The 72,089-nt window shown below is 44.3% G+C and overlaps 1 pseudogene; it reads right to left on the reverse strand.

Annotated features, from left to right (window-relative positions):
• Window positions 1-4,035: 4,035 nt before the first annotated feature.
• Window positions 4,036-41,279, reverse strand: LOC138370901 (etoposide-induced protein 2.4 homolog; annotated as a pseudogene).
• Between the last annotated feature and the right edge of the window lie 30,810 nt (window positions 41,280-72,089).

Raw genomic sequence — 72,089 nt, forward strand, 5'->3', positions numbered from 1 at the left:
ACGCTGGTGTTATAACTACACTATTATGTACAGGGTTGTCTTCCTCCGAAGGCACTGGATGGTCCACGGTGCTCGCTCTGGGTAGCCTTGGCTCCTTCTTCCGTGGCCCACGATGAATCCTCTATGATTCTATTGGCGAATCTACCCTGGCCACAGGCCAGCCAAATCACAGTCCCACTGGGTGCTCCGTCGTGGAGGCCTTTAACCACAATCCAGCCTGTAGCTGGCAGGTACCGATCAGCTCCGCTGTGTAGGCCACTCCACGACCGATACTAGGGTTGCGAGCCCTAGGCAGGAGCCTCGTGTGATCCCGCTGATCACTCTCTTCACTATGCACCACAGTGGCTAGTCTCTTCCACCAGCCAGCCCCGGATAAGGCGATTCCCGACACTGCCACGTCACAGGCAGGCTAATACTCTCAACAGAGTTCGTCTGGGGGGGTGACTCACAGCTTCTTCAGCAAACTCGTGAAGAGACCCTGGTTGCCTTGGGTAGACTCATTCATCGTCCAACACAGCAGTCCCAGGTCGACTCTGCAATCAGATACATCATTAATACTGGGACGCTCTAGGACACCTCACTTACTGGCTTAGACACAAACCTCCACCTCTCTGCTCCATAGATGGCGTTCACTGTCTAAGCGCCACCTCACCAGAGGTCAGCAGCGGCTACGTTATGAGCTGATTAAGGCGGGAATCCAGCACCTGTGGCCGGTATAGCCCGTCCTCACTAGATGGCTTTGTCCATTTGGAGGGGCTTTCGGGAGCGGACTCAGTGGCGTTGTCGTCACTGCTCCGTGCTCCGACGCTGGACTCGGGTCCGTATCATTCTCAGCCACCAGTATTGCCCAATATGCAGACTTAGCATCAAAATTGGAAAAGTATTTTGCTGCCCCGAATTGCCCCGAATCTTATATCCTTAATTCAGGGTAAATCATAAACAACACCCTTAGTAATTTTGTTCACTTTCCGGTAGGCCACACAAAAATGGTAACTACCCTCCAGTTTACGAACGAACACGTCAGGAGACAACCATAGTGACATACTAGGCTCTATCATGTCCTGTTCTAACAATTTCTGGCACTTACGCTGGATAACATTCTTTGTCTGTTCCGTGAGCCTCCATTGCAGGGTGTAAACAGGCGCGTAGTCACCTGTTGGGATGGTGTGCTCAATTCTATCTAGGAGATCAATCTGGTCATCCTCGGTTGCAAACAATTTCGGGAATTTCCATAAAATCCCTCTCAACAGTTTTGTCTGTGGAACATGTTGCAAATCTAGCGCTGATAATAATTTCTCTAAATCCTGTGTAATATTATAACCTTTCTTATTTATGTTCTTCAATGGTCTCTTGTTCTCGGTAACATTTAATGCACTAAATTGTACTATGATAGTTGGCATTTCAGATGACTCGTGGTGAAAAATTTGTGTATTGTTCACCAGAGTTCCCCAAGATACTCTATTACCTGCTCTGAAACAATAGGTTTTGCGAGAGATGTTGATTGGAATAAGTGCACCTTAATCAAGCACCACAATTAGATGGTGAGGAATTATTACTTGACATCTTCCAGCCACCTGTAGGGTATCTCCTGGTAGGATGTGACATCCCACGGACACTTTAATGAATTTTACAAAATGTGGTGGGCAACTTTTGCTTGGTCAGTGCATATATCCCACATGACCTCTTATCAGTGTCTGGAAGAGACATGAAAAGTAATTTAGGGTAATGTACGCTATACTTCTGCTTCCTTTTAATTAAAGCCACTAATGGAGGATGGTCGACCATCTCAACATAAAAAATCTTTCCCAGCCACAATCTGCAGTTCCTCGCACCCTTTGTGCAGACTAGGAGTAATCAAATCTATTCAAGAAATCCATACCGATTAAAATGTCTCTAGAAAACTTACTAATGTCAAAGTTATCCTGTCCCAAGATGTCTATCTTTTGCCCATTAACTGCAGTCAAATTATTTCCACAACTCCTAAGGCGTTGTGTAAAATGTCTCATTTCCAGCATGTCTCAACTTGTTGAAGGCTGAATTTTTCATGAAATTTGCTTTACTGTCAGTGTTCACAAATGCCGTCAATCTCGCACCTTCCCCCCTTCGCTTCTAAAGTAGGTCTACTGTTATGGGAGGTCTCATGGCTGCTCTGCTCCAATAGCTAAGGTCAAGGAGTTCCTAAAATAGTGGAAGTTAGGTTAGGCCCAGATCCCAGGGAAGACAATTCCCGGAAAATAATACTTGTCCTATGAGTTCGCCGTCAAGAGGGCCAGAATCTCGGCCTTGGTGTAGGTTCCTCGGAACCGAACCCTGATTCGGTGGAGCATGGTGATGTTTAACTGGCACCAGGAGTGAAGAAAGAGCCCAGTTTATTCAGCTGACATCCCCTTCATCGGGTCGGTGCCGATGGAAGAAAGCTTTCTATCTGTATAGTGCTCTGATCGCCAATTCACATCACTGACGAAGGCCTTCCGTCTCTTCCCGGTATAAAACGCCAGGATGGGAGTGGGGCTGACATTCTAAGAGTGAAGAGCTTAGAAATTATATATAACTGATCCCCTCCCCCCCCCTTATGTCGTTACCTCACTGTACTGTGGTCAGGTGAAGATAGACGAATCACGAGCCTGCCTTCCTCACTAAGTAGGTAGTTAAAATTTGTAACTACAATATATAAATATGGGTCTAGTTTGAACAGATCAATGCTAATAAAAATATTGTGACATTGGTTAATTTGGGTTGACTTGATCAAATTGCGTTCATCAAAACTCCTTCACTTAGCAATATGTTTTGGCTCTCTCCCATTAATATTATGATTATATAAACTGGCATGTATCTTATCTTGAGGCTTATCTCGAGATGATTTCGGGGCTTAGCGTCCTCGACAAGGTCTCATTTTTTGTTTCACATCTCCAGGAAGCAGCTCGTAGCAGCTGTCTAACTACCAGGTACCTATTTACTGCTAGGTGAACAGATGCATCAGGGTGAAAGAACTCGGTCCATTTGTTTCCGCTTCCACCGGGGGATCGAACCCGGAACCTCAGGACTGCGAATCCGAAGCACTGTCCATTCAGCTGTCTGGCTTCCTTACATCCACTTACTCATTTATCAGCTTACAAATTCTTCACATACTGTCAGTCTCGCTCCATTTTATTATTTTAAGTACATTCACATTTCTTGATCTATATTTCTCATAGACTTCACAAGCCACTCATAAAACCTAAAAATTACTATACACTCGCATATTTTCCTCATAGATACTATTGCTAACTATAGTCCCTTGCACAAAATGGCAAGAGAGGCAGCCAAATAACACTCATAGCTGATGGAACAAGTTCCAGTTGAGTGAGTAAGGGGGCGTAAGAAACCACCCCTCGTTGATGACCTATTTGACCAAGTTATGTAGATATAAAAAATCCATGGGGATTACAACCCGTTCTCGCAAATTTAATAAGTCAATATTGACTTATTAGTTGCGTGCATAGGTGACATACTAAACATAATAGTTTCCCTTGAAAAGCTTCATAGAAAACACCGACCTTACCTAACCTACTTAGTATGTTAAGATAAGCATCTTATTGCTTCGTAATTACAATTATTACCTAACCTATACCTATAATAGGTTAAGTAACAATTGTAATTACGAAGCTATAAGATGCTTATTTTAACATACTAAGTAGGTTAGGTAAGGTCGGTGTTTTCTATGAAGCTTTTCAAGGGAAACTATTATGTTTAGTATCTCACCTATGCACGCAACTAATAAGTCAATATTGACTTATTAAATTTGCGAGAACGGGTTGGGGGATTAATACATGTAGCTTCTCTTCTGGGGAAGAGAGATGGTATCTCTAAATCATCATCAGTCAACATGTGGTCAAAATAATTCTTAGTATACAACAGAACAACTGCCGGACAAGCAATATTAATATGAAATATTGTTGCATCTTTGGTGAAGCAACTTTTGCTTTGGTCACAGACAATAAAACAGCTTCAAATGTCTGAAGCAATTCCCACCGAGGAAAAAAATCTTTCAAACGTCTACTGGGAAGAAAGGAAGTAGAGCGATAAGGAGGATGGCTGAGGAGACTTGCTGGGGGTCGGTGGAGGATATCTTGTGACAAGAGTCTGCATGATGCGGTTGGACACACCAACCACCAAAGAAAACAAATGCATTTGGCAACCATTGGAGTAGAGCACTGGATCAGCCTCGTTGGCACTGATGATGAAAACAGGAAGTGACAAAGCAAAGAGACATCCAATAATTTACATTGAAGATTGATACATTGTGATAAGTGCCAGGGGAAGGCCAAAGCCAATGAACTGCGGCCAGTTCTCCTCGATGAAACATAATCTCTTGTATATTCCCCAACCCATGTTGAACCATCTGTACTCAAAGGCATAGTGCATTAACCATACACAGGTGAATACCGTTCAGGATCAAATCTACACCCATCAGAGGCACCAGCTTCATCAAGCTAGCCTGTATGAGAAAAAGAAACTGGACAAAGATGGAGATGAGAATCGGCTACAAGTTTACTGATGCAGCTGATCAGGTGGGGATGTCCTTGGCGCTGGTGATATACACTGTCAGCTATGTATTGAAACCATATGGTGTTAATGATCCTGGAGAGCACGAAGAGTGGCAAGACCCACAATGTGTTGAAGATGGTAGAGAGGATGGGCAGCACCAACGATCACACTGGCCCCGCTTCCTCATCCAGGAAGAGCCCCAGCACCTGCTTCAGTCCCGGCAACAGCATGTAGTGGAAGAATGCTACACTGAGGTCGAAAACTGCACCGTTGAGGATGCAACACTGCAATGTAAATACATTGCATTGTAAGCATGTAAATGCAATGCATTGGACTGTTCGGCCCATTCTAATCGCACAATGTTGATAAGTGTGAACTCAGAGATTTACTAGATTGTCAAAGCTTCACACACCCAATCGTTACAAGGGATCGAAAACACACACACACACACACACACACACACACACACACACACACACACACACACACACACACACACACACACACACACACACACACACACACACACACACACACACACACACACACACACACACACACACACACACACACACATAGTGTATAGTAGGTCACTGGAAACGGGAGACCTACCAGAAGTATGGAAGACTGCTAATGTAGTACCAATATTTAAAAAGGGTGACAGACAAGAGGCACTGAACTACAGGCCAGTGTCCTTAACTTGTATACCATGCAAGGTGATGGAGAAGATTGTGAGAAAAAACCTAGTAACACATCTGGAGAGAAGAGACTTCGTGACAACCCATCAACATGGGTTCAGGGAGGGTAAATCTTGCCTTACAGGCTTGATAGAATTCTATGATCAGGTCACAAAGATTAAGCAAGAAAGAGAAGGATGGGCGGACTGCATTTTTTTGGACTGTCGGAAAGCCTTTGACACAGTACCCCATAAAAGGTTGATGCATAAGCTGGAGAAACAGGCAGGAGTAACTGGTAGGGCGCTCCAGTGGATAAGGGAGTACCTAAGCAATAGGAAGCAGAGAGTTATAGTGAGGGGTGAGACCTCAGAATGGCGTGAAGTCACCAGTGGAGTCCCACAGGGCTCTGTGCTTGGACCTATCCTGTTTCTGATATACGTAAATGATCTCCCAGAGGGTATAGACTCATTCCTCTCAATGTTTGCTGACGACGCCAAAATTATGAGAAGGATTAAGACAGAGGAGGACAGCTTGAGGCTTCAAGAAGACCTGGACAAGCTGCAGGAATGGTCGAACAAATGGATGTTAGAGTTTAACCCAAGCAAATGTAATGTAATGAAGATAGGGGGTAGGAAGCAGGAGACCAGATACAAGGTATCACTTGGGAGATGAAATACTTCAAGAGTCAGAGAGAGAGAAAGACCTGGGGGTTGATATCACGCCAGACCTGTCCCCTGAAGCTCATATCAAGAGGATAACATCAGCAGCATATGCCAGGTTGGCTAACATAAGAACGCCCTTTAGAAACTTGTGTAAGGAATCTTTCAGAACATTACATACCACATATGTCAGACCAATCCTGGAGTATGCGGCTCCAGCATGGAGTCCATATCTAGTCAAGCATAAGACTAAACTGGAAAAAATTCAAAGGTTTGCCACCAGACTAGTACCCGAGCTGAGAGGTATGAGCTACGAGGAGAGACTACGGGAATTAAACCTCACTTCGCTGGAAGACAGAAGAGTTAGGGTGGACATGATCACCGCATTCAAGATTCTGAAGGGAATTGATAGGGTAGATAAAGACAGTCTATTTAACACAAGGGGAACACGCATAAGGGGACACAGGTGGAAACTGAGTGCCCAAATGAGCCACAGAGATATTAGAAAGAACTTTTTTAGTGTCAGAGTGGTTGACAAATGGAATGCATTAGGAAGCAATATGGTGGAGGCTGACTCCATACACAGTTTCAAGTGTAGATATGATAGAGCCCAATAACCTCAGGAACCTGTACACCTGTTGATTGACGGTTGAGAGGCGGGACCAAAGAGCCAGAGCTCAACCCCCGCAAGCACAACTAGATGAGTACAACTAGGTGAGTACATTTTATCCTGCTTCCCAAAAGATCAGATCAGATTTATGCAGATCTCCCCCCCCCCAAAAAAAAAAAAAAGAACTAGGAAACAAAAGGCTGGCATATTAAAGGGAGAATTAGGAGGAGATGAGTTTTCCTAAGGGAAATATCTTGGGACACAGACCTCAGAGACAAGTCTGTACAAGATATGATGGACTATGTTACCCAAAAGTGTCAGGAGGCAGTAAACAGGTTCATCCCGGCCCAAAAGGAAAAATCCAAGAAGCAAAAGAAGAATCCATGGTATAATAGGGCATGTATGGAAGCTAAGGAACTGAACAAAAGGGTGTGAAGGAACTTTCGGAATAACAGAACACCAGAAAGCAGAGAGAGATACCAGAGAACCAGAAATGAGTACGTCAGGGTGAGAAGAGAAGCAGAGAAAAATTATGAAAATGATATAGCAAACAAAGCCACGACCGAACCAAAGCTACTCCACAGTCACATCAGAAGGAAAACAACAGTGAAAGAACAGGTATTGAAACTTAGAACAGGCGAGGACAGGTATACAGAGAATGACAGAGAGGTGTGTGAAGAACTCAACAAGAGGTTCCAGGAGGTCTTCACAATAGAACAAGGTGAGGTCACTGTGCTAGGAGAAAGGGAGGTAAACCAAGGGCCTTGGAAGAGTTCGAAATTACGAGAGATGAAGTCAAGAGACACCTGCTGGATCTGGATGTTAGAAAGGCTCTTGGTCCAGATGGTATCTCGCCATGGGTACTGAAAAAGTGTGCAGAGGCACTTTGCTTGCCACTCTCCATAGTGTATAGTAGGTCACTGGAGACGGGAGACCTACCAGAAATATGGAAGACGGCGAATGTGGTCCTAATATACAAAAAAGGGGCGACAGGGAAGAGGCACTGAGCTACAGGCCAGTGTCCTTGACTTGTATACCATGCAAGGTGATGGAGAAGATCGTGAGAAAAAACCTGGTAACACATCTGGAGAGAAGGGACTTCGTGACAAATTGCCAACATGAGTTCAGGGAAGGTAAATCTTGCCTGACAGCTTAATAGAATTCTACGATCAAGTGACAAAGATTAAGCAAGAGAAGGCTGGGCGGATTGCATTTTCTTTGATTGTCGGAAAGCCTTTGACACAGTACCGCATAAGAGGCTGGTACATTAGCTGGAGAGACAGCCAGGAGTAGCTGGTAAAGTGCTCCAGTGGATAAGGGAGTACCTAAGCAATAGGAAGCAGAGAGTTACGGTGAAGGGTGAGACCTTAGATTGGCGTGAAATCACCAGTGGAGTCCCACAGGGCTCTGTACTCGGTCCTATCCTGTTTCTGATTTATGTAAATGATCTCCCGGAGGGTATCGATTCATTTCTCTCAGTGTTTGGTGACGATGCCAAAATTATGAGGAGGATTAAGACAGGAAGAAGACTGCTTGATGATTCAAGAAGACCTAGACAAGCTGAAGGAATGGTCGAACAAATGGTTGTTAGTTAATCCCAGACAAATGTAATGTATTGATGATAGGTGTAGGGAACAGGGGGCCAGATACAAGGTATCATCTGGGAGATGAAATTCTTCGAGTCAGAGAAAAAAACTTGGGGGTTGATATCACGCCAGACTTGTTCCCTGCAGCCCATATCAAGAGGATAACATCAGCGGCATATGCCAGGCTGGCCAACATAACAACGGCATTTAGAAACTTGTGTAAGGAATCATTCAAAACTTTGCATACCACACACGTCAGACCAATCCTGGAGTATGCAGCCTCATCATGGAGTCCATATCTAATGAAGGATAAGACTAAACTGGAAAAGGTTCAAAGGTTTGCCACCAGACAAACCCGAGCTGAGGGGTATGAGCTACGAGGAGAGACTGCGGGAATTAAACCTCACGTCGCTAGAAGACAGAAGAGTTAGGGGAGACATGATCAACACATTCAAGATTCTCAAGGGAATTGATTGGGTAGACAAAGACAGGCTATTTAACACAAGGGGCACACGCACTAGGGGACACAGGTGGAAACTGAGTGCCCAAGTGAGCCACAGAGATATTTGACACTAAACAAGTTTTCTGATTGTTTGACAAATGGAATGCATTAGGAAGTGATGTGGTGGAGGCTGACTCCATACAGTTTCAAGTGTAGATATGATAGAGCCCAATAGGCTCAGGAACCTGTACACCTATTGATTGACGGTTGACAGGCTGGACCAAAGAGCCAGAACTCAACCCCCACAAGCACAAATAGGCGAGCGCGCGCGCACACACACACACACACACACACACACACACACACACACACACACACACACACACACACACACACACACACACACACACACACACACACACACACACACACACACACTCTCCTCTCTCTCTCTCTCTGTCTCTTTCTCTCTTTATCTCTCTCTTTATCTCTCTATCTCTCTCTTTATCTCTTTCTCTCTCTCTTTATGTACTTGCATAGATTTATATATACATTTTAATGGTTATGCACTAGTTAATTTGCTCCAAATATACTTGAAAGGGCTTTTCTATTGCATGTGTGTTGGAGCTGCAGGTGTGTGCAAGGGTGCTTCAGGTGTGTATGAGGGAGCTACAGGTAATGTCCACCGTCCCCTCCACATGGTCACTGCTGTTGAAACCACTTGTCGCAACACGTGGGGAAGCTCAGGTTACAATACATGAACACATTGCAGGTATGATATGTGTACAGGTGTGTGAGGGAACTACAGGTATGTGCGAGGACGCTACAGGTGTGAGAGGTAGCTCGGGTTACAATGCAGGAACACATTGCAGGTATGATAAGTATACAAGTGATGTAGGTTTTAAATCATTGAGGACAACATTGGTTGTATTAACATCAATTCAGATGTTTCGTATCATAGGGCATTAGACATCACCAAAAGAACTCGAGGAGATTTTACTAGTCTTATATTAATGATGAAGATGCTGTTGATAATGTTCAAAGACTGACAACAAATGAAGTATGTACTGAAAATGTTTCAAATATTAAAGTAAATATTTTCACAAGCATAGTGAAGGTCAAGCGGACATAATATTCAATTATTAATATTCTTTGAAGTGACTTATGGTGTTATAAGATACGTTTTTAAAGCCGTGTGTATATTATTCCAGTATGTTTGAATCTCGTAATCATGGAATTATTTTGATAGAGCATGAACAAATCGGCAACAAGAATTAAAACATAAGAACATAGGAATGAAGGAACCTGCAGAAGGTCTATTGACCCATACGAAGCAGCTCCTATTATTATCCTCCCAAACTCCAGAGATCCTATGCTGTTATATTACCCAGTAATTTGTTCTACAAGTCAACAACGCTGTTACCAAACTAGTATTTACTCAGGTCTTTCTTAAATCTAAACTTGTTCAATATATATATTTTTTCACGTTCTTTTCAGTGAAATATATAATACCTTATTAATATCTCCCTTATTATGCCTATTCATCCACTACAATCAATGCCTCACACGGAAGGTGTTATGGCCTCACTCGACCAGTGACCGGGTTCTTTATCTCAGTCGCTACTAATGGGCTTGATGTCTCTTCTTCATTCACTCCACCTCAAGTGAATAGTAAGTTATAGAGAATTGGCAGTAGCAAGTAATCGTGAAAGGAAAGGGGGGGGGGGGGTAGACAATACTAATCAGCACTTTCCCAAATATAATATATACTATATAATCACTATATATTTACATATGAATATTGCGAATGTCACTTTTGCACAGGACACTAATACGACAAATTCTGCAGTCTTCTTCTGCTGGGAGTCCACTGTCTTAAGTTATACGTCACCCACGCTCAGTGGTCCTCACACTGGTGAGTTCACCCTACTCAACACAACATGGGCCAGTCCTACATCGTAACGTCACTGTGTCAGACACCCTACTTCGTCTCTACAAGTCGAAGTGCTTTTTCACCCGGGCAGAAGTGCACCCTGGCAGAAGTATCCAGCAACACACTAAGACAAACTTCTCAACAAACGGCCAGTCCTGCCGTCTCGTAATTGAACTTCGCCTATCCTGGGAACGTCAGGCCAACCAATAACAATTAAAAGACAAAGCACTGTCTCTACACACAGCCACTACTTGTCCTTGATGGTCTGGCCCTAGCTTCGGTAGGGGACAGACGTGTTGCTTCGGCGACAGTTGGTGGTGTTTGCCAGTTTCGACCGGTTGGGGGCGGGTGTATACTCACCTAGTTGTACTCGCCTAGGTGTGTTTGCGGGGGTTGAGCTCTGGCTCTTTGGTCCCGCCTCTCAACCGTTAATCAACAGGTGTACAGATTCCTGAGCCTATCGGGCTCTATCATATCTACATTTGAAACTGTGTATGGAGTCAGCCTCCACCACATCACCCCCTAATGCATTCTATTTGTCAACCACTGACACTAAAAAAGTTCTTTCTAATATCTCTGTGGCTGATTTGGGCACTCAGTTTCCACCTGTGTCCCCTTATGCGTGTTCCCCTTGTGTTAAATAGACTGTCTTTATCTACCCTATCAATTCCCTTCAGAATCTTGAATGCGGTGATCATGTCCACCCTAACTCTTCTGTCTTCCAGAGAAGTGAGGTTTAATTCCCGTAGTCTCTCCTCGTAGCTCATACCTCTCAGCTCGGGTACTAGTCTGGTGGCAAACCTTTGAACCTTTTCCAGTTTAGTCTTATCCTTGACTAGATATGGACTCCATGCTGGGGCTGCATACTCCAGGATTGGCGTGACATATGTGGTATACAAAGTTCTGAATGATTCTTTACACAAGTTTCTGAATGCCGTTCGTATGTTGGCCAGCCTGGCATATGCCGCTGATGTTATCCGCTTGATATGTGCTGCAGGAGACAGGTCTGGCGTGATATCAACCCCCAAGTTTTTTTCCTTCTCTGACTCCTGAAGAATTTCCTCTCCCAGATGATACCTTGTATCTGGCCTCCTGCTCCCTACATCTATCTTCATTACATTACATTTGGTTGGGTTAAACTCTAGTCACCATTTGTTCGACCATTCCTTCAGCTTGTCTAGGTCTTCTTGAAGCCTCAAACAGTCCTCTTCTGTTTTAATCCTTCTCATAATTTTAGCATCGTCCGCAAACATTGAGAGAAATGAATCGATACCCTCTGGGAGATCATTTACATATATCAGAAACAAGATAGGACCGAGTACAGAGCCCTGAGGGACTCCACTGGTGACTTCACGCCAATCGGAGGTCTCACCCCTCACCGTAACTCTCTGCTTCCTATTGCTTAGATACTCCCTTATCCACTGGAGCACCTTACCAGCTACACCTGCCTGTCTCTCCAGCTTATGTACCAGCCTCTTATGCGGTACTGTGTCAAAGGCTTTCCGACAATCCAAGAAAATGCAGTCCGCCCAGCCCTCTCTTTCTTGCTTAATCTTTGTCACCTGATCGTAGAATTCTATCAAGACTGTAAGGCAAGATTTACCCTCCCTGAACCCATGTTGGCGATTTGTCACGAAGTCCCTTCTCTCCAGATGTGTTACCAGGTTTTTTCTCACGATCTTCTCCATCACCTTGCATGGTATACAAGTCAAGGACACTGGTCTGTAGTTCAGTGCCTCTTGCCTGTCGCCCTTTTTGTATATTGGGACCACATTCGCCGTCTTCCATATTTCTGGTAGGTGTCCCGTCTCCAGTGACTTACTATACACTATGGAGAGTGACAAGCAAAGTGCCTCTGCACACTCTTTCAGTACCAATGGTGAGATCCCATCTGAACCAACAGCCTTTCTAACATCCAGATCCAGCAGGTGTCTCTTGACCACCTCTCTCGTAATTTCGAACTCTTCCAAGGCCGCCTGGTTTACCTCCCTTTCTCCTATCACAGTGACCTCACCTTGTTCTATTGTGAAGACCTCCTGGAACCTCTTGTTGAGTTCTTCACACACCTCTCTGTCATTCTCTGTATACCTGTCCTCGCCTGCTCGAAGTTTCAATACCTGTTCTTTCACTGTTGTTTTCCTTCTGATGTGACTGTGGAGTAGCTTTGGTTCGGTCTTGGCTTTGTTTGCTATATCATTTTCAAAACTTTTCTCTGCTTCTCTTCTCACCCTGACGTACTCATTCCTGGTTCTCTGGTATTTCTCTCTGCTTTCTGGTATTCTGTTATTCCGGAAGTTGCTCCACGCCCTTTTGTTCAGTTTCTTTGCTTCCATACATGCCCTATTATACCATGGATTCTTCTGTTGCTTCTCGGATTTTTCCCTTTGGGCCGGGATGAACCTGTTTACTGCCTCCTGACACTTTTGGGTAACATAGTCCATCATACCCTGTACAGACTTGTCTCTGAGGTCTGTGTCCCAAGGTATTTCACTTAGGAAACTTCTCATCTGTTCATAATTCCCCTTTCGGTATGCAAGCCTTTTGATTCCTAGTTCTTTTTTGGGGGAGATAAGTCCTAGCTCTACCAGGTACTCAAAGTTCAATACACTGTGGTCACCCATTCCCAAGGGCGCTTTCATCTTAACTTCCCTTATATCCCACTCATTTAGGGTAAATATCAAATCAAGCATTGCTGGTTCATCTTCTCCTCTCATTCTTGTTGGTTCTTTGATGTGCTGGCTTAGAAAGTTTCTTGTTGCCACGTCCAGCAGCTTAGCTCTCCATGTTTCTGGTCCTCCATGCGGGTCTCTGTTCTTCCAATCTATCTTTCCATGGTTGAAGTCTCCCATAATTAGTAGTCCAGATCCATTCCTGCTAGTAACAGAAGCTGCTCTTTCTATTATGTTAATGGTGGCCATGTTGTTTCTATCATATTCCTGTCTAGGTCTTCTGTCATTTGGTGGTGGATTATATATGACTGCGACTATAATTTTTTTCCCTCCATTTGTTACAGTACCTGCTATGTAGTCACTGAAACCTTCACAGCCCTGAATATCCATCTCCTCAAAATCCCAGCCTTTTCTTACCAGCAGAGCTACACCACCCCCACCTCTTCCTTCCCTCTCTTTCCTCATAACATAATAGTCCTGTGGGAACACTGCGTTTGTTATCGTTTTCGTGATCTTTGTTTCTGTGAGGGCTATTATGTCTGGGTTTTCCTCTAGTACCAGTTCTCCAGGCTCATTTGCTTTATTTGTAATTCCATCTATGTTAGTGTACATCGCTTTGAGGCTCACTTTCTTCTGTCCCTTCTCAAATCGCCTCCTTGGTGAGTGTTCTGCTGGTGGGGGGAGGCTGTTCCATGGGTGTGAGGACCTGTGAGGTGGATAACAGGGTCTCAGAGGATACTGGGATGAGAGGCGGGGGATCCAGTGAAGGGGGAGGGACAGGGAGGGTATGGGGTGAAAGGGGAGGGAGGACGGGAAAGAAAGGGGGGCAGGGAGGACTCTTGAGGGTATGGGGTGAAAGGGGAGGGAGGACGGGAAGGAAAGGGGAGGAGGGAGGACTCGGGAGGAGGGGAGGGGTAGAAGGGTGTGGATTGGGTGTGGGGGGAGGGAGATTTGGCTGAACATTTAAGTGGGGGCAGGGAGGGTTTGGGGTAGGGGGGTTTTCTATGCAGAGGAGGGAGGCAGGGTTGTTCTCCCTTCTGGTGTTACTGGGTAGCTGGTTGTGGGTTCCCCCCTCGCCTCTAGGGGTCTTGTGTTGGGAGCTGTGACTTCCTGGTTTTCCCCTCTCGCCCTGCGCCTCTTCCTTGCTTCTGCCGCGAGGCTCTCTCTTCCCTTGTCATGTCTCTCTGGAGGAATACATTTTTTTAATTTTCCCACGTTTTTCAGGGAGCTCTTCCTTGATAGGATCTTCTCCTTTGTGCTCTCATTTGCAAACACACAAACGTTTGTGTGTCTGCTCGCCTGTGCTGACGTGGCGTTACGATGGGGGTCCCTCTACCCCCCTGTCGTCCGGGCTCAGTCTGTGGGACTAGAGTTCTCTGTGCGGGCTGGTTACCCAGATTTTGCACTGGCTTCTGAAATGCTCTCTGTCCCTGTGTTTGAGATTTATGGGGTCGAGTTGGTAATGGCCCGTAGGGCGATTGTGGAGTTCACAGAGGAGGTGGCGTATCCCGATTTTCTCCGGCGTTACGAGGGGCGGACACTACCCCTGCTGGATGGTGCGGGCACTGTATCCCTCTCTGATAGAAGTGGTGCACTTACTTACATCAGTGTGCATGGGGCTCCCTTGGAGTTTCCAGAGGCTCTGCTACGGCGGTATTTCGGCCGGTTTGGCGCAGTTGTTAGTGTGAGGGTGAACGTGGTGTCTTCTAGTCCTCTTAAGGGTGTGAGGTCTAACATTCGCACCCTGGGCATGAGACTTCAGGCGGATATTCCGTCCTCTGTGCGCCTTATGGGGTACAACGTTCGGGTGTTTTACGCCCGCCAGCCGCGGACGTGCTATCGTTGTGGTCTTTTGGGCCATCAGGCTGCTGACTGTTCTGCGCCTGCTGTTGCACCCGTGAATCTCTTCAGTGAGGAGGATTTTCCGCCCCTTCCTGTGGGGGATGATTCGGTGGGTGTGGACGTCTCTTCGACTGAGGAGGTGCCCTTTGTATCAGCTGTTGCTCTGCCTGTTGCGCCCCCTGTTGTTGCCGCATCTCCTCCGGAGGTTGTGTCCTCGCCTAGTGCTCCGTCTGCTCCGGCTGGTGTCCCTGAGCCTCTTCCGCCTGCCGTTTTCTCGGACCCCTCGTCTTCCAGTTCTTCCTCTGCTGTGTCTGTCCCGGTCACTGCACCCTCGCCGTCTGTTCCGGCTGTGCTGGGAGCTGGGGTGGATCCAGCATTCCCTCCTGTGCCTGACCTGGTGCCCCGTGTGGTTGAGGATGCTGCCGTACTGCGGCGTGTGTCGGTTCGCCCGGCTAGTGCTGCGCGGGTCGCTGAGTCTGCCTCCGGATCTGATGATGTGTGGCCCGAGCCTAAGCGTTCCCGGCGTTCTTCTGCGTGGGCTGAAATTGGCGACTTCGACGATTGTGGTCCTTCCGTTGACGATGGGGTGGCTCCGGATGTGGTGCACACTAGAGTGGTGGCGGAGGTACACTTGCCTGAGGATGCCGGTGCCGGCGTTTCGGCCTCCCCTCCTGGTCTGGTGTCCGAGGGTCCTGCTTCAGGTGCGTTGCCTGTGTGGGGTGGCTCCGGTTCTTCGTGGGGGGGGGGGGTTCCCCCTGCTGTGGTTGGTGGTGAGCGGGGTGGCCTGGTGATGGTGTTGAGAAAGGATGCTCGCTCTGAGAGTTCTGTGGCCCCTTCCTTGTTACCCGTTTCCACGGCAGCGGTCTTGCCGCCTCTTCCGTCTCCAGCAGTCTCTTCTGTGTCTCCTGTGGTATCCATGGAGGTGCTACAGTCTCGTCGTCCGGCCCCTGCTCCTATGTGTGCGACGGCGTGGCAGTCTCGGCGGCCCTCGTCCGCTTCTCCAGTGTCGTCTGCTTCCTCGATGGGCATGGATGGCGCTCCCCGGCGTCGTTATGCGACTTGCGTCAGTGACCTCGGGCGTTGGCCGATGCCGCCCGATATAGATGTTCCTGAGTTTATGATACCCCTCGGGAGAGGGGGGATCAACAACCCCACCGACCTTGAAGATTTGGTCTGGGAGGCTTACAAGAAGAAGTATCCTTCCGCTGTTTTCCCGAAGAAGTACATTTCTCACGTTGTTCCTCGCAAATGATTTCTGTGTATTCTGTGTTTCCTGTTGTGTGCGGTGCGGATGGGGTGTGTGTGTGTGTGAGTGGGTGGGGCGGGTTTTGTTTCCCGGTTCCTGCATGCTCCGGTGTATGTTGTAGGTTTTCTTTGTATGGCTGGTGGGTGGGTGTGCGTTTCCTGTGTATTTGTGTGTTCGGTTGTGGATGTCGTATGCGCTTGTGTATGTCATATTGTGTGCCCTTCAGGCTGTTGGCGAGTGCTCTTTGTTCGGTTGTGCCATTTTGTTTTGCCTTCCGTTTGTTATGGCGTGCTTTACCTGTTGTACGTGTTTGTTCTTTATGTTTTGTTTGGAATGTATTGTGATTGTACTGTTCCTCGGTCTACCTACCTGGGCAGGCGGAAGCGCGTTTCCTGGTGGAATGCAGACTGCGCTCGGGCTGTCCGCTGTAAGCGTGCGGTCTGGAGGAAACACCGACGACGGCAGACGGCTGATTCTATTATTTTGTGTCGGAAAGCAAGTGCGGTGGCCAGTATGACCATTCGTTCACTAAAGTGCAAGAGTTGGAAAGCTTATGTTTCCACCATTACGTCCGATACAACTCTGGCGCAGAGCTTGAAGAAGAACTGCAAGATTGGGGGTAAGTTCGTTTCAGATATCTCGCCGGTTCTTCACCTCCGTGGTACTCTTCTGGCGGACCTAGTGCAGGTCGCGACCGAGCTGGGTTCCCACTTTTCTTCTGTTAGCTCTGGTTCTCATCTTCCTTTAATCCTTCCTTCCTTCGAAAACCTGCTCTTGAATCTCATCCCTTAGATTTCCGCACTTATCTCCGCCTTCCCTACTACGATCCCTTCGCTCTGAGCATTAGGCTCCTCTGGCCCTCTGAGCTTCTACGGCAGCGGGCTCGGATAACATTCATTGTGAGATGCTTCGCCATCTCCCTCCTCGCACGTCTCTGTATTTACCGAGTCTGTATAACCAGGTCTGGGAGTCGTCGTCAGTCCATGAGGTCTGGCTCAATGCCGTTGTACTTCCTATTCGGAAACCGGGGTCTCTCGGGACATCCCCTAAGGACTTCCGTCCTATTGCCCTCACGATCTGTGTTTGCAAACTCTTTGAACATTTGGTAAATGTTCGTCTGATGTGGTTCTTGGAACACCATCACCTCTTTTCTCCTTCTCAATTTGGGTTTCGCAAGTGCTACAGCACAACTGATGTCCTGGTGAACTTGGAGATGACACAACCTGGAGATACTATATTCTATCCCAACTTCTTTCTTTTGGCCTTTGTGTAATCTTCCTCTCTTCCTCCAAAGCTTCCTCTCTTGTCGTTCATTTAGTCAGGCTTGGTACCACACTCTCTCTGCCCTCTTTTTCGGCAATACGAAGATGTACCCCTAAGTAGTGTTCTGAGCACTACTCTTTTTCTGGTTGCTCTCAATGGTCTTCTTTCCTTCATTCCTTCTGGCATCTTCTCCGCTCTTTATGTCGACAATCTTACTCTTTGCTGTCGAGGTGATGATTCACCTCTTCTTCAACGGTGGCTTCAACTTGCGATTGATGCCGTGTTGTCTTGGGCCACCAATCATGGCTTCAGGTTCTCTGCAACTAAGACTTGTGCTATGAATTTTACTCATAAGCATTTCTTCCTTCGTCCTTCTTTGACGCTTTATGGTCTTCCCATTGTGTACAAAGATTCTGCGAAGGTTTTGGGGTTAATCTTTGACACTCGTTTGTCTTGATCGCCCCATATCCCTTACCTCCGTGTTGAAGGTCCTTACCCTACTTAAGGTTTTGTCCCATAATTCTTAAGAAGCGGATAGGCGTACGCTCTTCTCTTTGCATTCCTCTCTCATACGGTCTAAACTCGATTATGGTTGCCCTGCTTACTCTTCTGCTTCTCTTAATTCTCTTCGATCCTTTGCACCATACTGGGTTGTGGCTCAGGTCTAGTGCCTTTCATTCGACTCCTACCCTCAGCTTGTACGTTGACACTAGCTTCCTGTCTCTCCAGGACCGCCGAGATCGCTACTGTCTTCGCTACCTTGCGCGGTCTTTACAACACCCTCACTCTCGCCTGTGTCGTGCTTTGACTTTTCCGCCCTCCTGTAGTTACTGTTATCCCTCAACACCCCCCCTTTTTCTGTCCAGTTGTCTCGCCCGCAACATTCTCTTTCGATTAGTATTACTAATATTTCTCCTCATTTTGTTTATTCCTTGCCCCTGTGGAGGTTCCCCTTCCTCTATAGTTCAAATCCTTGACCCTCATCATTAGAGCTTTTACCCCTCCTACAGTTCTGAAACGCCTTTTCTTTGAAAACTTTTCTTGACATTACCGCTCAGTTTCTATCTTCACCGATGGGTCTTAAGTCTGCAGACAGTGTAGGCTACTGTTGTTTTTCCTGACCACACCTGTATGTGTCGCCTGCCTCCGGAGACTAGCATCTTCACGGCAGAACTTTATGCTATTCTCTCTGCTCTTCGTCTCCAGCTTTCTCGCTGTCAATCCTCCTTTGTGGTTGTAGATAACTCTCACAGTGGCCTCATGGATCTGGAATCGTTTAATGCAGTCCATCCGGTAGTCATAGAGATTCAACATTGGCTGTTTCTTATCTCCAGTAGTTTTAACAGTTGACTTTTTTCTGGCTTCCCAGCCATATTGGTGTCTCTAAATGAGCGTGCGGACACTGCCGCTAAGGAAGCTATCAGCACTTATCCCATCTCCCGTAAATGTATTCCTTATTCCGACTTTTACCCAGTTATTCATTCCGGCATCCTTGCCATAGCAGGGTTGTTGGTCTTCTGTTACTGGTAACAAACTATGTACTCTTAAAGTAGTGCGTCCACTGTGGACTTCCTCCTACCTCTGTAACCGACGATGGGAAACAGCTCTGGCAAGGCTGCGTATTGGCAATACGAGCTTAACTCATGGACACCTAATGGAGCGCTGCCCTGCTCCTTATTGTCCCTATTACTGTTGTGCATATCCTTGTTGAATGTCCTGACTTCCAAGACAAGCGTATGTCTTGCTTTCCGACCGTCTCCTGTGGTCATTTATCCCTCGATAGAATTCTTGGTGAATCGGATTCTTTTGATATTGTTCACGTGATGTGTATCTGTTCTCGTATTGGCATTCTCAGTGATATTTAGCACTCTGATTATTCCGCATATTTGATGGTTCTACAAAACTTTCCTGGCTTGGTTCCTTCTTTGATAATTACTTACTTGTGTTGGCCGAGAGCATTAGGTACATTGCGGCATATGTTATGAGAGGACGAATTAGGGCTTAAGACATGTGTAGCTTTTTTTTTTTTTTTTGGATGGGTTGGTGTTTGAGTCTGCATAGTCGAAGGAGGGACTTTTTACTTTGGCGTGTTTGTGTGCAGTGTATTCGTAAGTTATTAAGATTTAGGCGGAGTATTTTAGTGTTTTTGGTGACGGGAATATAAGTTGGGATTGATTGCGAGTAGAGTTTGTCCAGCATTGTGTTAGCACGTTTCTGGTAGAAGTATGTGATGGTGGATTTAATGTGGTTCGACTGTATTTACTAGTCGTACTTCCATGTAATGTATATTTCCCGTTGTGTTAGGCTTGAAAGGTCATCGATGTGATGACTCTGTTATTAGTTTTCATGTTAGTTACGTAGCATAGCGCGAGATATTTTTGGTTGTATATGGTCGGGAATTTCATTTATGTGGTGCACATTGTCTTGGTGCAAGAACGGAGCCTTGTGGGACCCAAGTGATGAGGGAAGTAGTGAGAGTGGAGGCTCAGAAAGCGAATCCTCATCTGTCGGTCGTCCAAGTAATTGCAGAGTTGTTTCTTAGTGTTCAAGGGCAGGTCAGAGTTGTTACACATCTTGTTAAAGTCCCTCGTGCCATACCCTGTCGAAGGTCTTTTCGATGTCTTTGGTCACTAGTGCTGTCTTGTGGCATTCTTTCTGGTTGATTAGTATGTAGTTCAGCACTATTATAGGAGCATCGTGCGTCGACCTGTGGGACAAGAAGCCGAACTGTCTTTCATTTAGTAGGTTACTGTCTTCAAGATGTTGTCAAAGTCTGAGGTTTACTGGATGATTGAAAACCTTCCCGAGCGTTTTAAGCAAGTTGATTGGTCGGTAGTTTTTGGGGTCATTATGTGGTTTTCCTGGTTTTGAGATGAGAATAGTAGTTGCTTTTTAAGAGTTGAGAAAATTATCTGGAACAAGGGAGGCATTATTGAGAGCAGTCAGGCCGTTGATAAGCGTCATAGGGAGGCGTCTAATGAGTTCATGCCCTATACCCGAGGCCTCCGGGGCTCTGTTTGGGGGGGGGGGGGATCTCGGTAGCATCATCTTGACCTCTCCCGGTGTCAGCGGGTCTGAAGTGCAGTTGGCTGTGTGGGTGAAAGATTGTCTGCCAGTGTTGCCGGAAAACTTGTATGACCTCTGCTGGCTCTTTGATGTTTGTCGTTGTAAGTGATTTGTTTGAAAGTGGTGTAGTTGTTTACCCTGATTTTTTTAATGAAGTTTCAAAATTCTTGAGGGTTTGTATTTGTGCTGTGTATTTGAACATTTTGTGTTTATTTTATAAATAATAAAAAAACTAGGCGTGTCCCGTCCTTGGCGTGATCATTGACCAGACTATTCAGTACATGATTACGCAGTAAAGTGAGGCCCAACAGTACTTGGCCATGTCTGTGCTGGTTTTGGATGAACCTGTTTTGGTAGTGTCACAGTAAAATCTCTAGGAAGACATTCGGCCTACTCCATTATCACCTCTTCTACTCTACTACTATTCTACATGTCTATTTAATAAAGAACTGCAGCCAAGAACTACTACTACTACTTTCAGACGTCTAGAAAATACCACCAGTCTACCCCCCCCCCCCCACTGCCCGTCACCCCACCTAGGTTGCTGGGAGGCTACGCCCTCCAAAACAAGCAGTTTAAGTGAGCCGGTTCATAGTTAAAGAAGCCATGAGCGCCACCTACCCGGCCAATATTCTGTATAAATAGGGCTACCAAGCTCTCCAAGATTCAGATTACTCCTGAGTGCTCTTGCTGAGTAGACCTGTTGACATACCCCAGTGTGGTAACAGAGCTGTTCAGTTTGACTCTCAGTATTCATGCACCATATTTTCTAGTATTAACGTAATGTAAATTTGTCTTTATCTTGTTTACTTTGTACTCTGTATAAAGCCAAATTTAAAAACATTTTTATTTTGTAATTTGTTTAAAGTAAGATTTCTATTAAAGTAAAGTATTTTTAAATTTTTGTTCTGTATTATTGTTCTGTAACTGTTCTCCTACAGTTAACCTCACAGTGAAGACAACTTGCAGTTTAACTTTTTTTACTTTTATTTTTAAATTTGTGACAGGCATTCCATCTGCCTAGAGAAGACTGCAATAACAACTATTTTTTTCCCGTCACGGTAGTGTGTAATAAGTCTCCTGGCCCGTATGGAAGTGGTAAACTATGGAAGTGGTAAACGAGTACCTTCTCATGTGGGTGATGAGCGGTGTTGTTGCAGCCGCTGCTTGTGACTGTATTGTATAAGGTGTAGTTGGGTGTCAATGTCCTCGGGCGTCTTGCCATCATATGTGAATGTTCGGTCTGTCTCTTGCATACTGTAAATACTGCCCAGTCAGCTCTGTTGTATGCAAAACGTGGAAGATCCTGTATGAAGATGGTCTTTTTTTGAGAGAGATATGGAGGGTGACAGGAATGTGGTCAAAACCTATGAGGGGGTAGGGAGTTGTGTGGTGTAGGTGGGTGCCTGATCTATTTGTGAATATGAAGTCAGGTCGCCCGAGGCCGTTGTTAGCATAGGACGTGTGGATGTCTGGTCCCAGGAACGTTAGGCGTTTTACAGGTATATATGGTGGAGATTATGTCCGTGCTGTTTGGAGTGTTGTGGTGAAAAGTAGGGTGTTGAGCGTTCAGGTCAGCCATCAGAATGACGGGCAAGTTGGTGTAGTTGAAGAGTCTAGTCAAGTTATATTGTGGTATGTTGGTGTTGGGACGATTGTAGGTGGTACTAATAATGATTTATTCTGGGTGTAAGTGATGTTTTATGGCTTGAAGTGTCAGAATTGCCAAATTGGGTCAATAATTTTGTGTGTGTTTGATGAGTATGACAATTCCATCGTGCGCCTCATCCAGTGATTGGTTTATAGTGTATCCGTAGTGACGGATTATGTGAGCATTTGTGTCGCACGAGCTGTTTAATGGTTGCACGTCGGGTTGGTCAGACTCAATGAAATCAGCCACTACGTATCGAATGTTGTTGTATGCCCTGCCATTAAATTGTTATTTTATGCATCTTTGTTAGTGTTGTGTAAGCTCGTACAGTACCCGTGTGGTCCAAGTGCATGTCAGCTGTCGTAACGATGTTGTAAGGAGTCGGTAGAGGAGGCTCTTGGGCGAGGCACGACATTGCTGTGTTTGATAGAGCCATGAGAAAGGGGGGGCCCAAGAATGGGCATGTGACGGATCTCGGCGCTATCTACGATCTAAATGCCGAACTATAGCAGTTGACCTTCCATTAATCATAGTTTCCCATCTTCTAGTTGACTGGGCTGGAAGGTGACGACCAATCAGGGACCGGCAATGGAAATCAGTGAAGCCGGGACATGGGAAGAGTACTTGGGTCGACCTGAAGGTGCTAGCCAAGTGGGCTTGTTGAGCGCTGTGGACTTTACTCCTGGAGGGACTAGCCAGTGAGGCTAGGTGAGCGCTGTGGACTCCTTGAGGTACCAGCCAGTGGGGCTAGGTAAGCGCTATGGTTGAACACTGTGGACTTCACTAGTGGAAGGTGCTAGCCTGTGGGGCTAGGTGAGCGCTTTGCACATTACCGGATGAGCGTACTATCAAGTGCGCAAAAGGGGGAGGGGGGGGGGGCATTTGAAGACTGCTCCATAACGGCAGCTAGCGTAAGGGCTAATGGTGCCCTGAAGACCTCGTCATAGGCACAGTGTTAGTCATCCGTGAAGCAGGCTAGCATGAGAGGTAGTAACGCCGCTCAGAATGACCTCACATATAGACTTCTACATATTATGGTGAAGGGCAAAATAATGGGTTATTTTAAGTGCATTTATTTTTATTTACCTTAAACATTACACTATATTACCATCAAGGTTAGAGTACTCTGAACTTGAGTAGGATCATAGTTTAAAAACAACCTTGTTACGAAGGGTTCATAACAGATCACCTCTCTCAGGAGTTTTTCCTGTGGTGTGTAGCAGCCCATCTTCTTCGTGGGTCCCTTAGGAAGGTTCACCTCGGGTTCGTGGATGAAATGGAGGGTCTTTCTTGGTGTGGTGGTGTGTTGGCTGTCTATTGTTGTGTGTTTAACAACAAATCCGTCGGTGGTTGTGGAGGAGAGGGTGATAAGGACCTCATTTGTGTGTGTGTGCCTACTGGATGGGTAGATCTTGGCGTGTCCAGTGACATTGGCATAACCTAGGGAGAGACGGACTTCCACGATGTCAACTGAGAGGCAAAGCTCAAGGCATCCTATACTGTGGGGTTGCCGCTCCCTCTGTGTTGTTGGACTGTCGCTGCTGCCAATGTACGTGCCTCGGCTTTACAACCTCCCTAAAGGCTAGACTGTAGACTCGCTCCTGCTTCACTGCTAGACTGCTGCTGCTGTCAATACTGATCACACGCCTTAGGACCAGACACAATTTTGTTATGCATACCAGGAGAGGCAACTGAAGCATTCAGCAGGCCACTTGGCGTAATAATTAATTCCTCTATAGAAATGGGAAAACTTCCTGACTGAAGGAAAATGGCTAATGTGGTACTAATATACAAGAAATGGGGAAGACAAACCATTACACAGACCCACATTACTAACAAGTATTGCCTGCAAGTTGCTAGACAGTGAGAGAGGCTGGCGTAACAGGAAAAGTTCTAAGGTGGGTCAGAGAGAGTCTTTCAAGAAGGAAGCAAAAGGGCAGACACATCAGAGTGGAGAGAGGTTACAAGTAGAGCACCACAAGGTTCCGTTTTAGGTCCCATGCTGTTTCTAATTTGTCAATCACCTGACAGGAAATTTGCTCCTTCATATCAGTATTTCAGATGACGCAATGCTGACGAGAAGAAAGGACAGTGATACCTTGAGGTATTTAATCAGATTTGGACATACTTCAGAAATGTTCTTAGAAAATGGCTGCCTAATTTTAACTCGGTCAAATGCAAAATTACGAAAAATGAAACGGGTGTATTAACACCAGCAGTATAGGAAAAAGGGAAAACAATTTCTTGCATCATGAGGCCCCCTCCCCATCCGGCCCGTTGGCGTCGTGAGGGGGCTTGGTGGACGGCTGCCGGAGTGTGATGCTCCGTTGGGCAGTCCTCTGTCCTTTTCTGGCCTTGCACTCCTGCTGCTGTCTTCTCCAATTGTGCCGGATCGCTTTTCCTTTTCCTTATGTTTCGTTTTTCTCCCCCCTCTTCTCCTATCTGCTTGTCGTTTCCTGCCGACCTTTTGCTTGTTTTGGATTCTTTCTTTGGACTTCTTCTATTTTGACGCCCGGGTGCTTGAGGAGGCATACTCTTGCACCCGTAGAACTGTAGTACCCAACGTCTCGAGCGAGGGGAACCTTTTATTGTCAATCCCCCTTTCGTCGCTGAACCCGATCTCGACGGACTGACGGTTCTTAAGGTGGCGTTTGTGGGGCGTATACTCACGACGCACCCCTAGGGGGCCCCGGCATGATCGGCGATAGCTTCCTGTTGGGTGTCCTGCCTCTAATTGTGGCTCCATGGTGGGTATGGGGGCACATTCGTGGATGAATTTGTCACTTTTCGTCTATATGTCGTTGAATGTTTCCGTTGTACCTTCTCAGGCTCGTGGGGTGGGCGACCAAGCCCCCGAGTCGGCCTGTATTGGAAGACCAGGCTCTGTAGCTCCCGCTGCGTTGGGCCCCGACCTTGCTCCTCCTTTGACCGTCCTGACTTCTTCCCCCAGCTCCCCTCCCTCCTCTGTGGTTGGGTTGAGCCTCCAGCCCCCGGTGGTGACCACTTCGTCCCCTGGTGTGGCTAAGTCTTTCGTTGTGACTACTGCGCCTTTTGACCCCTCTCTCTCTAGGGGTTCTCAACGCCGTTCGCGCCCCAACCGCACTCGCTCGATTCCTTCTCGTGCTGATGCGTATCAGGCCTTGTTTGGTCCTGCTTCATGGGCCAAATACTTTGATCTCCTCCCTCTTGATTCTGCGCCTCCTGACGATTTCTCCCTCCATCGGCATCTTGTAGATTCCGTGGATGCGTCTGTTACTTTCAACCCCACTCGTCTCGGTACACGTGTCGTTGCTGCTCCTTCTCAGGATGCGGCTTCCCGCTTGGCTGCCTTATCTTGCCTTGGCGAGATCCCTGTTCGGGTCTCCAAGAACGTTCAGATGAATGCCAGTGTTGGCACTATTCTCCTCCCACCCCATGTTGCAACCGGTGTTCGGAATCTGCAGGATTGCCACGATGATATTCGGCATATCCTTGATGCCCAAGGCCATTCTGTCCTCCAGGTTGACTCGTTTACTCGTCCCCCTCGTGGTCGTCGCCGTCAACCCCTTCGCGTTGTGAAGATCACCTTTGATGGTAGGACCCTTCCATCCTCTGTCATTCGTGCTGGTGCTAGGTGCTCTGTCCAGGAGTATATTCCTTCTCCTCGACTTTGTAACAAGTGCTGGAGGTTTGGGCATGGTGCCCTCCGCTGCTCTGGGACTGTCTCTCTCTGTCCTTTGTGTGGGAGTGAAGGTCACTCTAAGTCGGAGTGCACTTCTCCCCAGGCTCGTTGCCTCAACTGCGGTGAGGCCCATCCTACCTTCTCCCGTGCGTGTGTCCATTACAAGCTTGAGGCAGCCGTCCTCAACTTGAAGCAACTTGAAGCACAACTTGAAGCGTTTATCTTTTCCTGAGGCGAGGCGCCAGGTTCGCCGGCTCCCGCCTTTTGCTAATATCTCTTATGCTCGCGTGTTGCGCTCTTCCTCTCCTCGTCCTTCCCGCCTTCCTCAGACTCACAACCGTTTCCGGGCCTTGGACCCTGATGCGCCCACTGCCCCCTCCTTTGTTCCTTTGGGTTCTCTCCCGAAGGATCCTCCTCCTGGTCCTCTGTCCGGGGTTCCCCTTCCTTCTACCCGGTCTGTCGTGTCTCCTGTGTCTTCTTCCTCGTCCCCCTCCGATCCTCCTTCCCATCCTCTTCCTCCATCTATCGGCTCTCCCCACCGCCTGTCGGTGCGGGCTGATGTCCATCGCTCTCCTAACGGCCGTCGTGTGTGCTCTCGTTCGGCTTCTCCTGTTGAGACACTGGAATCCGTTGCCCGGTACGTAGTTGCTGGGACACCGGTCTCTTTAAGTCAGAAGCGAAAGCCTGGCTCCTCTCCTTCCTCTTCCCCGGCGGGTAAGAAGGCTTCGCTTTCTTCCTTAGCTCCTACTTCTGGCTCTGTTGCTCCTTCCCCTCCCGTTTCAGTGATTGCGCCCCCTGTTCCTGCTATGGAGGTTTCTTTGGCCCCTGCTTCCCTTTCGGTTGCTGCTCTTGCTGAGGTGCGCTCCCCTCTTTCTACTCCCCCTCTTCCTGCTGCTGTCCTTGACTGCTCTTCTCCGTTGTCTCCTCCTCTTCCTCCTCCTCCTCCTCCTCCTCCGGACCCCGCCCGCCCACCTCTGATCTGTTCTCCCGTTTCCTTCCCTCCGTCTTTGCTCAGTTTACCCATACCCCCTAACCCTGACTTTGCTGACCCTGATATTCTTTAACGTGCTCTGTTGCTCTTTCGCCTTTGTTTCTTCCTTGTTCTCTGTTTTTGTCCTTTCTCTTCTCGTCGTTGTCCATTCTTCAATGGAACGTTCGAGGTTATTACGCCAATTTCCTCGAACTCCAACTTCTGATTTCGCGGTTTTCGCCCCTTTGTGTCTGTCTCCAGGAGCCAATGCTTGGTGCTCGTCCTGGTCGTTTTCGTGGCTATTCCTTTCTCTTTCCCCCCCCCCCCCCCAGCCATTGCTGGGGCTTCTAATTCTTCTGCTCTCTTGATTCGTGCTGATGTTCCCTTTGTTCCTTTGCTTTTTCCTTCGCCTCTCCATTGTTCTGCTGCTCGTATCTTTGTGGGGAAATGGTACACAGTTTGTTCCATTTATCTCCCCCCCGAGTGTCCCGCTCTCTCTTCCTGATTTGAAACACCTCCTAGACTCCTTGCCGGAGCCTGTGCTCCTGCTGGGTGACTTCAATTGGCGTCATTCTCTTTGGGGTGACGTTCTGACGAATACCCGGGGTCGCCTCCTTGAGCCGTTTCTCCTCTCTTCTTCCCTGTCTCTTCTGAATTCTGGTGAGCCCACTCATTTGGACTCTCGGACTCGCACCCTTTCTTGTCTTGATCTTTCTCTCTGCTCTTCTTCTCTTTACTTAGATTTCACGTGGCAGGTTCTTGATGACCTCCATGGAAGTGATCATTTCCCCATCCTTGTTTCCTTTTTCTCTTTTCGCCCTTCCCTCTCTTTCCCTAGGTGGCAGTTTGCTAAGGCAGACTGGACCCTATTTACCCTCAGTGCTGCTCTCTCTGACCTCTCCCTTCTGCCTCTCTCTCGCGCTCTCCTCCTTTTTCATGACACTGTCTTCAACGCTGCCCTCCGCTCTATTCCTCGCTCTTCCTCTCGGGGTCCACGGAAGTGCGTTCCCTGGTGGAATGCGGACTGTGCTCGGGCTGTCCGCTGTAAGCGTGCAGCCTGGAATAGGCACCGCCGTAGGCAGACGACCGATTCTTTTCTTTTCTTTCGGAAAGCGAGTGCGGTGGCCCGTAGGGCCATCCGTACGGCTAAACGTGAATGTTGGGCATCTTATGTCTCAACAATTACGTCCGAAACCCCTCTGGCCCAGATCTGGAAGTGTATCCGCAAGATAGCGGGTAAGTTCGTTCCCGATGTTTCACCGGTCCTTCACCTCCATGATACTCTTGTGGCGGACCCGTTGCAGGTCGCTTCCGAACTGGGTTCCCACTTTTCTTCTGTTAGCTCTGGTCTTCATCTTCCCCAATCTTTCCTTCTTCGTAAACCTGTCCTTGAGTCTCGTCCTTTAGATTTCTGCACTCATCTTCAGCTTCCCTATAATGATCCCTTCTCTCTCTCTGAACTTCGTTCTGCCTTGGCCCTCTGCGGTTCTACGGCGGCGGGCTCCGATGGTATTCATTATGAGATGCTTCGCCATCTCCCTCCGAGTACGTCTCAGTATTTACTGAGTCTGTATAATCGGATCTGGGAGTCGTCGTCAGTCCCTGAGGACTGGCTCGATGCCGTTGTCCTCCCTGTTCGCAAACCGGGGTCTCTGGGTACTTCCCCTAAGGACTTTCGCCCTATTGCTCTCACAAGTTGTGTCTGCAAACTCTTTGAACGTATGGTTAACGTTCGTCTGATGTGGTTCCTGGAACACCATCACCTCCTCTCCCCTTCTCAATTTGGTTTCCGCAAGTGCCGCAGCACGACAGATGTCCTGGTGAACTTGGAGGTCTATATTCGTACTGCTTTTGCTGCGAAGACCTCCGTTGTTGCCGTCCTTTTTGACCTAGAAAAGGCTTACGACACCACTTGGCGTTATCATATCCTATCTCAACTTCATTCTTTTGGCCTTCGTGGTCATCTCCCTCTCTCGTCGTTCCTTTCGGGTGCGCCTTGGTACCACTCTCTCTCCCTCTTTTCAGCAATACGAAGGTGTGCCCCAGGGTAGTGTTCTGAGCACTACTCTTTTTCTGGTTGCCCTCAATGGTCTTCTTTCCTCTCTTCCTTCTGGTGTCTTCTCCGCTCTCTATGTCGATGATCTTACCCTTTGTTGTCAGGGTGATGATTCGCCTCTCCTTCAACGTCGGCTTCAACTTGCAATTGATGCCGTGTCGTCTTGGGCCACTGATCATGGCTTCAAGTTCTCTACTTCTAAGACTTGTGCCATGACTTTTACGCGGAAACGGGTTGTTCTTCGTCCCTCTTTGTCACTTTATGGTCATCCCCTTGAATACAAAGATTCCGCAAAGCTTTTGGGGTTATTCCTTGACACTCGTTTGTCTTGGTCTCCCCATATCTCTTACCTCCGTGTTGAGTGCTCTAAGGCCCTTACCCTCCTTTGGGTCTTGTCCCATACTTCTTGGGGGGCAGATAGGCGCACTCTCCTTGCTTTACATTCCTCTCTCGTCCTGTCTAAGCTCGATTATGGTTGCCCTGCTTACTCGTCTGCTTCTCCTTCTACTCTTCGCCGTCTTGATGCTTTGCACCATACTGGGTTGCGCCTCAGTTCTGGTGCCTTTCGTTCGACTCCCGTCCTTAGCTTGTATGTTGACACTGGCTTCCTGTCTCTCCAGGACCGCCGTGATCGCTACTGTCTTCGCTATCTTGCGCGGTCCTTGCAACATCCTTCCTCTCGCCTCTGTCGTGCTTTAACTTTTACCCCTCCTGTGGTTCCTGTTCCTCTTCACCACCTCCCTCTTTCTGTCCGGTTATCTCGCCTGCAGGATTCTCTTTCCGTTCGTATTTCTGATGTTTCTCCTCGTGTTGTTCCTTCTTTACCCCCGTGGAGGGTCCCTCTTCCGCGGTTTTGAACATCCTTGACCCGTATCACTAAAGCTTTTACCCCTCCTACGGTTCTAAAACGCCTTTTCCTCGAGCACTTTTCTTCTCACTCCCGCTCCGTTTCTGTCTTCACCGATGGGTCTAAGTCAGCGGACGGTGTTGGCTACTCTGTTGTTTTTCCTGATCGCACTTATATGTGTCGCTTGCCTCCGGAGACTAGCATCTTTACAGCGGAACTTTATGCTATTCTCTATGCTCTTCGTCTCCTGCTTTCTCGTTGTCAGTCTTCCTTTGTAGTTGTTGTTGACTCTCGTAGTGCCCTCATGGCTCTCGGGTCCTTTAATCCGGTTCATCCAGTGGTTGTCGAGATCCAGCATTGGCTGTTTCTCGTTCACAGTAAATTTAAGTCGGTTGAGTTTTGTTGGGTTCCCAGCCATATTGGTGTGTCTTTAAATGAGCGTGCGGATGCTGCCGCCAAGGAAGCTGTCCGCTCTTGTCCCATCTCTCGTAAAGGCATTCCGTATTCCGACTTTTACCCGGTTATCCATTCCTCAGTCCTTACCCGTTGGCAGGCTTCTTGGTTGTCTGTTACTGGTAACAAGCTACGTACTCTTAAATGTTGTGTTTCCTCGTGGCCGTCCTCCTTCCACCGTAACCGGCGGTGGGAAACAGCTCTGGCGAGGTTGCGTATTGGCCATACTCGCTTAACCCATGGTCACTTGATGAAGCGCCGCCCTGCCCCTTATTGTCCTAGTTGCATTGTCCCTCTTACGGTCGTGCATGTCCTTCTTGAATGTCCTGACTTCCAGGACGAGCGTGTGTCTTTCTTTCCGACCGCCCCTCGCGGTCACCTGTCCCTCGATAGAATTCTTGGTGACTCGGATACTTTTGATATCGTTCGCCTTATGCGTTTTTGTTCTCGTATTGGCATCCTTGGTGATATTTAGCGCCCTCTGATTATTTTGCGTATTTGATGGTGCTACATAGCCTTCCCGGTTTGGTGCCTTCTTTTGATAATTACTTACTTACTTATCCCACCAGTCCAATCAAATGTATATAAATAAAAATACCCAAGAGGGTGATGCTTCAGCTGGGGTTAGGGGAGACTGACAAGACGAAAGTTTTAGCGTGAGGAGGAAAGTACCGGGCAAAACCTAGCAAGCTGAATATACAGCGGACACAGTTTTGGGAGGCTGAGCACTTGCATCTACGTGGCCATCTGTCATGACCTCATGAACCCAACACCCCTGGTCAAAGCCTGGCCAATTTCAATTAAGATTCTAGGGGAATTAATAAAAAGGCTAGTTACAACAATGCCAGTTTACTGTAGAATTTAATTAGGTAACCGTAGAACTAATGTATATATAACTGATGCACTAAAACTGATACTTTCATCAGAAGGAAGAGGGCTTCAACACAAGGCTCAACTAGTCACATAAATCAGTTGTCACTCGACTAGCAAATCGGCCATCAATTTAGTGTCACTCGGTCAACTATCAAATCAGTTAACCTACACATCAGTTAACAACTCGGAAACAAATGAATATTGAATCGGCTATCATATCAGTAACGGCTAATACATTGGCATAGCTCACACCAGGCTGCAACCCGGCGCAGTGGTACACTATCCTACATAAGTTGGGAAGGGTGACACAGGTGGGAAAAGGAATCGATCACATTCTTTAACACTATAACAATACTCCAAAATCCATAAGTACCCACAATCACCTACCATCTGACCTAGTGATAACTCGGTTAGCATGATCCATTTACATAGCATTACTCTGGGAAACTCAACATTAAGAAATAAATGCACATTATAAGGTAATATACTATACAACCAGAGGACTAGACGTATGATAGGCATATACGTCAATGTGTGAACACACATGTCATTTTTTATATACAGTTGGTACACCTGCTGGAGAAGTTTACCAAGGGTCAGGGGGGAGGGGGATAATGGAGGAGTTCTTGGAGTTACGCGGTCACCGATTGTTATGACTTCTTCACCGTATATACATGCCTTCAGTATGTGTGTGTGAACCTCAATAAGTGACTGACCTTATGACCTCCACATACACGAACACTAATATTTACATGGTTTATGTGGGGTCGTAACATCTCTCCATCACAAGGAAATTTGTACAACGATACACGAGGTGTACACATTCTCCTGCCACGGACAGCAATTAAATATCCCTCCATTGTAAGAGATGATTACATTCTCTTGCCATGGACCGCAGAAGAAATTTATGAACATAGGTATGTGCTACAAGAAAACCATAACATACACATGTGCTGCACCCCATGTAGTGCATGCACCAACTACTGCCTCAATAGCAAAGTAAACAAAAGTACTAAGGTATACGTAATTTAACCATTACAATATATCAACTAATTAAAGCAGGAAATTTTAGGGTGAATTTTTCAAATGCAATGTTTGCTCAAGGAAAACACGATAAGGCGTCAGCTAGAACATACAATGACCACTGTAAAATTTTCTATCCAGAAATATCAAAGGGTTTATAGTCACCAATCTTTTCAATACATTTCTCGAGCAAAGGTAATGGAATCAACTACAGTTGTCTTATTTAACTGCCTATAATCCGTACAAAGGCGCCACTTCCCGACTGGTTTAGGGACTAGTAAGCAAGGGGAACACCAAGAACTCTGGCTAGGCTTTACCAGTCCATGCTCTAGAAGGAACTCCACTTCCTTCCTAATATCCTTTTTTTCTGGTGATAAACGATATGGATGCATACGAATCGAGATAGTGTCGGTTAGCCTTATATCGTGGCTTAATACATGGGTTTGGGTAGGCACGTCCCCGAACAAATTTTCGTACTGGCTTAAGTTCATTTCTCCGTTTCTCCTCATCCAAATGTCTCAACATCGCCTCAAAACTAGAATGATAAATGTAGGACTAGGTACGGCTAGAGATATGGTTCTCACGGGTGACTGTACTGCACCACACATCAGTGGCCTAGTGCCTCTAAATGCCTTCAAGCAATTTATGTGTACGACTAGAATCTTGGAAGGGTCCTGCATACTTTTGACCTCATAAGTTAAGTCTGAGCGTTTACACAAAACTTCAAATGGACCATCAAATTGATGCTCTAGGGCAGCCTCCTGTCTAGTTTTTAAAACACGAACAATATCACCTGGTTTAAAATGTCGTAACTGCACCCGAAATTTTTTATCATGGTGTTTCATCTAACGCTGCGAGATCTGCAGATGCTCACTTGCCACGGCTTGGTATTTCTTCAGCTTAGAATGAATGCCAATTAACATCCGACTTCCCTCAGGGAGAGAAACGTTTCCTATCATTCTCTCCTGCAGCAACTGTAGTGGGCCTCTCATTTGATGTCCAAACACTAACTGGACTGGAGAACATCCCAAAGAATGTAGTAAGCCATTACGAGCTGCGAATAAAATAAAGGGCAAGTCTTCATCCCAATTTCGGCCAGAGTCTTCGCCAACAGTCCGCAACATCTGCTTCATGGTCTGATGAAATCTTTTGAGAACACCGTGACCTTGGGGGTGATTGTCACGAACCCGGATCCAGCGTCCGAGCCTGGAGCAGTGACAACCACGCCATCTGTGGGTCAGCTCCCGAAACCCCCGCCAAACGGACGACACCTGGTAAGGACAGCATGTACTGGCCTCGAGGACCAGTTTCCAGTCTGGTTCAGCGCTCAACACCGCCGCTGCTGACCTCTGGTGAGGTGGTGCCCAGACACCACCGCCATCTATGGAGTGGATACGTCAGGTGTTTGTGCCCGAGCCCGTAAGTGAGGTGTTTTAGTGTGTTCCAGTCATTGATGACGTGTCTGCTTACAGAGTCGACCTGGGACTGCTGTGATGGAAGTGGAGTCAGTCTACCCGAGGCAGCCAGTCTCCATACCTTGAACCTTATTGCAGCTGTTGTGACGTCGTCCCCCCGGAAGAACACTGTGGTGTGTTAGCCTGCCAGTGGAGTGGCAGTAAAAGGATTTACCCGGGACCGACTGTTGGAGACGATCATCCCCTGGGGTACTGAAGACAGGAGAGTGACTTGTGTTGTCACACGAGGCTCCTGTCTAGGGCGTTCCCCTTTTATCGTTCGTGGAGTGGCTGTACCAGCCTTGTTGGCTCAGAACCTGCCAGCAGACCAGCTGGACGTGTGGTTGACGGCCTCCACGGCGGTGCCCCCAGTGGACCTGTGTTTTGGCTGACCTGTGGCCTGGGTAGGCTCGGCATTCTCAGAGGACACGTCGTGAGGCCACAAAGAAAGCACCGCGGACTCAGCACCTAGCTTCTTGATCCAGAGTCTTCAGCAGAAGACTATATTGTGCATAATCCCCTTGTATAGTGTCAATACCCCTCCCCCTGTGCACTTTTTGATTTTATATATTTAATTGGTGATGGTGATAAGTATAATATTAAGTTCTTGGCTTTCTTTCCCTACTCCCTTTAAGTTACTTGCGTCACGGATCTCGTCCCTTGATAGCCACTACTGGCTTGGGAACGGATACATATATCTTCCTCTAACAACATCAGAGTAAGGACCCCGTTGCGTCCCGAGAGGGCCGTAACAGTGATACGTACTGGATAATCTCTGTTCTCCGTGGAATTTCTCACAAAATTGTCGTAACTCTGCTGAACGAAAATTACTACCGTTGTCGGACTGTATCACACGAGGGAGTCTGAACAAGGTAAAAAATTTGACTAGATGATGGATGACTCTTAGCTCTGATATTACGTACAGGATAAGCTTCAACGAATCTTGTTGTAACATGCACAAGTTATTATGTAGACATGACCTGACTTGGTCCGACTTAAAGGTCCTACACAATCTAGCGCGATGTGAGAGAACGGTTCATGTGGAACGACAATTGGATGTAAGGGAGCTTTTGGAACAACTTGGTTGGGCTTTCCAACCACTAGATAGGTTTTACACTGTCTACAATATCTGGAAATGTCTTTCTTCAGACTTGGCCAGTAAATGAATTTGGTTACCTGGTACAACATGCTACTTATCCCTTGGTGTCCGCTTAAGGAATCGTCGTGAGTGGCTGTGAGGATTTGTTCTCTATTTTTTTTTTTTTTTTTGGAACTATGAGCTGGATAACCTCACAGTCGTCTGAAGAGGGAGATAACTTGGACTTCCATCGTCTGAGCAACATCTTACTATGGAAGAAATAACCAACATCCTCCGTCAGAGGCTCTTCCTCTGGAACAGCTTCGGGAAAAACATGCTCGTAAACTGGGATCACTTTTCTGGAGTTGAGCTAATGTGTGGGATTTAACAGTAGAAACACGGGCATCGGTAGTCACAGAAGGTACAATTTCATCACTTGGCACAACATCCTTAACTGCACTAACCTCATCCAAATGCACCATAAACGTATCTGCTAAGTCGATGTCCGGTTCTATCGTTGGATTTTTTCCAGCCATCCCTACGGTTGTAGATTTGGAAACATCAATCTGAGACGCGGCAGCTTGAGATCTGGTGACGGCGCAGGTGGGATACACCACTGGAGAAATCTGACTAGTCTCTAATAAAATTTTACCTGGATAACTTATCATAATGGGAAGATGACTATTCATTGTGCCCACAATGTCATAACCTAGAATTGTATCTACCCCAGGTATGGGCAAGGTATCTGACACCTACAGTACATAGACCAGGAGTATAAGTGGATGAAATATATACTTGCACATGTTGGACAACCTCTGCTATACCCTGTATAAGCATAACTTCGTCCTGGTCAATCTTCTTGAGCTTGGACAACATACAAGAAGTTATCAAGGTCAGCGATGCACCAGTATCCCTGAGGAGGACTAAAAGTACACACTCATTTTCAACTCCTACCATTTAAGCATGTATCATGAAATGGTCAAAACTAGCGAGCCATGTTGGCTTGCCCTTATCAAAAGTTTCTGAATGATGACCCTGCCTTCGTTTACTCGCAATCAAAGTATTTGGGTGTAATTCTGGGAGTAATCTAAAGCAGTTACGGACAACTTGTCCTTTTCTATGACAAAATGTACGTTGGTTTATACCAGTCGAACTTTTCGACTCTGCGGTGGCTCTATTTGGGTTAAGAGTTGCCTTAGATTTACCAGATGCCTGGTCTGCCCTGGCTGTAAGAGCTGACTTAGCATTATAATGACTACTCTCTGATTTCCCAGGAGTATTTTGTCTAGCAGTGAAACCTTTAGAGGTGTGACGGTGTCCACTCCTGTATTTTATCCTTCCCAGCTTAGAAGTCATATCTCCGTAGCCTAAGTATTTCCAAATGTTCAGGGAACATTTTCATGTGTGGGAAAGCATGGAGCGTGATATAGCTGGCTGAAAAGTGTCCAGCTAAGTTTGAAAATGCAAGGGGGTTATGCCTTTTGAGGCACAGGATGGTGTCGAGCCATTCTGTTTCCTGCCAAGACGTCCTGACGCTTCCCGGCACCTGATTGGCCAGGTGAGGTCACGTGCCGGAAGTGACCAATGAAGAGAGCCCTCGGGCGGTGTGAGGGCTCTGGGGGCGGCTGGCATCTGGGCGGGAAGAGTATGTATGTCACGAGCTGTCATAGAAGGGAGAGGCGCTCGAGCGATCTCCGAACCTAGAGAGCCCTTACCAGTAGATTTAAGCTCCGCTTCGATTCTGCAGACAGTCTGAGAAGCCATCCAACTTCCGTGGAGTGCCCAGAGGCAAGGACGGAGTGGATGAGAGCGCCAAGAGCTCTGTCAAGAGTGCAGCAGAGGGAATGTTGGTCTGGTGACGTCTGGGACGCCCACTAGAGGACCACGTCTTACACATCAAGCGAGAAGCTAGGGCCGGGCCCAAATCTACTGGCAGTTAAGGCGAGGGGAAGGTGTGCTGGACTGTGAGGTGTCGAAAGTGCCAGTGAGAGTGGAGGACGACAACGGAGGTACCTGTCTCCAGTACCCCAGAGAAGAGGAGGAGGAAGGCAGTACCTGTTGGGAGTCAGCACGGTGAAGACGCGCTACCACGAAGGCGACAGAGGAACCTGTGTGTGGTGGGAGCTAATCGTCGGCAGAGCAGACGCCAGAACCAGGCTCCTCAATATCCCTCAACAGAGGACGAGTCAGCTTTGTGGTTGGAGTGAAATAAGGTAGATAATTGTCCCTCCCTTACCCCTTTTAGAGCTAGGCGAGTTAGAGTATTTTATGTTGTGAATATTTCCACTCATCATTTTATTGTCTAAGTGACAGGACGTTAGGCTAGGAGCCAAAAACTCATTTAGGCATGAGTTCGTGTATGTAAGCATTAAGGCGGGGATGTTAGTGCTCCTGGAAGGGTAGTTGGTGTGCAAGGAGCCAGCAATGTACTCTGAAACGCACAGCTGATCGCATCGCTGGAGGCGTGGGAGTCACGACGTTCTGACAGCTGGAGCCGTCCGCTGATCCTGCTGCCAGAGGCGCGAGGTGTGTGCCCGCGCTGGAGGAGTGGACCCAGCCAGCTGACCGTGTTGCCAGAGACGTGTCATCGAGAAGGTTGCTGCCAGCGGATGATTCCAAACATAGACATTTCATTATGCCATTTGTAAATGTATATATGTTTTGTTTAGTAAACTTTTAAACCAACTGAGGAGTTTAAGTGAGCCTCCATTTTCTAGGGCTATATATATTATATATTTATGAGACCATTAGTGACACCTTGCACTGCACGTGACATTGCATCTTTAGCCAAGATAATTAATGAGACCACTAACGTGTTGCTGGGACACGAGTATAAACACCCAGCTGGCGACCTCAGGACAGACCAGATAAAGCAAGAGAAAATGTTCCAGTGTCAGGACAGGCAGGTTTAAGCGAGTTATAAGAAGCTTGAACCTCCCCACTCGCTAGGGGTGTATAAGGCCAGCCCTTAGTTGACTGCGGGAGTCCGAGGGCGAGCAGTGGCGCCCGGTACTGAGGGGCTAAGACCCGTGGGACAACCCCAACCACAGGTTGGAAGGGGGTGAACTCTGACCGGTGCCATATGATGGTTACTATAAGAGATCCTATGAATGGTCTCGTACTCATCCGCCAACATAGCTAGGTCATGAACATCGTTGTATTCACGTTTACCTGTGGCTAGTGCCACGGTCAACTTCTCAGGCAAACAAGACGAGAGTTCCTCTATTAATATGAGCTGTTGAAGTGAAACAAAATAAAGATAATTCCTACTATTTAACCACATGTCAAAGTATGACTCTTTTTAATCGAGCATCATTGGTAAGTCTGATCAGGTGTACGTTTAAGACCCCTAACCTTTTGTCTTAAGGCTCTTGCAAAATCAGTTTCTTTACAGTAGGGTAGTGAAAACCATTCTTAAAAGGGGGAGGGCGGCAAAAATCTCCTGCACTTTCCCTCGCAACTGACCTTGCATCATGGTCACCCAAAAATCTTCTGGTCATTTCAAACTAGTAGCAACTTTGGCAAGGTGCAGGAAAAATAGCTCTGGGTCTTTCTCGTTAAATTGGGGCAACTCTAAACCCTTAGGGAGATGAAGTCCACTAATTGACGAACTGCCTTCTAGCTTCTTAGGAAGCTTCTAGTTTCCTATATTCTGCGCCTCAGCCATTTGTTTAATTAATAACTGCTTAGTTTCTTCTTCTTTACCATGTTTAGCTTCTTGTTTACTGTGTTTAGCTAACTCTAACTCTGCTTAGTCTCTTTTACACTCTTAATATTTTCAAGCTGAATCTGCTTGAACTGGAGATCTCATTCCTGCATTCTAAGTTTAGCAGCAACTTGTATCCTCATCAGGATATTGCTCTAAAACTTCATCCAATCTACCGTCTTCTATTAGATGTTAAAATATGGTTCTGTAAGCCTTCTGTAAGTCAAGAGTACGGCCTGGGTACGCCTTGAAATTCTTAGTCAGTCCATAATTTATCTAGGTCTGCTTGGAGTACTAGTTCTATCACTATCACATACAGACAAGGTTAGAGACTCCCTGGCTTCAGGTTTTCTCTAAGGAGCCAACTGCCGAAAATCCGAAGAAAAATGGAATATTTACGAAAAATTACGAAAAATACTACAACATTCTGGCAACACTGTGGTGCAAACCGTTTTATGTTATCTTGAAAAATAACGTAATTAGTCAAATTTCCCGCTGCAACTTTCGGGAATCTGGTCCTCGCGGCGTGGGTGCGCTGCGGAGTATTGTATCTTACTTGTAGAAGTCTAATATTTCGTAATAGCGTTGAAAATAACATGTTATGCATAAAATGAATATAAACTCACTCATTGGCAACAGTCTCGTGTGAGAGATGGTGGGGTATGTGGCTCAGCCCCTCAGTCACTGTGTGTGTCCCTTAGGGAGTGGATGTATCGCTGACGCGCTCTCACAATATCTCCCAGAACTCGTGCTATTTTTGCTATTTGTACTGCAATATGACTTGCCAAACGAACAAGAGAAGAGCATTGAAAGCTAGATGCATGCGAGCTCTCCATAGAAGGTACGAGCTGGCCGCAATGCGTAAATCACGCATTGTCACGAGTGACCTGACCGCGAGTAGAGTAACTTGTCGCGGCGCGCTACCCCACTCCAACTTTTACAACTAGATCTGCCTTCACAGCCTTTATTTATTATTCAATTTACATGAAACTTGCACATTATATGTAGAGTTTACGCCTCTAAAAACGGTTGTTATTTTTCTTATCTACGTATATTTATTGACTATAAATAATGATACACTTCATTTTGTTGCATACGTTTTTGGGAAACTTTTACAAATCTGTATTATTGCACTAAATACAATTGGGATAAAGATCTAACAAGCAAATCTTTATTATATAGTAAGGTCATAGCTGAGTGTCGTAGAAATGATTTTGGTTCACAATTGTGGGCTGTGAAAGCAATTGAACATGGTTGAAAAATTGTATAATTTTTTTTTTCTCCTTCTCTATTTAGGCTGAGATGCTGAAACTTGGCCTAGGTGCAGCATCTTTCACATGTATCAGGATAATAAATTATGAATACCCTACAACAACTCTCATAGTTCCGGTCAGATGCCCCCTGAAGAGATGTTGGAAAAACCTTAACGTGACATGATTGAAGTGTACAAGTGGATGAATGGGCATAGCAAGGGAGTTATTGATAAGGCTTTAAATGAAGATAAGTTTAGGTTTAGGAAATACCTGGGTAAATAATGGTTTGGTAACTGGGTTGTGGAATTGTGGAACAAATTACTGGATTATGTGCAGACGACGAGTCACAATAACGTGGCTGAAGTATGTTGACCAGACCACACACTAGAAGGTGAAGGGACGACGACGTTTCGGTCCGTTCTGGACCATTCTCAAGTCTATTGTGGATCATACTACTGGATCATAATAGGCATAGGAATCTTTGATTTTTTGAAGCTTAGGTTAGACGTATATGAATGAGTGTGGGTGGATATAAATAGGAGGTGCCACGTGCAGGACAATAGGCCATCTGCAGTTTCTTGACTTACGCTCTACTAGTTTACACTCAGAACGCAACTCTCCAATCAGCTTACATCTGTATCCTCAATTGCTGCTAGGTGATCAAGGGCGAACATTTAACCTTGAATGTTTAATCCGAACCAAATGATGGGTAGCAAAGATGTATGGTAAGGTAAAAGTTGGGTGGCGAGGCAAGTTTTGGGGTGGTGAAGACTTAGAATATTGTTCAATGTGGGTGACAAAGACTTGCTGTGAAGAGTAGGTAAAGAATAAATTGAGAGATAGGAGAATTATCTTAAGATTAGACTTGGACTGGCTGGCATATGCATTATATATCATTAATGCATACGCCAGGGGGGGAGGGGGGAGATCTCCCCAAAGGCATAAACTGCTAGGTCCGGTAATCCACAAACCCATCTAAAATGACTCCAAGGTCATGGGAAGCTTGACCTTCCCATGAAGTTGCACCCACCGTTATATCTGTCTGTATGGCCTGTTGTGCCGCAGTTTGCACAGTGTGCTTCATTACGGCAGGCGAGGCGACTGTGGCCCAATAGATAACAAGCGTAACATCGTAACACAGGGAAGTTGTAGGGCTGGACCTGATGCGAGGTCCTGTGTAGTGCCACCCGATCAGGGAGGGGCCCATCGAACTTTACACGGACCATGGATGTCGGGTTTGCTGCTCCGTGAATCCTGGTAACTTCCAATGATACCGCTGATGCACCCCCTAACACATGCAGAGCGGTCTGGATGTTATCCACATCAACACTCTGGTCATTGGGCCAATCTTCCCATACCGGGCCCGAGACTGCTCCTGCGACAATACCTGTCGGCACCTGACAGGCCAGTCCCCCAACTTAATGTCGGATACACGGATGTGTGATAGAGCCTCATTTTTGATGTGTAGCTTCAGTGCTGCACCCTACCCAGGGTACACGCGCTCTCAGGCAGGCAATGTGGCCACAATACCGTAGCTAAGGTACGAGGATTTGCAACCACGCACTGAGCTGATTCTGACTGGATTAGGACAACCACAAACGAGGAATGAGGTACCACAAGAGAAAGGTCTTCTGAAGGCAAAGGCATTCTCTTAGCACCTCGCTTTGGCGCAGCATCAGCCGACTCATTTTCCAGCAGACGTTTTCCTCTCTGGGACTTGCTGTCAACGTACATGGCGCCCCTGCTCGGGGAGGCGTCCATTAGGGAGGCTCCGGCCTCCCCCGGTGCTGTGAGCCCCTGGGTAGCTGCAGTGAGCACACACTGGCCCAAAAAAGCCATCTGAATTCAAAGATGAGCTCCAGGCGAGGTGTGGAAAGAAAGTCCAGCCAGGGGCGTTCAATCTGCGCGCCAAGATGGCCGACCTTCGGGCGGGAATCTCCTCCACAACCAAATCTTTTAGTGTGGAGTTGCTGCCAACCTACTTTTATCTCAACTTAAGTTTTCGCCTCGCATAATTTTTTCTCATTTTGAAAATACATTATTATCTTCACTATAAATTACTACTATAGTGTGTCATTTCTGCTCACACTCATCTCTAAATAAAATGATTACAAATATTTCCAAAGACATAAACTGCGTCATCCAGCCAGCCTCTTCCCTCATTCCAAATCCACAAACCCTCCAACTCCAACTCCAAGAGGGAAGAGGCGGGCTGGATGACGCAGTTTATGTCTTTGGAAATATTTGTAATCATTTTATTTAGAGATGAGTGTGAGCAGAAATGACACACTATAGTAGTAATTTATAGTGAAGATAATAATGTATTTTCAAAATGAGAAAAAATTATGCGAGGCGAAAACTTAAGTTGAGATAAAAGTAGGTTGGCAACAACTCCACACTAAAAGATTTGGTTGTGGAGGAGATTCCCGCCCGAAGGTCGGCCATCTTGGCGCGCAGATTGAACGCCCCTGGCTGGACTTTCTTTCCACACCTCGCCTGGAGCTCATCTTTGAATTCAGATGGCTTTTTTGGGCCAGTGTGTGCTCACTGCAGCTACCCAGGGGCTCACAGCACCGGGGGAGGCCGGAGCCTCCCTAATGGACGCCTCCCCGAGCAGGGGCGCCATGTACGTTGACAGCAAGTCCCAGAGAGGAAAACGTCTGCTGGAAAATGAGTCGGCTGATGCTGCGCCAAAGCGAGATGCTAAGAGAATGCCTTTGCCTTCAGAAGACCTTTCTCTTGTGGTACCTCATTCCTCGTTTGTAGTTATCCTAATCCAGTCAGAATCAGCTCAGTGCGTGGTTGCAAATCCTCGTACCTTAGCTACGGTATTGTGGCCACATTGCCTGCCTGAGAGCGCGTGTACCCTGGGTAGGGTGCAGCACTGAAGCTACACATCAAAAAGGAGGCTCTATCACACATCCGTGTATCCGACATTAAGTTGGGGGACTGGCCTGTCAGGTGCCGACAGGTATTGTCGCAGGAGCAGTCTCGGGCCCGGTATGGGAAGATTGGCCCAATGACCAGAGTGTTGATGTGGATAACATCCAGACCGCTCTGCATGTGTTAGGGGGTGCATCAGCGCTATTATTGGAAGTTACCAGGATTCACGGAGCAGCAAACCCGACATCCATGGTCCGTGTAAAGTTCGATGGGCCCCTCCCTGATCGGGTGGCACTACACAGGACCTCGCATCAGGTCCAGCCCTACAACTTCCCTGTGTTACGATGTTACGCTTGTTATCTATTGGGAACAGTCGCCTCACCTGCCGTAATGCAGCACACTGTGCAAACTGCGGCAAAACAGGCCATACAGACAGATATAACGGTGGGTGCTCTGATGCACCTCGCTGTCTTTTATGCCATGGCCATCACAAGATTACGTCCAAGAGTTGCCCGGTATATCTTGAGGTTGCCCGGTATATCTTGAGGACCTCCGGTTGGACATCGATCATAAAACAGCGGAGACCCCTCGACAGGAGCTGCTCCAGAGGTTGCATGCTCTCAATCGGCCTATCGCTTCTTCTCGCCTCCAGGTTTCCCCTGGTCGGGTCTCTTCCCAAGTAAGAACTAGCAGACCCTCTTGCCTGTCCCAGTCACATGCCTCATACGCCAAGGTTGCTAATCAATTTTCCCTCCTGGGTAGCCTTGACATGGACGGAAACTCATCCACGGATACAGACATGGACGCTCAGTCTCGGCCGGAGCCTGGCACTCGACACCCTCCTGCCTCTCCTCAAAGAAGCCAACACCGGCGTCGTCGACACACCCATCGATCAGGAGGTACTGCTCCATCAGACAGCCCTGTAGATCCTCTAGGCCCCTAGGCGCTTTCCCAGGGGATTGTGACACCGGTGGAACATGAGGCCCAGAGCGAAGCACCCACCAGTCGCAGGAGCCGTCAAGAGAGTTCGCGAGCCGAACAATGATCAACAGCCTTTGGACTGGCTGTCATTGATACCACACATTTTACTTTGTATGAGGGTTTTATGGCTTTTTCTGGTGGTTTCCCTTTTGGAGACGTCTGTGCACAGGTGGTCAAAAAGTGAGCTGTTGTATTTCAGGGTAAATGGCGCCCCATCCTGAGAATACTGTGGTGTTTTGGAATGCCCGCTCCCTTTTTAAGAAGACGCAAATAATATGCAATTTTATCGCCAGCGCTCCACCGTTGAGCGTGGGATTCTGTGAGCCTTGGCTTACTGACGACCTTTGCTTCACGGTGCCGGGGTATTCGGTCTATAGACAAGATCGGCCAGTACGGGGTGGAGGGGGACTTGCCCTCTTGGTCAGGGACTCAGTTCCCAGCTCCTTGCTTCGCATTCACTCCTTCCCGGGTGGGCATTTAGAATTAAGAAGAACCCACCGCCGCTTTCAGTAATTGACATATTTTCGGTAAAAAAAGTCGGAATTTCAAATTGCGAATACGTGCAGAGAGCCAGATTTTGGCTCCAAAATGTGGCTCTAGCGTCGAATTTGGGATGTTTGGGATATTTTGAAAACTGCAGGGGGGTTTGGGCAAAATGTGACCCACCGCCGCTTTCAGTAATTGGCATATGTTTGGTATAAAAATTCGAAATTTCAAACTGCGAATAGGTACAGCGAGACAGAAGTTTGGGTCCAAAATATGGCTCAAGTATCGAATAAGGGATGTTTGGGATATTTTGAAAACTGCAGGGGGGTATAGGCAAAATGTGACCCACCGCCGCTTTCAGTAATTGGCATATTTTTGGTATAAAAATTCGGAATTTCAAACTGCGAATAGGTGCAGAGAGCCAGAATTTGGGTCCAAAATATGGCTCAGGTATCGAATTTGGGATGTTTGGGATATTTTGAAAACTGCAGGGGGGTTTGGGCAAAATGTGACCCACCGCCGCTTTCAGTAATAGGCAGATTTTTGGTATAAAAAGTCGGAATTTCAAACTGCGAATAGGTGCAGAGAGCCAGAATTTGGGTCCAAAATATGGCTCAGGTATCGAATTTGGGATGTTTGGGATATTTTGAAAACTGCAGGGGAGTTTGGGCAAAATGTGACCCACCGCCACTTTCAGTAATTGGCATATTTTTGGTATAAAAAGTCGGAATTTCAAACGGCGAATAGGTGCAGAGAGCCAGAATTTGGGTCCAAAATATGGCTCAGGTATCGAATTTGGGATGTTTGGGATATTTTGAAAACTGCAGGGTGGTTTGGGCAAAATTGTGACCCACCACCGCTTTCAGTAATTAGCATATTTTTGGTATAGAAAGTCGGAATTTAAAACTGCGAATACGTGCAGAGAGCCAGAATTTGGAACCAAAATATGGCTCAGGTATCGAATTTGGGATGTTTGGGATATTTTGAAACTGCAGGAGGGTTTGGGCAAAATGTGACCCACCGCCGCTTTCAATAATTGGCATATTTTTGGTACAGAAAGTCGGAATTTCAAACTGCGAATAGGTGCAGAGAGCCTGAATTTGGGTCCAAAATATGGCTCGGGTATCGAAAGTTGGATGTTTGGGATATTTTGAAAACTGCAGGGGGATTTGTGCAAAATGTGACCCACCGCCGCTTTCAGTAATTGGCATATGTTTGGTATAAAAAGTCGGAATTTCAAACTGCGAATAGGTACAGAGAGCCAGAATTTGGGTCCAAAATATGGCTCAGGTATCGAATTTAGGATTTTTGGGATATTTTGAAAACTGCAGGGGGGTTTGGGCAAAATGTGACCTACCACCGCTTTCAGTAATTGGCATATGTTTGGTATAAAAAGTCGGAATTTCAAACTTCGAATAGGTGCAGTAACAGAATTTGAATTCAAAATATGGCTCAGGTATCGAATTGGGGATGTTTGGGATATTTTGAAAACTGCAGGGGGGTTTGGGCAAAATGTGACCCACCACCGCTTTCAGTAATTGGCAAATTTTTGGTATAAAAATTAGGTTTTTCAAACTGCGAATAGGTACAGAGAGCCAGAATTTGGGTACAAAAATGGCTCAGGTATCGAATTTGGGATGTTTGGGATATTTTGAAAATGCAGGGTGGTTTGGGCAAAATGTGACCCACTGCCGCTTTCAGTAATTGGCATATTTTTGGTATAGAAATTCGGAATTTAAAACTGCGAATAGGTGCAGAGAGCCAGAATTTGGGTCCAAAATATGGCTAAGGTATCGAATTTGGGATGTTTGGGATATTTTGAAAACTGCTGGGGGGTTTGGGCAAAATGTGACCCACCGCCACTTTCAGTAATTGGCATATTTTTGGTATAAAAATTCGGATTTTCAAACTGCGAATAGGTGCAGAGAGCCAGAATTTGGGTCCAAAATATGGCTCGGGTATCGAATTTGGGATGTTTGGGATATTTTGAACACTGCAGGGTGGTTTGCGCAAAATGTGAGGCCCACCGCCGCTTTCAGTAATTGGCATATTTTTGGTATAGAAAGTCGGAATTTCAAACTGCGAATAGGTGCAGAGAGCCAGAATTTGGAACCAAAATATGGCTGAGGTATCGAATTGGGGATGTTTGGAATATTTTGAAAACTGCAGGAGGGTTTGGGCAAAATGTAACCCACTGCCGCTTTCAGTAATTGGCATATGTTTGGTATAAAAAGACGGAATTTCAAACTGCGAATAGGTGCAGAGAGCCAGAATTTGGGTCCAAAATATGGCTGAGGTATCGAAATGGGGATGTTTGAGATATTTTGAAAACTGCAGGTGGGTTTGGGCAAAATGTGACCAACCGCCGCTTTCAGTAATTGGCATATTTTTGGTATAAAAAGTCGGAATTTCAAACTGCGAATAGGTGCAGAGAGCCAGAATTTGGGTCCAAAATATGGCTCGGGTATCGAATTTGGGATGTTTGGGGTATTTTGAACACTGCAGGGTGGTTTGCGCAAAATGTGAGGCCCACCGCCGCTTTCAGTAATTGGCACATTTTTGGTATAGAAAGTCGGAATTTCAAACTGCGAATAGATGCAGAGAGCCAGAATTTGGAACCAAAATATGGCTGAGGTATCGAATTGGGGATGTTTGGAATATTTTGAAAACTGCAGGAGGGTTTGGGCAAAATGTAACCCACTGCCGCTTTCAGTAATTGGCATATTTTTGGTATAAAAAGTCGGAATTTCAAACTGCGAATAGGTGCAGAGAGCCAGAATTTGGGTCCAAAATATGGCTCAGGTATCGAATTTGGGATGTTTGGGATTGTTTGAAAACTGTAGGGGGGTTTGGGCAAAATATGACCCACCGCCGCTTTCAGTAATTGGTATATTTTTGGTATAAAAATTCGAAATTTCAAACTGCGAATAGGTGCAGCGAGCCAGAAGTTAGGTCCAAAATATGGCTCAGGTATCGAATTTGGGATGTTTGGGATATTTTGAAAACTGCAGAGGGGATTGGGCAAAATGTGAGCCACCGCCGCTTTCAGTAACAGGCAGATTTTTGGTATAAAATACCGGAATTTCAAACTGCGAATAGGTGCAGAGAGCCAGAATTTGGGTCCAAAATATGGCTCAGGTATCGAATTTGGGATGTTTGGGATATTTTGAAAACTGCAGGGTGGTTTGGGCAAAATGTGACCCACCGCCGCTTTCAGTAATTGGCATATTTGTGGTATAAAATACCGGAATTTCAAACTGCGAATAGGTGCAGCGAGCCAGAAGTTAGGTCCAAAATATGGCTCAGGTATCGAATGTGGGATGTTTGGGATATTTTGAAAACTGCAGGGGGGTGGTTTGGGCAAAATGCGACCCACCGCCGCTTTTAGTAATTGGCATATGTTTGGTATAAAAAGTCGGAATTTCAAACTGCGAATAGGTGCAGAGAGCCAGAATTTGGGTCCAAAATATGGCTCAGGTATCGAATTTGGGATGTTTGGGATATTTTGAAAACTGCAGGGTGGTTTGGGCAAAATGTGACCCACCGCCGCTTTCAGTAATTGGCAAATTTGTGGTATAAAATACCGGAATTTCAAACTGCGAATAGGTGCAGCGAGCCAGAAGTTAGGTCCAAAATATGGCTCAGGTATCGAATGTGGGATGTTTGGGATATTTTGAAAACTGCAGGGGGGGGGGGGGGTTTGGGCAAAATGTGACCCACCGCCGCTTTTAGTAATTGGCATATGTTTGGTATAAAAAGTCGGAATTTCAAACTGCGAATAGGTGCAGAGAGCCAGAATTTGGGTCCAAAATATGGCTCAGGTGTCGAATTTGGGATGTTTGGGATATTTTAAAAACTAAAGAGGATACTCGGATGCTTTTGATATCGTTCGACTTATGCGGTTTTGTTCCCGTATTGGCATCCATGGTGTTATTTAGCGCCCTCTGATTATTTTGCGCATTTGATGGTGCTACATAGCCTTCCCGGTTTGGTGCCTTCTTTTGATAATGACTTACTTACTTCGGTATGAAACGTCGAAATTTGAAACTGAAAATAGGTGCAGAGAGTCAGAATTCGGATAAAAAATCACGCTCAGGAGTCAAATTTCCGACAATTCAGATATTTTGAAAACTGCAGGGGGGTTTGGGCAAAATTTGACCCATCGCTGTTTACAGTAATAGGCATATTTTCGGTATGAAACGTCGTAATTTGATCCTGAAAATAGGTGCAGAGAGTCAGAATTCGGCTCAAAAATCACGCTCAGGAGTCAAATTTCCGACAATTCAGATATTTTGAAAACTGCAGGGGGGTTTGGGCAAAATATGACCCATCGCCGTTTACAGTAATTGACATATTTTCGGTATGAAACGTCGTAATTTGAAACTGAAAATAGGTGCAGAGAGTCAGAATTCGGATAAAAAATCACGCTCAGGAGTCAAATTTCCGACATTTCAGACATTTTAAAAACTGCAGGGGGGTTTGGGCAAAATATGACCCCTCTCCGTTTTCAGAAATTGGCATATTTTCGGTATGAAACGTCGTAATTTGAAACTGAAAATAGGTGCAGAGAGTCAGAATTCGGTTAAAAAATCATGCTCAGGAGTCAAATTTCCGACATTTTAGACATTTTAAAATCTGCAGGGTGGTTTGGGCAAAATATGACCCATCGCCGTTTTCAGTAATTGGCATATTTTCGGTATGAAACGTCGTAATTTGAAACTGAAAATAGGTGCAGAGAGTCAGAATTCAGCTCAAAAATCACGCTCAGGAGTCAAATTTCCGACATTTCAGACATTTTGAAAACTGCAGGGGGGTTTGGGCAAAATATGACCCATCGCCGTTTTCAGTAATTGGCATATTTTCGGTATAAAAAGTCGTAATTTGAAACTGAAAATAGGTGCAGAGAGTCAGAATTCGGGCAAAAATATCACGCTCAGGAGTCAAATTTCCGACATTTCAGACATTTTGAAAACTGCAGGGGGGTTTGGGCAAAATATGACCCATCGCCGTTTACAGTAATTGACATATTTTCGGTATGAAACGTTGTAATTTGAAACTGAAAATAGGTGCAGAGAGTCAGAATTCGGTTCAAAAATCACGCTAAGGAGTCAAATTTCCGACATTTTAGACATTTTGAAAACTGTAGGGGTGTTTGGGCAAAATATGACCCATCGCCGGTTTCAGTAATTGACATATTTTCGGTATGAAACGTCGTAATTTGAAACTGAAAATAGGTGTAGAGAGTCAGAATTCGGCTCAAAAATCACGCTCAGGAGTCAAATTTCCGACATTTCAGACATTTTGAAAACTGCAGGGGGGTTCGGGCAAAATATGACCCATCGCCGTTTTCAGTAATTGGCATATTTTCGGTATGAAACGTCGAAATTTGAAACTGAAAATAGGTGCAGAGAGTCAGAATTCTGGCAAAAATATCACGCTCAGGAGTCAAATTTCCGACATTTCAGACATTTTGAAAACTGCAGGGGGGTTTGGGCAAAATATGACCCATCGCCGTTTTCAGTAATTGGCATATTTTCGGTATAAAAAGTCGTAATTTGAAACTGAAAAAAGGTGCAGAGACTCAGAATTCGGATAAAAAACCACGCTCAGGAGTCAAATTTCCGACATTTCAGACATTTTGAAAACTGCAGGGGGGTTTGGGCAAAATATGACCCATCGCCGTTTACAGTAATTGGCATATTTTCGGTATGAAACGTCGTAATTTGAAATTGAAAATAGGTGCAGAGAGTCAGAATTCGGCTCAAAAATCACGCTCAGGAGTCAAATTTCCGACATTTCAGACATTTTGAAAACTGCAGGGGGGGTTTGGGCAAAATATGACCCATCGCCGTTTTCAGTAATTGGCATATTTTCGGTATGAAACGTCGTAATTTGAAACTGAAAATAGGTGCAGAGAGTCAGAATTCGGCTCAAAAATCGCGCTCAGGAGTCAAATTTCCGACATTTCAGACATTTTGAAAACTGCAGGGGGTTTGGGCAAAATATGACCCATCGCCGTTTTCAGTAATTGGCATATTTTCGGTATGAAACGTCGTAATTTGAAACTGAAAATAGGTGCAGAGCATCAGAATTCGGCTCAAAAATCACGCTCAGGAGTCAATTTTCCGACATTTCAGACATTTTGAAAACTGCAGGGGGCTTTGGGCAAAATATGACCCATCGCCGTTTTCAGTAATTGGCATATTTTCGGTATGAAACGTCGTAATTTGAAACTGAAAATAGGTGCAGAGAGTCAGAATTCGGCTCAAAAATCACGCTCAGGAGTCAAATTTCCGACATGTCAGACATTTTGAAAACTGCAGGGGGTTTGGGCAAAATATGACCCATCGAAGTTTTCAGTAATTGGCATATTTTCGGTATAAGAAGTCGTAATTTGTAACTGAAAATAGGTGCAGAGAGTCAGAATTCGGTTAAAAAATCACACTCAGGAGTCAAATTTCCGACATTTCAGACATTTTGAAAACTGCAGGGGGGTTTGGGCAAAATATGGCCCATCGCCGTTTTCAGTAATTGGCATATTTTCGGTATAAAAAGTCGTAATTTGAAACTGAAAAAAGGTGCAGAGACTCAGAATTCGGATAAAAAATCACGCTCAGGAGTCAAATTTCCGACATTTCAGACATTTTGAAAACTGCAGGGGGGTTTGGGCAAAATATGACCCATCGCCGTTTACAGTAATTGGCATATTTTCGGTATGAAACGTCGTAATTTGAAACTGAAAATAGGTGCAGAGAGTCAGAATTCGGCTCAAAAATCACGCTCAGGAGTCAAATTTCCGACATTTCAGACATTTTGAAAACTGCAGGGGGGGTTTGGGCAAAATATGACCCATCGCCGTTTTCAGTAATTGGCATATTTTTGGTATGAAACGTCGTAATTTGAAACTGAAAATAGGTGCAGAGAGTCAGAATTCGGCTCAAAAATCGCGCTCAGGAGTCAAATTTCCGACATTTCAGACATTTTGAAAACTGCAGGGGGTTTGGGCAAAATATGACCCATCGAAGTTTTCAGTAATTGGCATATTTTCGGTATAAGAAGTCGTAATTTGTAACTGAAAATAGGTGCAGAGAGTCAGAATTCGGTTAAAAAATCACACTCAGGAGTCAAATTTCCGACATTTCAGACATTTTGAAAACTGCAGGGGGGTTTGGGCAAAATATGGCCCATCGCCGTTTTCAGTAATTGGCATATTTTCGGTATAAAAAGTCGTAATTTGAAACTGAAAAAAGGTGCAGAGACTCAGAATTCGGATAAAAAATCACGCTCAGGAGTCAAATTTCCGACATTTCAGACATTTTGAAAACTGCAGGGGGGTTTGGGCAAAATATGACCCATCGCCGTTTACAGTAATTGGCATATTTTCGGTATGAAACGTCGTAATTTGAAACTGAAAATAGGTGCAGAGAGTCAGAATTCGGCTCAAAAATCACGCTCAGGAGTCAAATTTCCGACATTTCAGACATTTTGAAAACTGCAGGGGGGGTTTGGGCAAAATATGACCCATCGCCGTTTTCAGTAATTGGCATATTTTTGGTATGAAACGTCGTAATTTGAAACTGAAAATAGGTGCAGAGAGTCAGAATTCGGCTCAAAAATCGCGCTCAGGAGTCAAATTTCCGACATTTCAGACATTTTGAAAACTGCAGGGGGTTTGGGCAAAATATGACCCATCGCCGTTTTCAGTAATTGGCATATTTTCGGTATGAAACGTCATAATTTGAAACTGAAAATAGGTGCAGAGCATCAGAATTCGGCTCAAAAATCACGCTCAGGAGTCAATTTTCCGACATTTCAGACATTTTGAAAACTGCAGGGGGCTTTGGGCAAAATATGACCCATCGCCGTTTTCAGTAATTGGCATATTTTCGGTATGAAACGTCGTAATTTGAAACTGAAAATAGGTGCAGAGAGTCAGAATTCGGGCAAAAATATCACGCTCAGGAGTCAAATTTCCGACATTTCAGACATTTTGAAAACTGCAGGGGGGTTTGGGCAAAATATGACCCATCGTCGTTTTCAGTAATATGCATATTTTCGGTATAAAAAGTCGTAATTTGAAACTGAAAATAGGTGCAGAGACTCAGAATTCGGATAAAAAAATCACGCTCAGGAGTCAAATTTCCGACATTTCAGATATTTTGAAAACTGCAGGGGGGTTTGGGCAAAATGTGACCCATCGCCGTTTACAGTAATTGGCATATTTTCGGTATGAAACGTCGTAATTTGAAACTGAAAATAGGTGCAGAGAGTCAGAATTCGGCTCAAAAATCACGCTCAGGAGTCAAATTTCCGACATTTCAGACATTTTGAAAACTGCAGGGGGTTTGGGCAAAATATGACCCATCGCCGTTTTCAGTAATTGGCATATTTTCGGTATGAAACGTCGTAATTTGAAACTGAAAATAGGTGCAGAGAGTCAGAATTCGGCTCAAAAATCACGCTCAGGAGTCAAATTTCCGACATGTCAGACATTTTGAAAACTGCAGGGGGTTTGGGCAAAATATGACCCATCGCCGTTTTCAGTAATTGGCATATTTTCGGTATAAGAAGTCGTAATTTGTAACTGAAAATAGGTGCAGAGAGTCAGAATTCGGTTAAAAAATCACTCTCAGGAGTCAAATTTCCGACATTTCAGACATTTTGAAAACTGCAGGGGGGTTTGGGCAAAATATGGCCCATCGCCGTTTTCAGTAATTGGCATATTTTCGGTATAAAAAGTCGTAATCTGAAACTAAAAATAGGTGCAGAGAGTCAGAATTCGGCTCAAACATCACACTCAGGAGTCAAATTTCCGACATTTCAGACATTTTGAAAACTGCAGGGTGGTTTGAGCAAAATTTGACCCATCGCTGTTTTCAGTAATTGGCATATTTTCGATATAAAAAGTCGTAATTTGAAACTGAAAATAGGTGCAGAGAGTCAGAATTCGGCTCAAAAATCACGCTCAGGAGTCAAATTTCCGACATTTCAGACATTTTGAAAACTGCAGGGGGGTTTGGTCAAAATTTGACCCATCGCCTTTTTCAGTAATTGGCATATTTTCGGTATAAGAAGTCGTAATTTGAAACTGAAAATAGGTGCAGAGAGTCAGAATTCGGCTCAAAAATCACACTCAGGAGTCAAATTTCCGACATTTCAGACATTCTGAAAACTGCAGGGGGGTTTGGGCAAAATATGACCCATCGCCGTTTTCAGTAATTGGCATATTTTCGGTATGAAACGTCGTAATTTGAAACTGAAAATAGGTGCAGAGAGTCAGAATTCGGCTCAAAAATCACGCTCAGCAGTCAAATTTCCGACATTTCAGACATTTTGAAAACTGCAGGGGGGTTTGGGCAAAATTTGACCCATCGCTGTTTTCAGTAATTGGCATATTTTCGGTATAAAAAGTCGTAATTTGAAACTGAAAATAGGTGCAGAGAGTCAGAATTCGGATCAAAAATCACGCTCAGGATTCAAATTTCCGACATTTCAGACATTTTAAAAACTGCAGGGGGGTTTGGGCAAAATATGACCCATCGCCGTTTTCAGTAATTGGCATATTTTCGGTATGAAACGTCGTAATTTGAAAATGAAAATAGGTGCAGAGAGTCAGAATTCGGCTCAAAAATCACGTTCAGGAGTCAAATTTCCGACATTTTAGACATTTTAAATCTGCAGGGGGTTTGGGCAAAATATGACCCATCGCTGTTTACAGTAATTGGCATATTTTCGGTATGAAACGTCGTAATTTGAAACTGAAAATAGGTGCAGAGAGTCAGAATTCGGATAAAAAATCACGCTCAGGAGTCAAATTTCCGACAATTCAGATATTTTGAAAACTGCAGGGGGGTTTGGGCAAAATATGACCCATCGCTGTTTACAGTAATAGGCATATTTTCGGTATGAAACGTCGTAATTTGAAACTGAAAATAGGTGCAGAGAGTCAGAATTCGGCTCAAAAATCACGCTAAGGAGTCAAATTTCCGACATTTTAGACATTTTGAAAACTGTAGGGGTGTTTGGGCAAAATATGACCCATCGCCGTTTTCAGTAATTGGCATATTTTCGATATGAAACGTCGTAATTTGAAACTGAAAATAGGTGTAGAGAGTCAGAATTCGGATAAAAAATCACGCTCAGGAGTCAAATTTCCGACATTTCAGACATTTTGAAAACAACAGGGGGGGTTTGGGCAAAATATGACCCATCGCCGTTTACAGTAATTGGCATATTTTCGGTATGAAACGTCGTAATTTGAAACTTAAAATAGGTGCAGAGAGTCAGCATTCGGATAAAAAATCACGCTCAGGAGTCAAATTTCCGACATTTCAGACATTTTACAAACTGCAGGGGGGTTTGGGCAAAATATGACACAACGCCGTTTTCAGTAATTGGCATATTTTCGGTATGAAACGTCGTAATTTGAAACTGAAAATAGGTGCAGAGCATCAGAATTCGGCTCAAAAATCACGCTCAGGAGTCAAATTTCCGACATTTCAGACATTTTGAAAACTGCAGGGGGCTTTGGGCAAAATATGACCCATCGCCGTTTTCAGTAATTGGCATATTTTCGGTATAAAAAGTCGTAATTTGAAACTGAAAATAGGTGCAGAGAGTCAGAATTCGGGCAAAAATATCACGCTCAGGAGTCAAATTTCCGACATTTCAGACATTTTGAAAACTGCAGGGGGGTTTGGGCAAAATATGACCCATCGCCGTTTTCAGTAATTGGCATATTTTCGGTATAAAAAGTCGTAATTTGAAACTGAAAATAGGTGCAGAGACTCAGAATTCGGATAAAAAATCACGCTCAGGAGTCAAATTTTCGACATTTCAGACATTTTGAAAACTGCAGGGGGGTTTGGGCAAAATATGACCCATCGCCGTTTACAGTAATTGGCATATTTTCGGTATGAAACGTCGTAATTTGAAACTGAAAATAGGTGCAGAGAGTCAGAATTCGGCTCAAAAATCACGCTCAGGAGTCAAATTTCCGACATTTCAGACATTTTGAAAACTGCAGGGGGGTTTGGGCAAAATATGACCCATCGCCGTTTTCAGTAATTGGCATATTTTCGGTATGAAACTTCGTAATTTGAAACTGAAAATAGGTGCAGAGAGTCAGAATTCGGCTCAAAAATCACGCTCAGGAGGCAAATTTCCGACATTTCAGACATTTTGAAAACTGCAGGGGGTTTGGGCAAAATATGACCCATCACCGTTTTCAGTAATTGGCATATTTTCGGTATAAGAAGTCGTAATTTGAAACTGAAAATAGGTGCAGAGAGTCAGAATTCGGCTCAAAAATCACACTCAGGAGTCAAATTTCCGACATTTCAGACATTTTGAAAACTGCAGGGGGGTTTGGGCAAAATATAACCCATCGCCGTTTTCAGTAATTGGCATATTTTCGGTATAAAAAGTCGTAATTTGAAACTGAAAATAGGTGCAGAGAGTCAGAATTCGGCTCAAACATCACACTCAGGAGTCAAATTTCCGACATTTCAGACATTTTGAAAACTGCAGGGGGGTTTGAGCAAAATATGACCCATCGCTGTTTTCAGTAATTGGCATATTTTCGATATAAAAAGTCGTAATTTGAAACTGAAAGTAGGTGCAGAGAGTCAGAATTCGGCTCAAAAATCACGCTCAGGAGTCAAATTTCCGACATTTCAGACATTTTGAAAACTGCAGGGGGGTTTGGTCAAAATTTGACCCATCGCCGTTTTCAGTAATTGGCATATTTTCGGTATAAGAAGTCGTAATTTGAAACTGAAAATAGGTGCAGAGAGTCAGAATTCGGCTCAAAAATCACGCTCAGGAGTCAAATTTCCGACATTTCAGACATTCTGAAAACTGCAGGGGGGTTTGGGCAAAATATGACCCATCGCCGTGTTTAGTAATTGGCATATTTTCGGTATGAAACGTCGTAATTTGAAAATGAAAATAGGTGCAGAGAGTCAGAATTCGGCTCAAAAATCACGCTCAGCAGTCAAATTTCCGACATTTGTAACATTTTGAAAACTGCAGGGGGGTTTGGGCAAAATTTGACCCATCGCTGTTTACAGTAATTGGCATATTTTCGGTATAAAAAGTCGTAATTTGAAACTGAAAATAGGTGCAGAGAGTCAGAATTCGGCTCAAAAATCACGCTCAGGATTCAAATTTCCGACATTTCAGACATTATAAAAACTGCAGGGGGGTTTAGGCAAAATATGACCCATCGCTGTTTTCAGTAATTGGCATATTTTCGGTATGAAACGTCGTAATTTGAAAATGAAAATAGGTGCAGAGAGTCAGAATTCGGGCAAAAATATCACGCTCAGGAGTCAAATTTCCGACATTTCAGACATTTTGAAAACTGCAGGGGGGTTTGGGCAAAATATGACCCATCGTCGTTTTCAGTAATATGCATATTTTCGGTATAAAAAGTCGTAATTTGAAACTGAAAATAGGTGCAGAGACTCAGAATTCGGATAAAAAATCACGCTCAGGAGTCAAATTTCCGACATTTCAGATATTTTGAAAACAACAGGGGCGGTTTGGGCAAAATATGACCCATCGCCGTTTACAGTAATTGGCATATTTTCGGTATGAAACGTCGTAATTTGAAACTTAAAATAGGTGCAGAGAGTCAGCATTCGGATAAAAAATCACGCTCAGGAGTCAAATTTCCGACATTTCAGACATTTTACAAACTGCAGGGGGGTTTGGGCAAAATATGACACAACGCCGTTTTCAGTAATTGGCATATTTTCGGTATGAAACGTCGTAATTTGAAACTGAAAATAGGTGCAGAGCATCAGAATTCGGCTCAAAAATCACGCTCAGAAGTCAAATTTCCGACATTTCAGACATTTTGAAAACTGCAGGGGGCTTTGGGCAAAATATGACCCATCGCCGTTTTCAGTAATTGGCATATTTTCGGTATAAAAAGTCGTAATTTGAAACTGAAAATAGGTGCAGAGAGTCAGAATTCGGGCAAAAATATCACGCTCAGGAGTCAAATTTCCGACATTTCAGACATTTTGAAAACTGCAGGGGGGTTTGGGCAAAATATGACCCATCGCCGTTTTCAGTAATTGGCATATTTTCGGTATAAAAAGTCGTAATTTGAAACTGAAAATAGGTGCAGAGACTCAGAATTCGGATAAAAAATCACGCTCAGGAGTCAAATTTTCGACATTTCGGACATTTTGAAAACTGCAGGGGGGTTTGGGCAAAATATGACCCATCGCCGTTTACAGTAATTGGCATATTTTCGGTATGAAACGTCGTAATTTGAAACTGAAAATAGGTGCAGAGAGTCAGAATTCGGCTCAAAAATCACGCTCAGGAGTCAAATTTCCGACATTTCAGACATTTTGAAAACTGCAGGGGGGTTTGGGCAAAATATGACCCATCGCCGTTTTCAGTAATTGGCATATTTTCGGTATGAAACTTCGTAATTTGAAACTGAAAATAGGTGCAGAGAGTCAGAATTCGGCTCAAAAATCACGCTCAGGAGGCAAATTTCCGACATTTCAGACATTTTGAAAACTGCAGGGGGTTTGGACAAAATATGACCCATCACCGTTTTCAGTAATTGGCATATTTTCGGTATAAGAAGTCGTAATTTGAAACTGAAAATAGGTGCAGAGAGTCAGAATTCGGCTCAAAAATCACACTCAGGAGTCAAATTTCCGACATTTCAGACATTTTGAAAACTGCAGGGGGGTTTGGGCAAAATATAACCCATCGCCGTTTTCAGTAATTGGCATATTTTCGGTATAAAAAGTCGTAATTTGAAACTGAAAATAGGTGCAGAGAGTCAGAATTCGGCTCAAACATCACACTCAGGAGTCAAATTTCCGACATTTCAGACATTTTGAAAACTGCAGGGGGGTTAGCAAAATATGACCCATCGCTGTTTTCAGTAATTGGCATATTTTCGATATAAAAAGTCGTAATTTGAAACTGAAAGTAGGTGCAGAGAGTCAGAATTCGGCTCAAAAATCACGCTCAGGAGTCAAATTTCCGACATTTCAGACATTTTGAAAACTGCAGGGGGGTTTGGTCAAAATTTGACCCATCGCCGTTTTCAGTAATTGGCATATTTTCGGTATAAGAAGTCGTAATTTGAAACTGAAAATAGGTGCAGAGAGTCAGAATTCGGCTCAAAAATCACGCTCAGGAGTCAAATTTCCGACATTTCAGACATTCTGAAAACTGCAGGGGGGTTTGGGCAAAATATGACCCATCGCCGTGTTTAGTAATTGGCATATTTTCGGTATGAAACGTCGTAATTTGAAAATGAAAATAGGTGCAGAGAGTCAGAATTCGGCTCAAAAATCACGCTCAGCAGTCAAATTTCCGACATTTGTAACATTTTGAAAACTGCAGGGGGGTTTGGGCAAAATTTGACCCATCGCTGTTTACAGTAATTGGCATATTTTCGGTATAAAAAGTCGTAATTTGAAACTGAAAATAGGTGCAGAGAGTCAGAATTCGGCTCAAAAATCACGCTCAGGATTCAAATTTCCGACATTTCAGACATTTTAAAAACTGCAGGGGGGTTTAGGCAAAATATGACCCATCGCCGTTTTCAGTAATTGGCATATTTTCGGTATGAAACGTCGTAATTTGAAACTGAAAATAGGTGCAGAGAGTCAGAATTCGGCTCAAAAATCACGCTCAGGAGTCAAATTTCCGACATGTCAGACATTTTGAAAACTGCAGGGGGTTTGGGCAAAATATGACCCATCGCCGTTTTCAGTAATTGGCATATTTTCGGTATAAGAAGTCGTAATTTGTAACTGAAAATAGGTGCAGAGAGTCAGAATTCGGTTAAAAAATCACACTCAGGAGTCAAATTTCCGACATTTCAGACATTTTGAAAACTGCAGGGGGGTTTGGGCAAAATATGGCCCATCGCCGTTTTCAGTAATTGGCATATTTTCGGTATAAAAAGTCGTAATCTGAAACTAAAAATAGGTGCAGAGAGTCAGAATTCGGCTCAAACATCACACTCAGGAGTCAAATTTCCGACATTTCAGACATTTTGAAAACTGCAGGGTGGTTTGAGCAAAATTTGACCCATCGCTGTTTTCAGTAATTGGCATATTTTCGATATAAAAAGTCGTAATTTGAAACTGAAAATAGGTGCAGAGAGTCAGAATTCGGCTCAAAAATCACGCTCAGGAGTCAAATTTCCGACATTTCAGACATTTTGAAAACTGCAGGGGGGTTTGGTCAAAATTTGACCCATCGCCGTTTTCAGTAATTGGCATATTTTCGGTATAAGAAGTCGTAATTTGAAACTTAAAATAGGTGCAGAGAGTCAGAATTCGGCTCAAAAATCACACTCAGGAGTCAAATTTCCGACATTTCAGACATTCTGAAAACTGCAGGGGGGTTTGGGCAAAATATGACCCATCGCCGTTTTCAGTAATTGGCATATTTTCGGTATGAAACGTCGTAATTTGAAACTGAAAATAGGTGCAGAGAGTCAGAATTCGGCTCAAAAATCACGCTCAGCAGTCAAATTTCCGACATTTCAGACATTTTGAAAACTGCAGGGGGGTTTGGGCAAAATTTGACCCATCGCTGTTTTCAGTAATTGGCATATTTTCGGTATAAAAAGTCGTAATTTGAAACTGAAAATAGGTGCAGAGAGTCAGAATTCGGATCAAAAATCACGCTCAGGATTCAAATTTCCGACATTTCAGACATTTTAAAAACTGCAGGGGGGTTTGGGCAAAATATGACCCATCGCCGTTTTCAGTAATTGGCATATTTTCGGTATGAAACGTCGTAATTTGAAAATGAAAATAGGTGCAGAGAGTCAGAATTCGGCTCAAAAATCACGTTCAGGAGTCAAATTTCCGACATTTTAGACATTTTAAATCTGCAGGGGGTTTGGGCAAAATATGACCCATCGCTGTTTACAGTAATTGGCATATTTTCGGTATGAAACGTCGTAATTTGAAACTGAAAATAGGTGCAGAGAGTCAGAATTCGGATAAAAAATCACGCTCAGGAGTCAAATTTCCGACAATTCAGATATTTTGAAAACTGCAGGGGGGTTTGGGCAAAATATGACCCATCGCTGTTTACAGTAATAGGCATATTTTCGGTATGAAACGTCGTAATTTGAAACTGAAAATAGGTGCAGAGAGTCAGAATTCGGCTCAAAAATGACGCTCAGGAGTCAAATTTCCGACATTTCAGACATTTTGAAAACTGCAGGGGGGTTTGGGCAAAATATGACCCATCGCCGTTTTCAGTAATTGGCATATTTTCGGTATGAAACGTCGTAATTTGAAACTGAAAATAGGTGCAGAGAGTCAGAATTCGGGCAAAAATATCACGCTCAGGAGTCAAATTTCCGACATTTCAGACATTTTGAAAACTGCAGGGGGGTTTGGGCAAAATATGACCCATCGTCGTTTTCAGTAATATGCATATTTTCGGTATAAAAAGTCGTAATTTGAAACTGAAAATAGGTGCAGAGACTCAGAATTCGGATAAAAAATCACGCTCAGGAGTCAAATTTCCGACATTTCAGATATTTTGAAAACTGCAGGGGGGTTTGGGCAAAATGTGACCCATCGCCGTTTACAGTAATTGGCATATTTTCGGTATGAAACGTCGTAATTTGAAACTGAAAATAGGTGCAGAGAGTCAGAATTCGGCTCAAAAATCACGCTCAGGAGTCAAATTTCCGACATTTCAGACATTTTGAAAACTGCAGGGGGTTTGGGCAAAATATGACCCGTCGCCGTTTTCAGTAATTGGCATATTTTCGGTATGAAACGTCGTAATTTGAAACTGAAAATAGGTGCAGAGAGTCAGAATTCGGCTCAAAAATCACGCTCAGGAGTCAAATTTCCGACATGTCAGACATTTTGAAAACTGCAGGGGGTTTGGGCAAAATATGACCCATCGCCGTTTTCAGTAATTGGCATATTTTCGGTATAAGAAGTCGTAATTTGTAACTGAAAATAGGTGCAGAGAGTCAGAATTCGGTTAAAAAATCACACTCAGGAGTCAAATTTCCGACATTTCAGACATTTTGAAAACTGCAGGGGGGTTTGGGCAAAATATGGCCCATCGCCGTTTTCAGTAATTGGCATATTTTCGGTATAAAAAGTCGTAATCTGAAACTAAAAATAGGTGCAGAGAGTCAGAATTCGGCTCAAACATCACACTCAGGAGTCAAATTTTCGACATTTCAGACATTTTGAAAACTGCAGGGTGGTTTGAGCAAAATTTGACCCATCGCTGTTTTCAGTAATTGGCATATTTTCGATATAAAAAGTCGTAATTTGAAACTGAAAATAGGTGCAGAGAGTCAGAATTCGGCTCAAAAATCACGCTCAGGAGTCAAATTTCCGACATTTCAGACATTTTGAAAACTGCAGGGGGGTTTGGTCAAAATTTGACCCATCGCCGTTTTCAGTAATTGGCATATTTTCGGTATAAGAAGTCGTAATTTGAAACTGAAAATAGGTGCAGAGAGTCAGAATTCGGCTCAAAAATCACACTCAGGAGTCAAATTTCCGACATTTCAGACATTCTGAAAACTGCAGGGGGGTTTGGGCAAAATATGACCCATCGCCGTTTTCAGTAATTGGCATATTTTCGGTATGAAACGTCGTAATTTGAAACTGAAAATAGGTGCAGAGAGTCAGAATTCGGCTCAAAAATCACGCTCAGCAGTCAAATTTCCGACATTTCAGACATTTTGAAAACTGCAGGGGGGTTTGGGCAAAATTTGACCCATCGCTGTTTTCAGTAATTGGCATATTTTCGGTATAAAAAGTCGTAATTTGAAACTGAAAATAGGTGCAGAGAGTCAGAATTCGGATCAAAAATCACGCTCAGGATTCAAATTTCCGACATTTCAGACATTTTAAAAACTGCAGGGGGGTTTGGGCAAAATATGACCCATCGCCGTTTTCAGTAATTGGCATATTTTCGGTATGAAACGTCGTAATTTGAAAATGAAAATAGGTGCAGAGAGTCAGAATTCGGCTCAAAAATCACGTTCAGGAGTCAAATTTCCGACATTTTAGACATTTTAAATCTGCAGGGGGTTTGGGCAAAATATGACCCATCGCTGTTTACAGTAATTGGCATATTTTCGGTATGAAACGTCGTAATTTGAAACTGAAAATAGGTGCAGAGAGTCAGAATTCGGATAAAAAATCACGCTCAGGAGTCAAATTTCCGACAATTCAGATATTTTGAAAACTGCAGGGGGGTTTGGGCAAAATATGACCCATCGCTGTTTACAGTAATAGGCATATTTTCGGTATGAAACGTCGTAATTTGAAACTGAAAATAGGTGCAGAGAGTCAGAATTCGGCTCAAAAATCACGCTCAGGAGTCAAATTTCCGACATTTCAGACATTTTGAAAACTGCAGGGGCGTTTGGGCAAAATATGACCCATCGCCGTTTTCAGTAATTGGCATATTTTCGGTATGAAACGTCGTAATTTGAAACTGAAAATAGGTGTAGAGAGTCAGACTTCGGCTCAAAAATCACGCTCAGGAGTCAAATTTCCGACATTTCAGACATTTTGAAAACTGCAGGGGGTTTGGGCAAAATATGACCCATCGCCGTTTTCAGTAATTGGCATAATTTCGGTATAAAAAGTCGTAATTTGAAACTGAAAATAGGTGCAGAGAGTCAGAATTCGGCTCAAACATCACACTCTGGAGTCAAATTTCCGACATTTCAGACATTTTGAAAACTGCAGGGTGGTTTGAGCAAAATTTGACCCATCGCTGTTTTCAGTAATTGGCATATTTTCGATATAAAAAGTCGTAATTTGAAACTGAAAATAGGTGCAGAGAGTCAGAATTCGGCTCAAAAATCACGCTCAGGAGTCAAATTTCCGACATTTCAGACATTTTGAAAACTGCAGGGGGGTTTGGTCAAAATTTGACCCATCGACGTTTTCAGTAATTGGCATATTTTCGGTATAAGAAGTCGTAATTTGAAACTGAAAATAGGTGCAGAGAGTCAGAATTCGGCTCAAAAATCACACTCAGGAGTCAAATTTCACGCATTTCAGACATTCTGAAAACTGCAGGGGGGTTTGGGCAAAATATGACCCATCGCCGTTTTCAGTAATTGGCATATTTTCGGTATGAAACGTCGTAATTTGAAACTGAAAATAGGTGCAGAGAGTCAGAACTCGGCTCAAAAATCACGCTCAGCAGTCAAATTTCCGACATTTCAGACATTTTGAAAACTGCAGGGGGGTTTGGGCAAAATTTGACCCATCGCTGTTTTCAGTAATTGGCATATTTTCGGTATAAAAAGTCGTAATTTGAAACTGAAAATAGGTGCAGAGAGTCAGAATTCGGCTCAAAAATCACGCTCAGGATTCAAATTTCCGACATTTCAGACATTTTAAAAACTGCAGGGGGGTTTGGGCAAAATATGACCCATCGCTGTTTACAGTAATTGGCATATTTTCGGTATGAAACGTCGTAATTTGAAACTGAAAATAGGTGCAGAGAGTCAGAATTCGGATAAAAAATCACGCTCAGGAGTCAAATTTCCGACAATTCAGATATTTTGAAAACTGCAGGGGGGTTTGGGCAAAATATGACCCATCGCTGTTTACAGTAATAGGCATATTTTCGGTATGAAACTTCGTAATTTGAAACTGAAAATAGGTGCAGAGAGTCAAAATTCGGATAAAAAATCACGCTCAAGAGTCAAATTTCCGACATTTCAGACATTTTAAAATCTGCAGGGGGGTTTGGGCAAAATATGACCCATCGCCGTTTTCAGTAATTGGCATATTTTCGGTATGAAACGTCGTAATTTGAAACTGAAAATAGGTGTAGAGAGTCAGAATTCAGCTCAAAAATCACGCTCAGGAGTCAAATTTCCGACATTTCAGACATTTTGAAAACTGCAGGGGGGTTTGGGCAAAATATGACCCATCGCCGTTTTCAGTAATTGGCATATTTTCGGTATAAAAAATCGTAATTTGAAACTGAAAATAGGTGCAGAGAGTCAGAATTCGGGCAAAAATATCACGCTCAGGAGTCAAATTTCCGACATTTCAGACATTTTGAAAACTGCAGGGGGGTTTGGGCAAAATATGACCCATCGCCGTTTACAGTAATTGACATATTTTCGGTATGAAACGTCGTAATTTGAAACTGAAAATAGGTGCAGAGAGTCAGAATTCGGTTCAAAAATCACGCTAAGGAGTCAAATTTCCGACATTTTAGACATTTTGAAAACTGTAGGGGTGTTTGGGCAAAATATGACCCATCGCCGTTTTCAGTAATTGGCATATTTTCGATATGAAACGTCGTAATTTGAAACTGAAAATAGGTGTAGAGAGTCAGAATTCGGATAAAAAATCACGCTCAGGAGTCAAATTTCCGACATTTCAGACATTTTGAAAACAACAGGGGGGGTTTGGGCAAAATATGACCCATCGCCGTTTACAGTAATTGGCATATTTTCGGTATGAAACGTCGTAATTTGAAACTTAAAATAGGTGCAGAGAGTCAGCATTCGGATAAAAAATCACGCTCAGGAGTCAAATTTCCGACATTTCAGACATTTTACAAACTGCAGGGGGGTTTGGGCAAAATATGACACAACGCCGTTTTCAGTAATTGGCATATTTTCGGTATGAAACGTCGTAATTTGAAACTGAAAATAGGTGCAGAGCATCAGAATTCGGCTCAAAAATCACGCTCAGGAGTCAAATTTCCGACATTTCAGACATTTTGAAAACTGCAGGGGGCTTTGGGCAAAATATGACCCATCGCCGTTTTCAGTAATTGGCATATTTTCGGTATAAAAAGTCGTAATTTGAAACTGAAAATAGGTGCAGAGAGTCAGAATTCGGGCAAAAATATCACGCTCAGGAGTCAAATTTCCGACATTTCAGACATTTTGAAAACTGCAGGGGGGTTTGGGCAAAATATGACCCATCGCCGTTTTCAGTAATTGGCATATTTTCGGTATAAAAAGTCGTAATTTGAAACTGAAAATAGGTGCAGAGACTCAGAATTCGGATAAAAAATCACGCTCAGGAGTCAAATTTTCGACATTTCAGACATTTTGAAAACTGCAGGGGGGTTTGGGCAAAATATGACCCATATCCATCGCCGTTTACAGTAATTGGCATATTTTCGGTATGAAACGTCGTAATTTGAAACTGAAAATAGGTGCAGAGAGTCAGAATTCGGCTCAAAAATCACGCTCAGGAGTCAAATTTCCGACATTTCAGACATTTTGAAAACTGCAGGGGGGTTTGGGCAAAATATGACCCATCGCCGTTTTCAGTAATTGGCATATTTTCGGTATGAAACGTCGTAATTTGAAACTGAAAATAGGTGCAGAGAGTCAGAATTCGGCTCAAAAATCACGCTCAGGAGGCAAATGTCCGACATTTCAGACATTTTGAAAACTGCAGGGGGTTTGGGCAAAATATGACCCATCACCGTTTTCAGTAATTGGCATATTTTCGGTATAAGAAGTCGTAATTTGAAACTGAAAATAGGTGCAGAGAGTCAGAATTCGGCTCAAAAATCACACTCAGGAGTCAAATTTCCGACATTTCAGACATTTTGAAAACTGCAGGGGGGTTTGGGCAAAATATGACCCATCGCCGTTTTCAGTAATTGGCATATTTTCGGTATAAAAAGTCGTAATTTGAAACTGAAAATAGGTGCAGAGAGTCAGAATTCGGCTCAAACATCACACTCAGGAGTCAAATTTCCGACATTTCAGACATTTTGAAAACTGCAGGGGGGTTTGAGCAAAATATGACCCATCGCTGTTTTCAGTAATTGGCATATTTTCGATATAAAAAGTCGTAATTTGAAACTGAAAGTAGGTGCAGAGAGTCAGAATTCGGCCCAAAAATCACGCTCAGGAGTCAAATTTCCGACATTTCAGACATTTTGAAAACTGCAGGGGGGTTTGGTCAAAATTTGACCCATCGACGTTTTCAGTAATTGGCATATTTTCGGTATAAGAAGTCGTAATTTGAAACTGAAAATAGGTGCAGAGAGTCAGAATTCGGCTCAAAAATCACACTCAGGAGTCAAATTTCACGCATTTCAGACATTCTGAAAACTGCAGGGGGGTTTGGGCAAAATATGACCCATCGCCGTTTTCAGTAATTGGCATATTTTCGGTATGAAACGTCGTAATTTGAAACTGAAAATAGGTGCAGAGAGTCAGAACTCGGCTCAAAAATCACGCTCAGCAGTCAAATTTCCGACATTTCAGACATTTTGAAAACTGCAGGGGGGTTTGGGCAAAATTTGACCCATCGCTGTTTTCAGTAATTGGCATATTTTCGGTATAAAAAGTCGTAATTTGAAACTGAAAATAGGTGCAGAGAGTCAGAATTCGGCTCAAAAATCACGCTCAGGATTCAAATTTCCGACATTTCAGACATTTTAAAAACTGCAGGGGGGTTTGGGCAAAATATGACCCATCGCTGTTTACAGTAATTGGCATATTTTCGGTATGAAACGTCGTAATTTGAAACTGAAAATAGGTGCAGAGAGTCAGAATTCGGATAAAAAATCACGCTCAGGAGTCAAATTTCCGACAATTCAGATATTTTGAAAACTGCAGGGGGGTTTGGGCAAAATATGACCCATCGCTGTTTACAGTAATAGGCATATTTTCGGTATGAAACTTCGTAATTTGAAACTGAAAATAGGTGCAGAGAGTCAGAATTCGGATAAAAAATCACGCTCAAGAGTCAAATTTCCGACATTTCAGACATTTTAAAATCTGCAGGGGGGTTTGGGCAAAATATGACCCATCGCCGTTTTCAGTAATTGGCATATTTTCGGTATGAAACGTCGTAATTTGAAACTGAAAATAGGTGTAGAGAGTCAGAATTCAGCTCAAAAATCACGCTCAGGAGTCAAATTTCCGACATTTCAGACATTTTGAAAACTGCAGGGGGGTTTGGGCAAAATATGACCCATCGCCGTTTTCAGTAATTGGCATATTTTCGGTATAAAAAATCGTAATTTGAAACTGAAAATAGGTGCAGAGAGTCAGAATTCGGGCAAAAATATCACGCTCAGGAGTCAAATTTCCGACATTTCAGACATTTTGAAAACTGCAGGGGGGTTTGGGCAAAATATGACCCATCGCCGTTTACAGTAATTGACATATTTTCGGTATGAAACGTCGTAATTTGAAACTGAAAATAGGTGCAGAGAGTCAGAATTCGGTTCAAAAATCACGCTAAGGAGTCAAATTTCCGACATTTTAGACATTTTGAAAACAGTAGGGGTGTTTGGGCAAAATATGACCCATCGCCGTTTTCAGTAATTGGCATATTTTCGATATGAAACGTCGTAATTTGAAACTGAAAATAGGTGTAGAGAGTCAGAATTCGGATAAAAAATCACGCTCAGGAGTCAAATTTCCGACATTTCAGACATTTTGAAAACAACAGGGGGGGTTTGGGCAAAATATGACCCATCGCCGTTTACAGTAATTGGCATATTTTCGGTATGAAACGTCGTAATTTGAAACTTAAAATAGGTGCAGAGAGTCAGCATTCGGATAAAAAATCACGCTCAGGAGTCAAATTTCCGACATTTCAGACATTTTACAAACTGCAGGGAGGTTTGGGCAAAATATGACACAACGCCGTTTTCAGTAATTGGCATATTTTCGGTATGAAACGTCGTAATTTGAAACTGAAAATAGGTGCAGAGCATCAGAATTCGGCTCAAAAATCACGCTCAGGAGTCAAATTTCCGACATTTCAGACATTTTGAAAACTGCAGGGGGCTTTGGGCAAAATATGACCCATCGCCGTTTTCAGTAATTGGCATATTTTCGGTATAAAAAGTCGTAATTTGAAACTGAAAATAGGTGCAGAGAGTCAGAATTCGGGCAAAAATATCACGCTCAGGAGTCAAATTTCCGACATTTCAGACATTTTGAAAACTGCAGGGGGGTTTGGGCAAAATATGACCCATCGCCGTTTTCAGTAATTGGCATATTTTCGGTATAAAAAGTCGTAATTTGAAACTGAAAATAGGTGCAGAGACTCAGAATTCGGATAAAAAATCACGCTCAGGAGTCAAATTTTCGACATTTCAGACATTTTGAAAACTGCAGGGGGGTTTGGGCAAAATATGACCCATATCCATCGCCGTTTACAGTAATTGGCATATTTTCGGTATGAAACGTCGTAATTTGAAACTGAAAATAGGTGCAGAGAGTCAGAATTCGGCTCAAAAATCACGCTCAGGAGTCAAATTTCCGACATTTCAGACATTTTGAAAACTGCAGGGGGGTTTGGGCAAAATATGACCCATCGCCGTTTTCAGTAATTGGCATATTTTCGGTATGAAACGTCGTAATTTGAAACTGAAAATAGGTGCAGAGAGTCAGAATTCGGCTCAAAAATCACGCTCAGGAGGCAAATTTCCGACATTTCAGACATTTTGAAAACTGCAGGGGGTTTGGGCAAAATATGACCCATCACCGTTTTCAGTAATTGGCATATTTTCGGTATAAGAAGTCGTAATTTGAAACTGAAAATAGGTGCAGAGAGTCAGAATTCGGCTCAAAAATCACACTCAGGAGTCAAATTTCCGACATTTCAGACATTTTGAAAACTGCAGGGGGGTTTGGGCTTAATATGACCCATCGCCGTTTTCAGTAATTGGCATATTTTCGGTATAAAAAGTCGTAATTTGAAACTGAAAATAGGTGCAGAGAGTCAGAATTCGGCTCAAACATCACACTCAGGAGTCAAATTTCCGACATTTCAGACATTTTGAAAACTGCAGGGGGGTTTGAGCAAAATATGACCCATCGCTGTTTTCAGTAATTGGCATATTTTCGATATAAAAAGTCGTAATTTGAAACTGAAAGTAGGTGCAGAGAGTCAGAATTCGGCTCAAAAATCACGCTCAGGAGTCAAATTTCCGACATTTCAGACATTTTGAAAACTGCAGGGGGGTTTGGTCAAAATTTGACCCATCGCCGTTTTCAGTAATTGGCATATTTTCGGTATAAGAAGTCGTAATTTGAAACTGAAAATAGGTGCAGAGAGTCAGAATTCGGCTCAAAAATCACGCTCAGGAGTCAAATTTCCGACATTTCAGACATTCTGGAAACTGCAGGGGGGTTTGGGCAAAATATGACCCATCGCCGTGTTTAGTAATTGGCATATTTTCGGTATGAAACGTCGTAATTTGAAAATGAAAATAGGTGCAGAGAGTCAGAATTCGGCTCAAAAATCACGCTCAGCAGTCAAATTTCCGACATTTGTAACATTTTGAAAACTGCAGGGGGGTTTGGGCAAAATTTGACCCATCGCTGTTTACAGTAATTGGCATATTTTCGGTATAAAAAGTCGTAATTTGAAACTGAAAATAGGTGCAGAGAGTCAGAATTCGGCTCAAAAATCACGCACAGGATTCAAATTTCCGACATTTCAGACATTTTAAAAACTGCAGGGGGGTTTAGGCAAAATATGACCCATCGCTGTTTTCAGTAATTGGCATATTTTCGGTATGAAACGTCGTAATTTGAAAATGAAAATAGGTGCAGAGAGTCAGAATTCGGCTCAAAAATCATGCTCAGGATTCAAATTTCCGACATTTGAAACATTTTAAAAACTGCAGGGGGGTTTGGGCAAAATATGACCCATCGCCGTTTACAGTAATTGGCATATTTTCGGTATAAAAGGTCGTAATTTGAAACTGAAAATAGGTGCAGAGAGTCAGAATTCGAATACAAAATCACGCTCAGGAGTCAAATTTCCGACATTTCAGACATTTTGAAAACTGCAGGGGGGTTTGGGCAAAATATGACCCATCGCCGTTTACAGTAATTGGCATATTTTCGGTATGAAACGTCGTAATTTGAAACTTAAAATAGGTGCAGAGAGTCAGCATTCGGATAAAAAATCACGCTCAGGAGTCAAATTTCCGACATTTCAGACATTTTACAAACTGCAGGGGGGTTTGGGCAAAATATGACACAACGCCGTTTTCAGTAATTGGCATATTTTCGGTATGAAACGTCGTAATTTGAAACTGAAAATAGGTGCAGAGCATCAGAATTCGGCTCAAAAATCACGCTCAGGAGTCAAATTTCCGACATTTCAGACATTTTGAAAACTGCAGGGGGCTTTGGGCAAAATATGACCCATCGCCGTTTTCAGTAATTGGCATATTTTCGGTATAAAAAGTCGTAATTTGAAACTGAAAATAGGTGCAGAGAGTCAGAATTCGGGCAAAAATATCACGCTCAGGAGTCAAATTTCCGACATTTCAGACATTTTGAAAACTGCAGGGGGGTTTGGGCAAAATATGACCCATCGCCGTTTCAGTAATTGGCATATTTTCGGTATAAAAAGTCGTAATTTGAAACTGAAAATAGGTGCAGAGACTCAGAATTCGGATAAAAAATCACGCTCAGGAGTCAAATTTTCGACATTTCAGACATTTTGAAAACTGCAGGGGGGTTTGGGCAAAATATGACCCATCGCCGTTTACAGTAATTGGCATATTTTCGGTATGAAACGTCGTAATTTGAAACTGAAAATAGGTGCAGAGAGTCAGAATTCGGCTCAAAAATCACGCTCAGGAGTCAAATTTCCGACATTTCAGACATTTTGAAAACTGCAGGGGGGTTTGGGCAAAATATGACCCATCGCCGTTTTCAGTAATTGGCATATTTTCGGTATGAAACGTCGTAATTTGAAACTGAAAATAGGTGCAGAGAGTCAGAATTCGGCTCAAAAATCACGCTCAGGAGGCAAATTTCCGACATTTCAGACATTTTGAAAACTGCAGGGGGTTTGGGCAAAATATGACCCATCACCGTTTTCAGTAATTGGCATATTTTCGGTATAAGAAGTCGTAATTTGAAACTGAAAATAGGTGCAGAGAGTCAGAATTCGGCTCAAAAATCACACTCTGGAGTCAAATTTCCGACATTTCAGACATTTTGAAAACTGCAGGGGGGTTTGGGCAAAATATGACCCATCGCCGTTTTCAGTAATTGGCATATTTTCGGTATAAAAAGTCGTAATTTGAAACTGAAAATAGGTGCAGAGAGTCAGAATTCGGCTCAAACATCACACTCAGGAGTCAAATTTCCGACATTTCAGACATTTTGAAAACTGCAGGGGGGTTTGAGCAAAATATGACCCATCGCTGTTTTCAGTAATTGGCATATTTTCGATATAAAAAGTCGTAATTTGAAACTGAAAGTAGGTGCAGAGAGTCAGAATTCGGCTCAAAAATCACGCTCAGGAGTCAAATTTCCGACATTTCAGACATTTTGAAAACTGCAGGGGGGTTTGGTCAAAATTTGACCCATCGCCGTTTTCAGTAATTGGCATATTTTCGGTATAAGAAGTCGTAATTTGAAACTGAAAATAGGTGCAGAGCATCAGAATTCGGCTCAAAAATCACGCTCAGGAGTCAAATTTCCGACATTTCAGACATTTTGAAAACTGCAGGGGGCTTTGGGCAAAATATGACCCATCGCCGTTTTCAGTAATTGGCATATTTTCGGTATAAAAAGTCGTAATTTGAAACTGAAAATAGGTGCAGAGAGTCAGAATTCGGGCAAAAATATCACGCTCAGGAGTCAAATTTCCGACATTTCAGACATTTTGAAAACTGCAGGGGGGTTTGGGCAAAATATGACCCATCGCCGTTTTCAGTAATTGGCATATTTTCGGTATAAAAAGTCGTAATTTGAAACTGAAAATAGGTGCAGAGACTCAGAATTCGGATAAAAAATCACGCTCAGGAGTCAAATTTTCGACATTTCAGACATTTTGAAAACTGCAGGGGGGTTTGGGCAAAATATGACCCATCGCCGTTTACAGTAATTGGCATATTTTCGGTATGAAACGTCGTAATTTGAAACTGAAAATAGGTGCAGAGAGTCAGAATTCGGCTCAAAAATCACGCTCAGGAGTCAAATTTCCGACATTTCAGACATTTTGAAAACTGCAGGGGGGTTTGGGCAAAATATGACCCATCGCCGTTTTCAGTAATTGGCATATTTTCGGTATGAAACGTCGTAATTTGAAACTGAAAATAGGTGCAGAGAGTCAGAATTCGGCTCAAAAATCACGCTCAGGAGGCAAATTTCCGACATTTCAGACATTTTGAAAACTGCAGGGGGTTTGGGCAAAATATGACCCA

The sequence above is a fragment of the Procambarus clarkii genome, chromosome 34 (genome assembly GCF_040958095.1).
Source record: "Procambarus clarkii isolate CNS0578487 chromosome 34, FALCON_Pclarkii_2.0, whole genome shotgun sequence".
Classification (NCBI taxonomy): domain Eukaryota; kingdom Metazoa; phylum Arthropoda; class Malacostraca; order Decapoda; family Cambaridae; genus Procambarus; species Procambarus clarkii.